General features: G+C 34.2%; 4 protein-coding genes and 2 non-coding genes across 9 annotated transcripts; 4 read left to right on the forward strand and 2 right to left on the reverse strand.

Moving 5' to 3' along the window:
• The first annotated feature begins 9,592 nt into the window (after nt 1-9,592).
• LOC113698293 (serine/threonine-protein phosphatase PP2A-2 catalytic subunit) lies at nt 9,593-17,638 on the forward strand. Of its 3 annotated transcripts, XM_072052092.1 has the most exons (12): nt 9,671-9,922; nt 11,440-11,496; nt 12,342-12,425; nt 12,828-12,899; nt 13,718-13,789; nt 14,093-14,133; nt 14,956-15,022; nt 16,242-16,433; nt 16,517-16,606; nt 16,719-16,826; nt 16,981-17,088; nt 17,210-17,353. In XM_072052092.1, the coding sequence occupies exons 1-11, from the start codon at nt 9,818-9,820 to the stop codon at nt 17,044-17,046; spliced, it is 954 nt and encodes a 317-aa protein (XP_071908193.1). In that variant the 5' UTR covers nt 9,671-9,817; the 3' UTR covers nt 17,047-17,088; nt 17,210-17,353. The 3 variants fall into 3 exon arrangements, with proteins under 3 accessions (XP_027073871.1, XP_071908193.1, XP_071908202.1); XM_027218070.2 differs by having other exon boundaries at nt 9,593-9,922; nt 16,981-17,638; XM_072052101.1 differs by lacking the exon at nt 12,828-12,899 and having other exon boundaries at nt 16,981-17,244.
• Nucleotides 17,639-43,426: 25,788 nt separating this feature from the next.
• LOC113688174 (phytoene synthase 2, chloroplastic-like) lies at nt 43,427-46,055 on the reverse strand. Of its 2 annotated transcripts, XM_072052111.1 has the most exons (7): nt 45,842-46,050; nt 45,206-45,465; nt 44,776-44,826; nt 44,442-44,614; nt 44,126-44,361; nt 43,839-44,031; nt 43,427-43,689 (listed from the first exon to the last, which is right to left on the reverse strand). In XM_072052111.1, the coding sequence occupies exons 2-7, from the start codon at nt 45,273-45,275 to the stop codon at nt 43,486-43,488; spliced, it is 927 nt and encodes a 308-aa protein (XP_071908212.1). In that variant the 5' UTR covers nt 45,276-45,465; nt 45,842-46,050; the 3' UTR covers nt 43,427-43,485. The 2 variants fall into 2 exon arrangements, with proteins under 2 accessions (XP_071908212.1, XP_027061686.1); XM_027205885.2 differs by having other exon boundaries at nt 45,206-46,055.
• A 6,462-nt stretch (nt 46,056-52,517) lies between these two features.
• TRNAG-UCC (transfer RNA glycine (anticodon UCC)) lies at nt 52,518-52,589 on the forward strand. The gene has a single exon. It is a non-coding gene; the product is annotated as a tRNA-Gly (tRNA).
• A 711-nt stretch (nt 52,590-53,300) lies between these two features.
• TRNAG-UCC (transfer RNA glycine (anticodon UCC)) lies at nt 53,301-53,372 on the forward strand. Its single transcript has one exon. It is a non-coding gene; the product is annotated as a tRNA-Gly (tRNA).
• A 675-nt stretch (nt 53,373-54,047) lies between these two features.
• Nucleotides 54,048-58,934, reverse strand: LOC113698301 (uncharacterized). Its single transcript, XM_027218090.2, has 3 exons — nt 58,679-58,934; nt 57,241-57,624; nt 54,048-54,898 (listed from the first exon to the last, which is right to left on the reverse strand). The coding sequence occupies exons 1-3, from the start codon at nt 58,827-58,829 to the stop codon at nt 54,192-54,194; spliced, it is 1,242 nt and encodes a 413-aa protein (XP_027073891.1). The 5' UTR covers nt 58,830-58,934; the 3' UTR covers nt 54,048-54,191.
• Nucleotides 58,935-62,972: 4,038 nt separating this feature from the next.
• On the forward strand, nt 62,973-64,889 carry LOC113698314 (probable polyamine transporter At3g13620). The gene has a single exon (XM_027218101.2). The coding sequence runs from the start codon at nt 63,221-63,223 to the stop codon at nt 64,661-64,663; it is 1,443 nt and encodes a 480-aa protein (XP_027073902.1). The 5' UTR covers nt 62,973-63,220; the 3' UTR covers nt 64,664-64,889.
• Nucleotides 64,890-68,035: the final 3,146 nt, after the last annotated feature.

Raw genomic sequence — 68,035 nt, forward strand, 5'->3', positions numbered from 1 at the left:
CATACGATGCCTCTCTTATAGATGAAAATATTCAGAGATCTAGACCAAAAACAAGAAGTGAATTGACTGCTGCGGATAGAGCTCATCTCACATTAAATGCAAAAGCCATGAATGTGTTATATTGTGCTTTAGACTCAAATGAATCTATTAGAGTCAAAGACTGCAAGTCAGCCAAGGAAATTTGGGATAAATTGAAAGAAATTCATGAAGGTAGTGAGAATGTTAGAGAACAAAAGAAATCCATTCTAGTTACAAAGTATGAATCTTTCAAGATGTAACCTCATGAAAACATTGATGAGATGTATTGTAGATTCAATGACCTCATTAAAGATTTGGAGGTGCTGGAAAAAGAATACCCTTTAGGTGGGAAAAACAGAAAAATTCTGAATGCTTTATCGAAGGATTGGGAGAGTAAAATGACTGCCATTGAGGAAGTTAAAGATCTGAATACCTTACCCATTGAATCTTTTATTAATTCTCTAACTTCTTATGAGCTGAAACTCAAGTTCAAGGTGCAGGAGGAAGAAAATACAAAGGTGAGAAAGAATATTGCTCTAAAAGACTCACAAGATGAAGATGATACAGCCTCCTTAGATGGAGATGATATAGAAGGTGATGACAGTGATATTACACTCATCACAAGAAACTTCAAACGAATACTCAACAAAAGAAGATTCAGAAAAGGTGGACCTAGCAATTCATTCCCAAATCAGTTCAACGACCTGAGAAACAAAGGGAAGCTAGAGTTCAACAAAAAGCAAACTGATAAGTGTTTTGAATGCGGCCAACCTGGACATTACGCAAGTGAGTGTCCAATGATGAAGAAGAAAGAAGGAAGAAAATCAAGATTTAACAACTTTCAATTCACATGGAATGAATGCAACTCCGATGGTGAAATTGAAGAGGAAGAAGAATCTGCTCAATTAGCCTTTATGGCCATTGGAGATGTTGAGGTAACATCTTCTAACTCTCAATTTGAAAGTGATGATGAAAGTGATGATGATCTTGAATCTTTCATTATAAAATTGCAAGATAGTTTGAAAGAATCTTATGCTAGAAACAAGGAATTAAAATATAAAATTAGTTTTCTTCTTTAGGACAATGCACGTCTTTTTCAAGAAAATAAAAAACTGAAAATTGAAAGTGATTTCCTAAAAAAGAGTGAGACTGTTTTACACTTTGAGCTTGATAGAAAAATAAAACTTTGTGAAATGTTCAAAAATGAACAAAGTAACTTGAGAAGAAGAATGGATGATCTTAGTCAACTGATTCAAATCAAGAAACAGAACTGTCCTCAAATAAACGACACAAAAGCTCATTTTGGTACTCGTCAGAGAAGACTGAATCACAGTGCAAATGAGTTCTCTGTTCATAGAAAAGGACAAGTCAGATTCATTAAACCTGTTCATGTGATTAATCCAATGACTATGTGTACCTTCTGCTGTCAATTTGGCCACACTACAGGAAACTGTTATGTTAAGAAAAACATGAGAAATGACATGAAATGCATGTGGATAGTTAGACATAATACTAACTCTAGCAAGTAGGAGATATTGGTAGATTGATGAGAATCTTGCTCATAATGCTTTTTTGTAATTCTCTTTCGATGTTTCTGATGCTTTGAACTGAGTTTTTCTTGATATTTTTGAATATTACTGAATTTGTATGATGTTAAAAAAGGGGAGAGAAAAGAACTATTCTGATCTAATGATGATTTGATTTGTTAAACTCTCTGTCATATGATTGATACTTCTTTTGATATCAAATTTTCTGTGATATGTTGGTGATTGCTGTCATTTTTTTGTTTTTATACTCTATTATTGTTGCTGGTCTATGATAGTTGATTTTTTTTACTCTCATCTTATAATGACAAAAAGGGGGAGAGATAGATGTTATGTGTAAGGGGGAGCTTTTCTGAAATTAGAAGTTTGGATGCAATGAGTGAGGGGGAGTTTATGTTCATATGCTCAATCTTTTTCCTTCTTCCATCCATTGTTTTGTCATCATCAAAAAGGGGGAGAATGTTGACCTTGGTCCCTATCTTTTGATGTTTACAAAACAATGGATAATACTAATATCTTTTCAAGAAATACTTTCAACTATGAAGCAAATCAGGTTCATAGATTATGCACATTTGAAAAAGACAGAGTATGCTGAACCTGTCGGACGCTCAAGAAGACAGTACCGGACGTCCGATAATCATTGCACAACTTCGGACGCATGCTTCGGACGTCCGATAGGATCCTTCGAAGTCGACAAAACTATCGGACGCTGAATATGTCTCTACCGGACGTCCGATAGAAACAATATAATTTCTCAAATCTCTTTGTTTGCTGTCGGATGCACAATAAGCTTGCACCGGACGTCCGAAAGAATTGAAGAAAATCTCTTAAACTCACTGCCTGCTGTCGGACGCATAAAATAGGGCTATCGGACGTCCGACACTCCAACGACTAGTTGACTCTTCAACTACTTTCTATCCGTTGGAAACACTAATGAGGCACTTTCTTGATCCTATATAAATAGTGGCTGGTCAGATACTTCAAACAACTTTTGCACACTGAAGATACAAAAGATCTAGAGTGATTTTAGTGAGAAAATACTCTTCAAGGAAGATTTGTAGTCTTAGTGGTGTGAGATTCATTGTAAGCTTTTCATTTGTGAGTGAATCTTTCATGAGTGTAGCTCTGTGAGGGTTGTCCTGAGGGATAGTAAAACGTCCTGATTTGACCGAGTGGAGTTCGGGACAAGGAGGAGGTGAACCTTCCTTTGTACACAAGAGTGATTGTAATTCATCAACTTGAAATAACTTATTTGAATTAATCTACAAGCTCAAGAGGAGTTGGGTAGTTAATTGGTTTGCAAATTTTTTCCCTTTTATTTACTTATTGTTACATTTGTGATCTGTATATTGTTTATCTCTTCCATTTGGTTGTCTTCGATTCTGACACACTTGACAAAACTATTGCTTATAGCAATTAAGAACAAATTTCATACTAGCCATAGAGATTTACTTACCCCCACTATTTATCATATTTCTATAGGATGTGATGCGATTTTGAGATACAGTCTATTATAGGATTAAAGATATTTGTTCTAAGATTACTGCCACATAGAATGACTTAAGTACTCAAGGGCTTAATGCCATTATCAATCACTACATCTATTGACAGTTATCCAAAGCTAATAATTTGTACCAGTTATCACCAACAAGCAACTATGATACTCGACTATGAAATTTTAAAACCAGAGATGTGGCATCTCAAAGGAGTGAGAAAAATTAGCTCTAGGTACAAAATATGTCAATAATCGAAATTGTAGAGAAAGACATTTTTCATAAGCTAAGATAATTGACAATTTCAAATTTTATACAAAGTAGCATGTTTAGTTTCTCAAATTTGTTCTTATATTGCCACAATATCTAGCCTCTAATTTTTCAGGTTACTCACACACTAATAAGCAACAAAAACTTAGCTAAGACTCACTAATGCACCTGAGTCTAAAGGAAACCACAAATCCAATGATTTTTCCTTAATCACGCTAGTCAAGATTAAGCAAAAATTTCTTTTGCAATAAGAGGCTAATTGTCTTAAAATTGTTGGTTTTAGACCAAAATAATCATATAAGTAACAATAATTTCTCTAATAAAATTTAACAAATAAATTAACAAAATTCTCATACCTCAATATTGCATTAAAAAATGCAAATAATATGTACCATAAAAAGGTAATTTGGCGTGGGTTGAAACGCAGAATATGTCACTTTCTTTAAGACGATTCGCACCCCTACGAAATATCTTTGGTGTAGTAAGTCTCAATGTGTCGCCTTTAGAATAAAATAACCCAATCTATCTCACTAGTCTACTCCAATTTACATTATTGGAGTAAGACAGAAACTTTACATAACACCGTCTTTGCCCTATAAACTCTTATAGTAGTGAGAGAAAGTAAAATAGAAGATAGTCTAGAAATAGCAAAATATGTGTAAGACTCAGTAGATAGAAACCTCCATTTATAGGCAGAGAAATTGGGAGTATTAAAATACTAATATTAAGAGAAATTAACACCTCATATTTTCAACTATAAATTGAAAAGTTCTAGGTTCATTGTATAACGGTAAAAATTCACTAAATGAATTCATAAAACTAATTATTACTTAGGTTACACAATTCAAAACATAAATCTAAGTCTCATTTTAAAGACATATGTAACACTTTTGAATATAGTTATTAAACCCAACCTGACCCGACGGTTGAACCGATCAACCGATGGACCCAACATGGATCGGGTCGATTTAGCAATTGGATCGGAATTGCAGATGACTCGTTCGAACCATTTGATCCGGATGGTCAAACTGGTGACCTGCTAATCCTGGCGATTTTTTATGAACCCGACGGATTTTGGAAATTTTTTTAAAATTACCTTTTTACCTAAATTTTTAATTTGACCAACCACATTAACATGGGTATTGTTGTGTTTTTGACAATTAGATGAGAAAAATTGAAAAGGGATTTGGGATTAGGGGTTTCTTTCTTTCTTTAACACTTAGATTTATTGTTTATGTTTGTGTATAATATTAATATGAATTCATGAACTTAGGAACATATATGTGTATGGTTTGTATGTATGAACTATGAAATATAAATAGATTATGACTTGTTAACATTTAAGAATTTCTGTACTTATATTATAATTTATATGTTTATTTAATTATATTATATATTTTTTATTATATAATGTGACCTGATGGTTCAACCGGTGACCACTGACCCGCTAATCCGGTTCTCCTGCTGTGTTGATGCCCGTGTTGATTTAATAACTATGCATTTGAATGATTGAACTTGTAACTGAAATTTTATTAAAGAATTTATAAATTATTGTGTTTGAATTCAAAATAAACATGTGATATTTTTTATTAAAATATTCAACACTTGATATGCAGGAAACATTTGATTCCTAATACACAGTTGACTTCTCCACTTGATTCACTTGTCGACCACACAAACACGTGAAATGTCTCCATTATCCCTCAAACAATACATTCAACAGAACTAATATCAGTTAAGGCGTTGCATTGATCTGAAGAAAAAGCTAGGTACAATTTGTCCTACTAGTTTCCAACATTGATAGCCCCTGGTCCCTGACCACCATGACTTTTGTTTCTGCCGGCAAAGAACATTAGTACGAGTAACAAAATAGATGCAACTGTAGCTCACAACCTCGTACAAAAAAATCAAGCAATATGGTTAAGCATTTACATCATACCTTGCAATGTTTTAAAGTGACCATAGAATTTCTCTGTATATTACACACACACATATATATATAAAAGTAAATTTTTGTATACTGACAATGTATATATTATTATTGTTAGATTCATAAAATGTACAAAAATTAAATTTCAAATTTAAATTTTATAAAGTTGACATTCATTCAATGTTAACAATATTTACACTATCAGTGTAAGAAAGATTTATAATATATATATGTATGTATGTATAGACAAACTTCCTAAAAAGATTATCATGACTTTTGTTCTTTTCTTTTGACAGTAAAAACCAAGAATTGATTAACAATTATGGCTGCAAATAGTATGGGATAGTAAAAGCTAGAGTATATAAAATAAAACCACTTTGTGCAGATGAAATGGATAAACTAAGTGTACTTCCTTAATGAATTACCCGGATAAAACATGATCAGAACAAAAAAGCCAAAAATAGATTAGTACAAGACTTCATATCTTTCAAGTTTGAAGCAAGCAAAGACAATCGCTAAACCAGATCGACTGGAGTGGTGTGAGGCCTTTCAGTTTCCGTGGGGGTGCTTTATATAGCCGCAAGTGGGATTGTTTGTAGATCAAGATGTATACTCGTTATGATATTTTGTTAATGTTTGCCAGGAATTTTGGCCATGGTTATTTGTGGAATAATTCTTGCAGGAAATCAGCCCTAGTTTCCTCACCAATTTGGTGCAAAAGAGACATGCGCCTTTTTAATCCATTATTAGTAAATTTAGGAGAAACAAAGAGAAATTGAAGATGTTGAAGGTAAAACAAATTTTATTTTGAAGTATGGAGACATAACTAAGAGAGAGTGAACCAAAGCTTCTTTCAAAAAAACAAATAGAAAAAAAAAAAGAAACAAAAAAAGACATATTGAAATTTAAGTTTGTATAAGATTGCACATAATAACAAGTAGGCTTTAAGTTGGGTTGAGTGATAAGGTAAGATAATGTAGGTAGAAGGTTCTGAATTCAAAACCTTTTGTTTAAAAAAAAGTAGGTTTTAAGTTTGTATTTTCTTGGTTTAATCACGTATTGCCCCCTTGTAATTAGGGTCAAGTATTATCCCCTATATTCACTAAACTTACAAATTACCCCTGTCAACTATTAGGCAAATATGTTATTGTTTGGAAAAAAGATTATTAGGTAAATATATATCTCTAGCAAAAAGATAATTATGCCCTCATTATTAGACATTGTTAGATGATCCTTTTTCTTTTCATTTTTTCCATCCTTTTTCCTAATATATATAGTTTTCTTCTTACTCTATAGACTGTGATTTACAAATTTTAAATAAGGTACCAAAAAACTTCTTTTGTGGTTTAACATATTTTGTTATTTTCTTGTAAATAAATTCTTTTAATTAGTAAATATATTTATCACTATTTAGTTATGTAAAATATTTAACTATCATAAATTATTAAACGATATGTGAAAGTGTACATTTAATAAAAAACCTAAAGCAATTTCTATTTTTCTTTAACAGTTGTGATGTTTATAATGCACTAATTGTTAACAAAAATAAAAGGTACATAAAGTACTGTCATTAAATATTCAATAGAAAGGGGGGAGGGAGTGTAAGCAAGAGATTTCGGGTTCGAGTCTTTCTGCTTACAATAAAAAAAAATTCAATAGAAAAAATAACTGTGTATGATTAAGTGTCAAGTAAACTGATAATAAGCACAAAGAAGAAAAGTAGACGAGGAAAAAGAGAAAATAGAAGTAATATATTTGTACTAAATATTAATTAATTTTAGTAACAATTAATGCATAACAAGGAGTTACTTAGAATAAATATATATTTTTTAATTTTTTATGATAATTAAATTTTTCATAAAACATTCTTTAGTACTTTATTATGAAAATTTGTATTTCATACTGGGAAAGAAATTAAACAATAATAAGAAAAACAACAAAAAGAAGGAGAAAATGACAAATGGTCATTGGACAATATTTTAATAACAACATTGGCATAATTTATCTTTTTTGCTGTCCAAATACATTAGACTATTACCATCATAGGATAATTTCTAGGTGGGTTAATTCCACTTTGTCCCCTCAAACTTTGAACGATTACCCACTTTAGTTCCTAAATTTCAAAATGGGACACTTAAGTCCCTAAATTTATAAATACCTCCCAATTAAGGAAAATTGTTAACAGAATCCTGAATGCAGTAGTGGTCGAAGTGTCCCATTTTATAAGGATTTAGGGATTTAAGTGTCTCATTTTATAAGTTTAGGGACTTAAGTGTCCCAATTTATAAGTTTTAGAGATTTAAGTGTCCCATTTTGAAGTTTAGGGACTAAAGTAGTAATCGTCCAAAGTTTAGGGGGACAAAGTGAAATTAACCCTTTCTAGGTTTCATGAATACAAGGGACATTTGCTACTAATACCTAATTACAAGGAAGCAAAATGTATTTAAACCAATTTCCTTCACCTTCTCCTTCTCCTTGAAAATATGAACTCCCAAAATAGGCCTTAAGTGACATTTTGTCAAAACATCATGGGTCCATATGGAATTTAACGCAACAAATTATGGTCACATGTGCAAATAGGTTCCAAATTGTGCCATTTTAAATAGAAATTTATCTCCCAAAAAAAAGAAGGGATAATTTCACAAACCTCCCCTGAGGTTTCTGACACTTGCACTGAGACCCCTCCAGGTTTTAAAAATTTCACCTAGCTCCCTTGCTTTTCAATTTTGGTAACAATTCAGTCCAATTAGCATTAAAATACTACTATCATGATAGAGATGACATTTATATTCCATGAATACCCTCTTCCTCCCTATATTAGTACAAGATTACTTGTTAATAAAAACCTCTATTTTCCCTTTCGTAATAATATTAGTGTAACACTTTTTGAATTTCACTTATAAACATTTATGTATTTAATATAAATTAAATGATTCAAAGTAAAATGCTCATAAATAGCTAGTACTTTATTCATATAATGGAAGAAACTCGTAAAGAACTGGTATGTTATGGACAATTTTTTTTTTACTTTCAAATACTTCATTTATATTAAATGCAAAACATGCTAGTTTTTCTTTCATAAAAATATTTGTGTAACTGCTTTTGAATTTTATTTGCAAATATTTATATATTTAACATAAATTAAATGATTTAGAATAAAATGCCCATAAAAACCTGATATTTGGTTCATGTAATAGAGAAAAGCCATAAGAGTTGGTACTTTATGGGATATTTTTTTTTCCTCATAAATAGCTATTACTTTGTTCGTGTAATAGAAGAAACTCATAAAGAGCTGATATGTTATGGGCAAAAATTTTTTTTTTACTTTCATGTATTTAATTTATATTAAATACAAAACCTATTAGTTTTCCTTTTGTAAAAATATTAGTATATCGCTTTTTAAATTTTACTTACAAATATTTATGTATTTAATATAAATTATATGATTCAGAGTAAAATGCCTATAAATAACTAGTACTTTATTCATATAATGGAAGAAACCCGTAAAGAGTTGGTAAAAAGTGGGTAATTTTTTTTTTTAACTTTCACGTATTTAATTTATGTTAAATACAAAACCTACTAGTTTCCCTTTAGTAATAATACTAGTGTAACACTTTTTGAATTTCACTTATAAATATTTATGTATTTAATATAAATTAAATTCAAAGTAAAATGTTCATAAATAGTCAGTACTTTATTCATATAATGGAAGAAACTCGTAAATAACTGGTATGTTATGGACAATTTTTTTTTACTTTCAAATACTTCATTTGTATTAAATACAAAATATGCTAGTTTTTCTTTCGTAAAAATATTTATGTAACGGCTTTTGAATTTTATTTACAAATATTTATGTATTTAACATAAATTAAATAATTCAGAATAAAATGCCCACAATCATCTCTATCTTTTTATTAACAAGCAAACTTGTACTAATATAGGGAGAAAGAGGGTATTCATGAAATATAAATGTCATCTCTATCATGATAGTAATATTTTAATGCTAATTGGACTGAATTGTTACCAAAATTGAAAAGCAAGGGAGCTAGGTGAAATTTTTAAAACCTGGAGGGGTCTCAGTGCAAGTGTCAGAAACCTCAGGGGAGGTTTGTGAAATTATCCCAAAAAAAAAAACAGCAATCCGGGCAAGTCCCTGATTTCTTCGCCACCACAAAAAAAATAAATAAAAAAAAAAATTCTGCTGTACAGAAAAATTATTTACTCCTACTAAAAATAATTATTTTTTTTAAAAAAGAAAAAACTAAAAAATAAAATATCCTTCCCATTTTACCCTTGGGAATTCCTTCTCTCTCTCTCTCTCTTTCCCTTTCACTCTCGTTGGTTTCACCACCACCGTTCACTGCCTCCACTCTCCATTCTTTTCTCTCCCTCCACTTTCAATCCTCCAAACGACGTCGTAGCCGAAGGCGGGCCGAAACCAAAAATCCGCAAAAGAGAGAAGCCATCTTGGGTTCCATCCAACAACTCCACAATTCTGCAGATTTATCATCTATTTCTATAAATTCTCTGTAAAAAAAGAGAAAATTTTTTAATTGTTAAAAATGAGCTCCGATTCGGCTGTGCCGTCTCCCGGTTCTGTTCATGGCGGCAGCCTCGATGAGCAGATTTCTCAGCTTATGCAGTGCAAACCCTTGTCCGAACAAGAGGTGAATATGCAAAAGTTATTTACGTATTTGTTAGAGATGTTCTTTGATCTGTTTCTTGAATTTCGGTTTTTCTTCCTTTCCTTGTGGGAGTTTACGGTACTTTTTTTTGGCGAAATTAAGGAGCTTTTCGTGTACGTGGTTGAATCTGGTGATGTAGTGAAATGGGCTTGTTAAATCAGATCTATTTTGGAATTTTTTTTATTTTGTAATGGAGGAGAAGGTTGGAAAGTTTTGAACTTTTTTGGTTTTCGATTTTTTTTGGGATAACATCAGAATGCACCAGAATTATTTGCTTGTTTTCTTTCATTTATAAAACCGAAGGAATGGAATTTTTTTTGGTTTTTTTCCTTTTTTTTAAAAAATTAATTGACCCCTTATTCTTCAATGGGATTCTGGAAATTTAGCATTTGAGTTCTGTTCCTGGATAATTTAATATACAAAGAGATTTTTCGAGTTTTTTTTTGGGACATGGAGTTTACGCATTTCGTAGTATAGGTTGATTGTGCTACAAATTTCGTTATGATGTAGAAATGGTCTTTCAGTAGAAACAACCATTTTTATTTAGTTTATTTTAGTTTAGTTTTTTTTTTTTGGGGGGGGGGGGGTGGTGGGGTGGAGAGGGGGAGAAAATGCTGATCTTTTTACTATTTCCTGTAGAAGGGGAGGGGTGGGGGGAAGAAGCTGATGGGGTATGGGGATAGTGATAATTGAAATTTTCACTTTAAGATGAGGAATAAACACTGTTAACCATTTGGAATATTCAATTCTAGACTTTTCTAGGTTGAGCAAGTTCTTTATTGTTAAATTTTGATAGAGGATTACATATCTTGTTACAGTCACTGAAACATTAGAACAAGTCTCAGAGAATATTTATAATAGGCCAGCTGTTTTGTTTGTGTTTGGGATAAGTTCATTTGCTAGATATGTTATGGGGTTAAGGGGGGAGAGCAGGATGGGATTGGGAGCATCAAATTGTAGTCAATCTTCTCTGAATTTGTGGCAACTGAAATTTAATGTGGTAGGGGCTAGTTATGAAGAATCTTAAAAAAAAGGAAGAATTACAGTTTGAGGCGATTTTCCATAGAATGAGACACAGCTTTGTATGCATATTTAGAGTGATCAGTTGCGTGTCAAGATGTAGATGTGCAATGATTTAAAGGAGGGAGGGCAAGATGAGATTGGGAGCATCAAATTATAGTCAATCTTCTCTGAGTTTGTGGGAACTGAAGTTTAATGTGGTTGAGGCTGGTTATGAAGAAACCTAAAACAAAGAAGAATTACAGTTTGAGGCGACTTTCCATAGAATGAGACATAGGTTAGTATACATATTTAAAGTGATCAATTGCATGTCAAGATGTAAATTTGGAATGATTATTATCCAAAATAGATAAATTCTATCTGTGGTAATGCGTCATATACACATTTGAATTATTTATCTTGTTGTGTAATCCTATTGAATTTTTTGTTTTGGTGGTTGAAATATTATTTTTCAAGTGCTCTTTTCTTCCTGTATATAGGTGAGACTGCTATGTGAGAAGGCCAAGGAGATCTTAATGGATGAGAGCAATGTTCAAGTATGATTTTCTCTGATAATTTTATTAATGCTGCAATGCACAATCTTCTGGTTGCTTATGTACTTGATTTTTGTTGTCCGTGAACTATTATATTGAGGTGCATGTAAGAGGAACTGTTGGTTACAGTAGAACATTCTTCTGATGGTACATGGTTGGGAGAAAACTGGTTGTTTAACATTTAATTGTAAAAGTAATATTTTATGTAGGGGAGAAAGTTAAAGAAAATATACTAACTTGTTTATGCATTTACATGTGGTGGATTTTTTGGTTATGTGGAGTCAAAAGGTTTCAGCTTTAATTCATGCTGCATATTTTGATCTCCTTTAAATGATCTAATTTTTTTCAACTTAAAGCTGTTGTTTCGGTGATTTTGAGGTTTTGGAGTTGCTTTTGTGAATTATCAAACTGACAAAGCTTTGTCGTTGTCCTCCTAGAAAATTTTTTATGATATCTATGGTTCTGCTGCATAGCCTGAAATCACATTTTTTTAAATGATGTAGCTAGAAAGTTTTTTGCCCGAGAATTTGCATGAACTTGGTAATAAGTTTTTCTTCTGATAGATATAGGCTGTGTTTGTTGGTCATAGTTGGTCTCAACATCATATATAGTGAGGCAATGATCTTCAAAGCATTTTCATTGACTTAGCAGAAACTCTCTGTTTAATATGCGTGCAAGGAGCTTTACTATGCCTTTTGAATGGGTGTAACATGAAGCCTGACAGTTTTTATTCATTTTGGTCTTTCATTTGGTCTTGTCATATTGTTTGTTGTCTATCAAAGAATCTTCCTGGTTTATAGAATGTAATGTGATGTAAGGAGTTTCACTTTCATTTGATGTCTGTGTAGCCTGTGAAGAGTCCTGTGACCATATGTGGTGACATTCATGGACAATTCCACGATCTTGCTGAGCTTTTCCGTATTGGTGGCAAGGTATCTGCTCAATCAATACTCTGCCTCCTCAATCAATTGGTTTCTTGAGATAACTGTTTTCAGTTGTTTCATCTCTCTGTACTTTGGGTATTAGACCAAGTTTTTATATTGGGGCAGGAAGGGTATATAATTTTTCCAAATGACCTGAATGGATTGGTCCCATCGTAGCATGACTCTCTCTCTCTCTCTCTGGTTCAAATGCTTGTCTAGTTGTTTGTCCTCCTATTGCAACATTGTTATGGTGCTGGAGTCTATCTAGGTCTTGTCAGTTATTCATGTTTTTTATATTTTGGTAACATAATAATCTATATCCTTGGGATTTGACTTGATTAAGCTTTTTTTCTCCTTAATATGTTTGTCAAGTTGAATCTTACTAATTAAGTTTATTTGCGTGCTTTGCAGTGTCCAGATACAAATTATTTGTTTATGGGAGATTATGTAGATCGTGGGTATTATTCAGTTGAAACTGTAACTGTGAGTTTTAAACTTTTCTTTCAATCTGTTACATATTAATGAAAATAGTTTCTTTGCTTAGCCATGTTAATCGTGATAACCAGAATATCTGCAATTGCATGACTTCTTTTTTTCTCCTCTCTCTGTTTTTGTTAGGAGACTCAAATTTATTTTAGATATTGGGCAGGTGATGGTGGCAAATTAAGTATAGGTTGGCAATCTAAATTCAGGTTTTAACTATAGCTTGTGCAATGCTATGGCTAGAGAAAAATTGATCTTGAGATGTGTAAATTGAGGCTTTGAATTGGAAAAAATGATCTTCATGTGTGTCAGTCCTGTTAGTTAAAAATTTTGAGTTGCCATTAAAAAATTTAAGCTGGGTGAATACACTGAAATAAATTCTCCTTATTCCTTGCATGAAATTGAGCATGCTGTCTGCACAACTGTGTCCCTGCAAACTTATTTTTACACAAATAGATCATCATGTTTTGGTAAGTTATTTTGTGCTTGGTTTTCGCTAGTCTTCTCAAATATGCTTCCTACTTTGTTGTAGCATGCAGAATTTGGTTTAAAATATTTGTTAGGGCAAAAATAGTTAGTGACTTTATCTTATACTTTAGTATTTAGAACACAAAGGTATATGCCAGAATTTCCTATTCTATATGTTTCAATACTCAGTTCCTGAAAATTTTGGTGGTTTTGGTCTAATAGTTAATGTATGTCTTCTTTTTTTCTTTGTTTTTCCCCTTCTTTCTTTCTTGCCATGTTTCTTTAGTTAGTACTGCATTTTGGGTGCTGCAATGGTTGTTCTAATTTTGATTAGTCAAATTTCTTCTCAGCTTCTGGTAGCCCTCAAAGTGCGTTACCCTCAACGAATTACTATTCTAAGAGGAAATCATGAGAGTCGACAGGTATATAGACTAACCTGTCTTGCTTCTCATACACTTTCTTTAGCTGTTAAACAACCCAGTTATGGCTCCCATTTCGTGTTCACTAGGATGAGTCCCCAATGTGTTGAAATTATAACATTAAGTGGAGCTGGGTGGTAGCTACCCTTTTTTATCGTCAGAAGTTGTAATTTGAGAGATTATAGGTCTATTCTCTTCTGTATTCTGCTGGATTTATTTCATTTTGAAATTTCCCATCATGTTATGTCTTTTGGGTTTGGATGCTTTATGCTAAACTGGCTCTTTTCCCCCCATTTCCTGTCTCAGATTACTCAAGTATATGGGTTTTATGATGAATGCCTAAGGAAGTAAGTTCTTGTCTTCTTTTTCAGTTTCAGACTTTCCTTTGGAAATGCTACTCCCTTTTTCCCTTTTGGCTTTTATTGTTCATGCTTAAGTTGAAAATTTGATGCTAAGCTAATTTGGCAGGTTAAAGGTTGAGCAAAAGTTGGTAGTATAAAAGTTGAACTCAATGAACTCAGTATCATCAGTTGACTAATTATCTTGCATGTGAAGCTAATTATCTTTCATGTGAAGCTTTAGATGATAAAATCTACTTTTCATGGAATATATATATATGGGGCTTATTGCTGCTTGCTTAAGTGCATTGAATTTAGAATGGTTTTGACCTTTCTGAAGATACACCTTGCAATATGCATTGGAGTAATATTGATTTGTCTAGATGTTATTGGAACCTTTGTACAATTCAGCATTGTACCTTGGCACACTGCTTTTATGAATTTGTACACAGTTGCTGGCAAACTTCTTTTGCTTTGCCAAAAGAGGTGTCATTTGCAACTGATTTTGTTTTATAGAAGTATTGCATTAGGAAGTTGGCATCCTGTTACCCCTATCCATTTCTAATTGTCAGGGGTGTCGAATTGGTGCAAAATGTGACATGAACAAAATCTTAATGTTGAAAATGATACGAGACAATTGAGGGAATTCAAGGGAAAACAGGTGTTGAAAAGTGTTTCAGATGTAGTAGCCACAATGGATTTCTTTTACTTGTCTACGTTATAGATCCCAAATTGTCTACTTGATCGTGAACTCATTGTACTTAATGTCTACGGCTGCAGTGTATTAATTGGAACTGACTGTATTAATTGGTGGCTATCTCTACCTTACAGATATGGCAATGCAAATGTCTGGAAGATTTTTACTGATCTATTTGACTACTTTCCACTCACTGCGCTGGTAATTAACATTCCTTGTTGGCAATTATTGGTGTACTTTTTCCTAAATTGATCAGGACTTTTCTTCTTGTGGACATTGCAGAGTGGTTAGTGTTTGAATTTTTTCTTGAAGTCACAGAAATTGTTTCATTTGATTACATGTCACAGCATCTTGACATTAGATATGCATTTGTTAGGAAGTAGCGCTCTGAAGGTTGATAAATTACTTCTGACATGTTATAATATATTAAAAGATGTTAAATAAGTCATGTAATTTCAGATGGTTGGGATTTTGACTTGGTTGCAGGTGCGGCCGTAAATGATAAAGATGTTCTTTGCAACCACTTTATTTGGATGTCAAAAACATAATCCCTTAATGCTCATTTTCCCTGGTCATCCCTGACCTGACCATCCTCCAACCAAGCCCTTGTTTTTCAAAGTAAATGAATTTTTGTTGGGATCATTGGCTTATTGCATTTTTTGAAGTTATTTGACCGAAAGTGAAATGGGGGAACAAAACTTGTTGTGTTCAATCATTAATCACTTCGGGGGATATGGTGAAGTACTGGGGAATTGTTGGTAAATTCTTTGGCCAGACAATGAATGATTAATGAATCCAAGAAGTCAATATGTAATTTAGATTTCTCAAGTTGTAAAACATGTGGCAGCAATTCTATTGCTTGTGCAATTCTTCAGATTTGCAGATGCCCCACCCCATTTGGTATTGTGGGTTATTACGTCATAGCCTTCATTTTATCTTGTTTTTGCTCTTAATTTCTTGGAAAGAGGTTTTCTTGTGACTCTGCAAGGACGTGGTTTGTTTGGGAGGAGAGAAGGGAGTAAAACTGATTAATTGCCTGTCCTCTTTTTCTACCTGCTTTGGTGGAAAAATTGCACACTTTTATAGCAGTTGCCAGCAAGACTGTCTCCTTAACCATATTAAGGATCAGTCTTTCGACTGAGCACGAAGAACCTTTATCACCACATACTAGTTTCATTGGTGCTACTAGTTTGGTGGTATCTTGTCAGGAGCACTGCTTTTATGTGTGCTGAAGTGCAAACTGGAGTGCCATGGTCTTATGTGAGAAAGTTGAATGGATGATTCTTGTAGTCTTAGAGAGAGTTTTCTCAACTTAGATGGGCTCTCTAGATTATACTATGTTTCTCTTGCCTTGTGTCTTGCTGTTGACGATGTGGTCATATCTTGTACGTGTTTAATGTCTTGTCTTGAAATATTCTAGGTTGAGTCAGAAATTTTCTGTCTGCATGGAGGGTTGTCTCCGTCAGTTGAAACTCTAGACAACATACGAAATTTCGATCGTGTGCAAGAAGTTCCTCATGAGGGACCCATGTGTGATCTTTTGTGGTCTGACCCTGATGACCGTTGTGGTTGGGGCATTTCACCCCGCGGTGCTGGATATACATTTGGCCAGGTATCTGCTCTTCCCTTCAGTTGTTTTCGTTGAATCATTGATATCACGCGAAGTAAACTTTCTTGTTTCTCGAATTTCAACAGGACATATCAGAGCAATTTAATCACACCAACAATTTAAAGCTTATTGCTAGGGCACATCAGTTGGTTATGGAAGGATTCAATTGGGCTCATGTAAATAATCTCTCAACACTGTGATGCCTTACCCCCCCCCCCCTCTTTTTTCACCCTCCAACTTTTCCAAAATGGGATATGACTGTTCACATTATAATGCTAATTATTACAGGATCAAAAAGTTGTTACCATATTTAGCGCACCAAATTATTGCTATCGCTGTGGAAACATGGCGTCCATCCTGGAAGTGGATGACTGCAAAGGCCACACATTTATTCAGGTAATCTGTCTAATTTGTTTCGCCTACACATTCCCCTTTCATGTGTTTAATGGTGAGCAGAAGGAAAAGAGTCTTGCTTGCATTAGCTGTTTGGATGTATCTTTTGCTTCTTTTTGCCTTTTGATACCCGAGTTAAACATATTTGTGGCTGCAGTTTGAGCCTGCTCCTCGGAGAGGAGAGCCAGATGTAACTAGGAGAACACCAGATTACTTTTTATGATGAAGCTGCATATGCTATGGTTCAGTGACTGTCTTACAGAAGGTCTGTGCTTGCTGCTTTGTGCATCAAGAGCTGTTTCTGAGATTTGTTATCATATGTTTCGAATGAGGTGGGTTGGCAGAAAGAATTTACAGAAGGGCAGATGATGCCTACTCTCTTGCAGTTGCTATCCTGAAACTGTACGCAGATACAGCAAAACGAGGTGTAGGATCTGGGACACTTACTGCTGCTTATGTACCATTTCATGGAATTGATGCAGCATCAATTTTTTCGTATATCAATCTTTCATCCTCCCTTTTTACACGTCCTTTAGTTATCTAAGCGAGTCCATTCTGTTCTTACATTTTCCTTCACTTTTGTAGGACAATTTCTAGTTCGTTCTTATTGTATTCCCTTGTAGAAGGGCATACTCTCACTTGGGATGGGGTTTTTGTAGAGGAAAGATGGTCTGTTATTAGGCTTCTTTCGGATGTTTTCAGTGGATGTTCTGCTATTGTTTCTGGCCCCTAAGTGGATGGGTTTGCCTCATTATGGATTCATTAAACGTCCATTATAGCCATCTTAACACAGTTAACATCGGTATTTCTGTTCAGTCTGACGTTTGTCTGATTTGCTTGATGGTATTAGTGGCCAACCAAAAACAATTGCAGGTTGATGGATCAAGTTAAATAACTTGTGCTAATGACTCTCTATAGGGTATCTTATGTTTTTGATTATTGGAAATCTAGTTTTGCGAGTGATGTTTCTTTATCTGGAATTCTGGATTTCTCTACTAGTTCATGGTAGTTTTTCCTCTGCAGACAGTCACAAGCTGATTTGCTCAAACTCCAGGCTCCAGTAGATGTTTCGTTGTGGATTGGATGTCTGGTTTCTTTTTATGCTTTCTTCTGGTTGATTAGGATGATCCTCCAAAAAAAGGTCCTATTTGACTCAGCACAATTTTGTTTGATTTTTCTATGATAATGTTTTTTTTTGGGGTTATTTTTCAAGGAAAATTTCCTCGCTGCAGTTTGCTTAATCAATATCTTTAAATCGTGTTAATTATTTTATACATGGCAAGATAATGACTTGTGTAGTTCCATTTATTAACAAACATAAATCACTTTTAAGCTAATATCGAATGTGGAAATGCAATGCTTACATTAGTAAAAGAAGAATGATAAACTTCAGGAGGGTGAGAAAAAGGGGAAGAAAAAAGAAATGGAAAAGATGAGTACGCAGAAAAATTGTTAGTTTTTATTTTAACAAGTTTACAATTTAAACTAATACTAGTACTTCAGAACTAATATAAAAAGGTATTTACTGTGACAAACCATTAATTTTGGACTCTAAATATGAAATCTACAAAACTTAAACTCCCTCCATCCCAAAAGCTTTTGTCATACTTTGGAATTTGAACTTTTTGTGCGTAGTACCAATTCAGTGCAAGTTTTAGCCTTTTTTTTTTATGTTGCAAAACAACTTTTGTCCGCAAGGTTTTCAAAATCGGGATCCTACCTAGGATCATTTTTTGGTTGGCAGGATCGGATCGTAGAATCGGTAGATCCTACAAAAATGTAATAAATTATCATATTTATAATTTTTAAGTTTGCAATTCATAAATATAGTAACAAATAATGTAATTCATGTGCAATCAATATAATTATATTGTTAATTAAGGTTAAAATTCTGCTATATAAAGTATTTGGGACAAATTGAAAAATATAGAGAAATTTGGGACAACTTATAATATATTCAAAATGTATTTTGATTAAACTAAACAACTTGTTCTTTCTTGTTGTAAATCCAAATTCAATTATGGAACAATATACATGGAAAAGTTGACTTTATATGTGTATAAATCATCTTATTAATAAAATAGTTAAACACAATACATTTAGTTAACTATGATTTAGTGATTGATTATTACATCATTTTTTATATAATAGGATAATTAAATATTACATATATAACAAAATGTTTCAAATATATTTTAATTGATAGAAAAATTGGTATACAATAAACAAATAATTAAAGAAAATTTTGAGAATAGAATTTTGTGCTAAAAAACATGTATTTTGGGTTCAAATTTATAACCCACCACTTATCCACTTAGAATTAGCAAACGTATTAATTCATTTCTAAAGACACTAAACCATATTAATTTATTATAATAAAGACACAAAACACTAGCTCCATGTGATAATCGATAACAAAGATCATCTATTCACTTTAGTGAATTATATGAGTCAAATTTAAAGATTCATCAAATTTTCTAGGTTTGGAATTGGGTTAGTTATTTACATGGATTTAAAGCACTCTGAATATAGTTTACAACGCAACAAACGGCACTGAATTTCGAGTTTTCTACACAAAGATATGGTCAAAATACTAAAATTGTTAATTTATTGAAAATAGTAGGATCGTATGATCCTACGATCCCGATTATGATCCTATTGATCTTGCTAATTTAAGGCTAATTTTCAATCATACTTACGATTTGGATCGTTAGCCATGATCCGGATCGCGATCCTAACAACTATTGTCCATAACAAATGAAATTCAAGAGGTCCACTAATAAATGTAAAATATGAGGGAATCCTAAAGGGTAAAAAATTGAACAAGAGGGATTTAATTATCCATTTGGGTATGTGACAAATATTTGGGGATAATTCAAAAAGAAAAATATGACGATTTCAAATTTCGATGAGACCAATGGAATATATGACTTCTGAGGGGCCGTTTTAGCAATTTGCACAATAAAGGGTATAGTGGTCCATCTAGCATAACCCTAAAGCGGAAATATACGTTTAAATATCGATTCCGAGTGATTCCAAAACGCAAGGAGAGTAGAAGCGGCGCAGTCATGGTTTTAGACATGTGCCCATTCGATGCTGTTGGAGGTGAAACATTATTTCTGCAGAAATTTGGATTTGGTGATGTTTTGTGCTATTCTTGTTGTGTTTCATGTGCTTGGCATCTTCGAACTAGAAATTAATTAGGTTTTGTGACCACGGTTTCTTTGTATAAGTTGATGGAATTAGTTATTATTGCCTCATGAGGTGAATTAATAGGTATATTTTAGAAAAAAAATATGGATGGGATTAATTGTTACATAGATTTATAGGATATATTGAAATATTTCGATTGATATATCGAATGACAAACGTTATTATTTGTGATATGACTTTCGATTGCACTTGCCACCACAGCATCTCTTAGTTTCGATTTTCTTGTCTGCCTAACTGATGTTGAATTCACCTATCTTGCAACCAATGTTAGCTACCTTGTCAGCCAATTTGCATATGACGAAAAAAGTTCCTGTCTTTACAATATGTTTGCAATTCGTCCTTGTTTCTACCATCTGGATTGAGGTTGGGCTTGTGCAAAAGAAGTTGTGGCTTGTGCAAACGAATGTGGATGGCTTGTGCAAAAGAAATTGTGGCTTGTGCAAAAGAATGTGGATGGCTTGTGCAAAAGACATTGGATATAAGTATGTTACGTTTTCATTGTTAGGTCTAGGAATTGAGTATAACAGCCATTGTATTAGGCTTACTTTCGGAAAGATTATATTCTTGTCACGCCGAAGGCATATGATGTATCAATATGTTTTTCGTGTGAATGAGAAGCAAACCAATGCTTTATTGAACTTATTTACATTTTCTCACTTTTTGTACTTCGAAGAATAACAACTCGTGTATGAAATTCAGTGTGAATGTAAATTGATTTTTTCCCCCTGCTTAATATGCTATTTTTCCTGCAATTGTTTGTTGAAAAGATCAGCAAAGTTGCCATTTTAATTTGTCGAGATGTTCCTTCTCGAAGACAGAGTTATAATTGGCAGAAATAATCTTATTAGAGAGCCGTAAAGTTGACAGTTACCTCGTTTGGATTGCAAGTTTTTATTTTTTTGAAGCTTTTGTAAAAAAAATTATACTTTAACAATATTGAAAAATATTAAGAAAAATTTTCTACAAAAATTCGCAATTCAAACAAGGCCACGAACATCCTATGTAACGCTTACATTTTGTAGCATTTTGTTATATCCTTAATTGTACTCTGCAGATGTTCATGTATGGTCATTTTCTTCTTACATTAGGAGATTCCGACCCTCTATTGTGGGCAAGAATTTACAGTGAATAGATCAGAACCTTCAACTTCAACGCAATACAAAGCCAATGGAATTGGAAACCTACCCATTGTAGAGGACAAAACTCCCTTAGGAACTCTTAGCTACGCTAGAAGCTACTTGCAAATCAGGGGCGGATTTATGGTGGGGGGCATGGGCCCCGCTGCCCCCCTTAAATTCTTATAATATTTATACAATTTTAATGTAATTTTGAGTGTGCCCTCACTCCCCAAATTCCCTTTCCTTTTCTGCAATGTTTTTAAACTCGGACCGGTCAGTGAACCGGAGAGGTGGCCGGTTCGCGGTTCGACCGGTCCGACCGGTTCAAAGGTTCACTGTTTTTTTTTTTTTTTTTTTTTTTTTTTTTTTTTTTTTTTTTTAGTGTTAAGTACTAAGCAGGTTTCATTCTACACTTGAACTTTACCAACATAACTTAATTTAAGTTATGATAATAATAAATTTTCTAAAAGTTATACACAAAACATGGAATGATAAATATAATTAAAATATCATAATTCACCACAAGTTTTCAAAAATTCATTATAAACATAAATAGATACAATCCAAATGTGCACCAATTATCACAAATAAAAACACAAAAAATAAATTAATTAAATATTGAAATTCTTTTACAACCCTTAAAAAAATCCATAAAAGAGTTCAAGTTAAGACAAACTATTTGAATAGCAAACTTTTATCAGTGGCATAATAAGCAACCACACCACCTTCACAATTTCATCAACTTAAGCTGAAAAAGTTAAAATTTTATTATAAAAATATAAATCTAATTGCTCAAACTAAAAAAAACTAAAAATTTTTGAAAAATAAATATATAGTTAAACACATAAAAAATTAATTGCTACTAAACATTACTAATTAACATGTTATATTAAATTCAATGATCCTATACCATTAATTATTTTAAATTCAATTATCAATAGCTTCGATTATGTGCCAACTACCATATTTTTGACCAACCCAATGTTATTATTTGTAATTCCTACCCAATTCCTACACGGATGTGCACTACTTTTGCAAAAATTTCATCCTTAATTAATCGAATAAAAATAAAACAAAAATGAGGGAAACATATGAAAATTGAGGGGAAAAAGAAGAAAATGCAAAAAATCAACTAAAGATAATAATATAGAAAAAAAACCTTGAAAAGAAAAAAATTAAACTTACTAAAATGTTGGAAAACAAGAAAAGTTGAAATTTTCAACTTGTTTACAATCTGCTAAAGATAATAACCAGATAATAATGGTGAAGACTTGAGAAAATCTTGTTGTGGATATTTGGGTTAAAAATGGTTAAGAAGAAAAAATTGAAAAAAAAAATAAGAGAAGAACTTGATGTTTTAATATATTTTTTAGTCAAGTAGAATTCTCAACAAACTTAAGTACAGTCTAGCGGTAAGATTGTCATATTTAAACTTGGAGACCCAGGTTTGAATCTTAGCTACACCATTCTTGATATTTTGTTGAAGAATTTAAAAAACCGCCGGTTCACGGTTCTTAACGGTTCGTCCGGTTCGTCCGGGTTTCAACCGTTCTCCATGAACTTCCGGCTTTAGCATTAGACCGGACCGGTGACATGGCCGGTTCGCGGTCCAACCGGTCGAACCGGCCGGTCCGGTCCGGTTCTGAAAACATTGCTTTTCTGTCCCCAATTTCCCCCCGGCAATCGATGGTCTCTCTTTCTTAATCCATCATTTACTTCCTTTGTCCCCACTTCCCAATTTCCCTTTCCTCCATCATTTATTGCTTCTCTGGTTTCCCATTTTCCTCCCAACAGAGCCACAAATCTATCCGCACCGAACTTTGCTCATAAGCATATCCCATCTGCCGTCCCACACTGAATTGGATATTCTAAGTTGGATATTCTTGCACTTGACACTGAATTGGATACTTATATTAATGACTTGAAATTAGCTAAGGAATTTCTCAATTTAAGAAAAATCTCTGATCTTGCTCTAAGGTTGGTGGAGACTAAGAGAGATATTGTGTATCCATTGGTTTATATGCTCTTAAAGTTTGGCTTTGATTTTGCCTATTGCTACAGTTACAGTAGAAAGGACTTTTTCAGTTATGAATATAGTGAAAAATCGGTTACGAAATAAAATGGGAGACACTTGGATGAATGATTGTTTAGTTACTTATATTGAGAAAAATATATTTCGTGAAATTCAAAATGAGAAAGTCGTAAACCGTTATCAAAATATCAAAACTCGTCGTGAACAATTTCAAATAGTTTAGTTTGTTTTTGAAATAAAATTATTATTACATTAATAATTTTGAGTTTGTCTTTTTATGTTTTTCATGGAATATACGTATCATTTGTACTTGTTGGTGAATTTTTTTTTTTTTTGCTTAAAAAACTAGAAAAAGAGCAGATAAAAAATTTTAATGTTATTTTTGCTTCCACTGAGATTTTTTTCTGGCTCCGCCACTGTTGTAAATATTGTGCAAATCGAAACTACAATCTAGGGACAACATCGTCGCAATAAGTGGTGAGCTTTTCTTTTCTTTTTTTTTTTTGTCCATTTTACAGCATATCCAATTTGCTCTATAATTGAAAAAAGAAATTATACCATGGCCAAAGGAGGATACCTATGACCTTTTTCCCATATGAGCCGTATGTTTAGCATTGTTAGAAATTAATCTTAGTGCATCAACTTTGTTTTACCTTGTTTTACCCATTCAAGTATATAGAAAGAAAAAAAAAAACTGGAAAAGTTATGAAGAATTAAAGAAACTTGATTTTGCCAATGCCCTGCCTATACCCAACCTACCGAATATGCATTTTAGATGGGCCTCGCTGCTATTAATTTGCTTGTTTTCTGGAAATTAAAAAAGAAACTTCCCTGAAATCCAACTATAGAAGAATTACCATGTTGTTAATAAATATTTAAACAACAATAACAATAGTAAGATCAACATAAAGTAACCTTATAACCCAAAAATTAAGGATTGTTCCAATTAAAATTTTCATAATCATATCTTAAATTTCAAATTCTGTTGTTCCTTTATATGCCAACATATAACATGTACAGTCCTCCGTTTACAAACAAAAATAAATCACTTTGTAAAGGAGAAAAAAAAAGATTTTTCTATCTCTATAAGTGTTTTTAATAGTGACTGTGGAAGCTAAAAAATTAAAAGTTATATACAATAAACTAAAGGAAAAAAGGCAGAAAAAAAAAAAAGCAAAGTAAAAGATGAGTATCTATAACAGTTGTGGGCTTTCTTTTAATAGAATTTACAAATTATACTAACACTAGTATCTAAAATGTCATATACAAAAAATATAGAAGGGTAAAATGAAATTAGGGTGAATATTAGAAGATTTTAGCTGTCAATTTTTATCTAAGGTCTAATGGAATCTTTTAAGTATAATATTCTTGGTATAAAGTGTCCCTTGATTGCATTTTTTTGGGGGCTTTGGGGGCAAAGTGTAACTATCCCTAATTCTATTGGGTGTTTACTGTAATTAGCCCCTAATTAAATTATTGCTCTATAACCAAAAAATGGAATTCCAAAAATTTATAAAAAGACTTATCAGGGCCTAATTTAGCAAATTGTCCAACATCTGCGGTCCCTTTGTCCTTTTGGCCATGATGATAAAGGGTACATTGGTCACTCAAACTAATTTTGACATAACCCTAAACCGAAATCTACCTTTAAATATTGATGGCAAGATTCGAAACACAAGCAGAGAAATAGAAGCGGTGCGGTTGTAAGTTCAATCGGAGATGTTGGAAGCTCAATTGGTCTTCAACGATACAGGTATTCATTCACTTTAATTATGAAGGAGATATATCTATTCCGTGCTGCTGGACATGAAACATTACTTTTGCAGAAACTTAGATTTGGCGATGAATTCTGCCGTTCTTGTGTTTCATGTGCTTGGTGTCTTCAAGTGAAAGATTGATCATGTTGTACGACCACGGTTTCTATGTATAAGTTATTGATATTAATTGTTACTGCGTTGTGAGGTGAATTAATCGATAAATTGATATAAATATATATACATGAGATTGATTGTTGAGTGGGTTTATTCCGACTTATGAGGAGGTAATTACTGGCTCATGAGGCGGTAACTTGGAAGGAAATGAGTTTATTAGGTATAATAAATCATATATTAACGATTCAACATCAAAGTGTCGCCGAGATCGGAAGGTTGAATATATTCTTATAAATATATGGATGGCTTGTGCAAAAAAAAATTTGGATGCATCTTTTGTGGAAGAAAGAACTGGGAATCCAGTGACTGAAGATAGTATCGGCGGTGGACTGTGAAAGAACGAATTGGGGATCCTGTGGCTCAAGATAGGATTGGTATACCCAGAAGCTACGTGTATGTTGACCTAGCCTTATGTCTTTCCAAGCTGGCAGGCTTAGCTTGTGTTTCATTCTATAAACCTGTTGCAAAAATCGCATCCTTGTTAGTAGAAATTCTTAGATGTACTTGAGCACCAGGTGCATTTTTATGTATCAATTTGTTTTGTATGAATAGAGAGTTGTAATAGATGAAGAACTAGTGCGTGAAATTAATCAAGAACGGAACTTGTTAATGTAATTTGTTATTGTGCCTAACTTGAGTTTCTTTCTACTTAATATGCTAAATTTCTGGAAACCAAATAGAGGTTTCATTTTCTGCAATTCTAGTAAAAAAATCAGGCCAAATGACCATTTCAATTTGTTAGTCCAGTTGATATGTCCTTAGAGATTCGAGTTAAAACTGGCGGAAATCTTGTGATGGCCTTTTACATCTTATATTCTCTATAGCATTGTATGATGGTGAAGAGCCTTTCAATTGTATCATTTTCTTCTTGTTATGGGACATTCCAACCTGGATGGTGCCTGAGATCATTTAGAACCTAAAGGATAACATGACTAAAGATTGAACTCATTGCTACTTACTAGGCAGTTCTATCAGGAAACTGTTATAGTGATTGGATCTAAAGCTTCAAGTTCAATTCAACATTAAGCCAAGGGAAATCGAAGCCTACTTCTTGTGGATTATTTTGTCCTTTGGTCAGTTAAAAAAGAAATAGACCATGAAGTTTGTAATGTTCTTATAAACATGAATACAACATTTTCCTGCCCTGTACAAATAACAGTTTCGATTCTTCTGCTTGGCGTTTGAAAAACTGGGCAGAACCACCTATTTCTACTAAAGCCTATATCAAAGCTAATGCCCGAGTAAAAGCATCGTTGTTGGAAACTGCCACTGTATATCAAAGCTATATTTCATTTATACTTTATGCATTAATCTTATGCTGAAAGATGAATCAAGTTGCTCGATATTCGAATCGAGTTCAACTTGGTAAGGGTTCATTCAAGCTTGAATCGATAACTAGTCAAACCAAATTTGAATAGTATTTTACGTTCGATAACATTCAAATTCGATAAAAAGGTTGTTTAAATTCGGTTCGTCAAATAAACAAGTTAAATTTGAATAAAATTCTAACCTCGTTAACATAATCAAACAAATTTGAATACTAGAGTTTTTAGATTGATTAGATTCGTTTATACTCGTACTTACATATACTAACAGTATATATATTATTACGGTTAGATGTATGATAACTAATTTGAATTTGAAATTGAAATTGAAATTTTATATATGTGTCATGAATCCAACCATTGTAGTATATACATTTTCAGTATATATAAGATCATTGGTTCAATGAATTTTTGTCAAAAGATTTTCTTAAAAATATTTATTTTTTAATGTGAACATGCATTGGGCTGCAAGGACTTTTTGAATATCCACAAAATGCATGTGGGATTTCTTCGAGCATTACATGTTTTACAGACTATTGGACGTGGACACCGAGCCCAAAACTATAGGCCCATCTGTGTCAGGGGATAAATTGAGGGAAGGAAAAAATTCATAATGTAAAAATAATATTTTCAAAACAAGAATTGTTGATCACACTTTTCCCATGAAAAATCAGTAGTTAATCGGCGTGATCAAATTTCAGCTCCAAATTCGAACTCTTGTGTCAAATGGACAACAACATAGGAGGGGTGGGGAGGAGGGGAGATGGGAGATAGATTTGATTACTGTAATTGTTATTTGTAAATACCTTTCCATCATCTATAAACACCAATTAGCTAGTTAAGCACCTTTGCCACTGGGTGGGACAAAATATAATTGTCTTATGTTCAATTATTACATGATTGTTATTTATGTTACGTTTTTTTTTAACAATACGTTTGGCTGATTTTAACTCTAATCACCTCCACGAATCAAAATATATCCTCAAAATCATAAGTCGTTATAAGTGATTCGTCTTTACTAACTAATCCAGCATGTGTTTGGCTTTATATTACATGCTATGTATAACCATAGAATATTGTTATACTTGTGAGTTTTGTTCAGATAGATCATCTCTTCATACAACAACAACAATAATATGTATGTGTGTACATCAAACTGTATGCCATGAAGGATGCCTTGCAAACTTTGAGATAGGAGATGAAGGGGGGAAGAGGCATCCGAATTGTATCCTGAAGTCAAGTACACTACCGTTGAGGACTACCTTAAGCGATATGCATGATTGATGCCTTAATACTAAGTTATTTGAATTGATATCCGGAAGTTGCTAATGCAACTGCTCCTCTAGCGTATGCACAGGTTTTGATAATTGTTGTTCATTAGCCACACTTTTAAGATTCTCGACATCCCTTTTGATTGAAATCAAATATTGTATGTTTACTTAGGAATAATTGGACTATTTTAGAGATTTATGGTAGGTTTATGCTATAAACCTCCCTAGCGTTTGGTGTCAGTTGTACTTTACTCTCTATATTTTAAAGCGTGGGGCTAAATCCACACCCCTCTAGTCTAAATTCACACCTTTTATACCAAAATATCTATAAAACCCATACTATTTAGGGTGGGGCTAAATTCACACTTCTCTAGTCTAAATCCACACTTTTTACACCAAAATATCTATAAAGCCCATATTATTTATCAAAATTTCATAGGAACTTTTTCAATACCAAAACTAACCTTTTGTGATGGGAAAAGATGGCGCTAATTAAGTTTATTTTTTCCCCCACTCAATTGCATCCTTTCATCATCCCTATTCCTTACCTTCTGATATTTACGAATTATAGCAGCAACTATTATCATCAGCTGAAGAACTTCGAACTTCTAGTTCCAAGTGAATATGAAATCATTGACATGATCATCATTTGTTTTCTTTTTTATTATCAATAGATATTTGTAAATCAAGTATCACTCTTCAATTTGATCCTGAAATTTTTGTTTTTTTTATTATCAATAATAATTTTTTGATAAATTTTTGCTATACTCTAGTGCATTTTAGTTGATGATGATAGTTGCCACTATAAGTCTTCGGTATTGGAAGGTAAGGACAAGGACGATAAAATGATATGATAAAAAAAGGAGAAAGATAAACTTGATTGACTTCATCTTTTTCCACTACAAAGGGTTAGTTTTGATATTGAAAAAGTTCCTATGAAATCCTGATAAATAGTGTGAGCTTTATAGACATTTTGGTGTAAAGGGTGTGGATTTAGACTAAAGAGGTGTGGATTTAGCTCCACCCTATTTTACTGTCGATGAAAATCATATTTCATCATTCGACATTTCAAACTATTATCGTGCAAGCAACATGATCAAATAATGACTGAACATTTTGTCACTGTGGTGTGTTCATGCATCACATTACCTGTATTAATGTATTCCCTTGCTATAATAACTGTAAACAACTTAACAGAACCATTTCAGGACAATCTGAGTTTTGGTATTCTTTGCAAAGAATGCAGAAGTGGAAATGTCAAATTGCACTTTAACTGATCCAGAGATGGAAAAGAACTTAAACCTTGAAAAAAGAATTACTCAACTTGAGCCCTTTAAACAATGTTAAAACTAAGAACACCTCCATTCTGGAGGATTTTGAATAACTTAGTAGCCCTTGTAGCTGGTGTTAGTAGTATCCGTCCAAGCAAATCTTATAAATCTCAAAACCGCTTAATGGAAGCAAGGGACCTTTATTCTCAAAAAAAGAATTTATTACTTATTCAACAAACATCCAAAGATCTTAACTGATATTTGTCCAATAGTGTCCATACGCACGCAATACCTACCAAATCAGAATTAGAATCTAAGCTTCTCTAGACGAAATACATAATGTCACTTGTTAAAATGACTAATTTGGCCACAAAATATTTTTTTTATGTATATTTGATGATGCACAATTAATTTTATTCAAATAAATTTTTGTATAGTATTTTAATTTTTGGACACTCCACCTGCATTGGGCTGCAAAGATTTTCAGCATGCCCGCAGAATGCTCGTGGGCTTTTAGTAAAGTTTCCATTATTGCGTGTTTTACACAGAATTGGACATGGACTTCAAACGAAAAACATAGCCGTCAGTTGGGGAAAATAGGATTGAAAGACGAATCAAGTTACTTGATAATTTGATTCAAGAAGAGCTCGTTTAAATTTGGTTTGTTAACTAATCAAATCACAGTTGAATAACATTTTATATTTGAGAAACTTTTAAGTTTAGCTCAAGCTCAATTTGATTAGCATGAAAGTGAAATTTTATATATAAAATATTCAAACTACTTGAATTCGACTTGTGCTCGACTCGATAAAAACTCATTTAAACTCAACTCAAAAAGTAAACAAATCAAGGTTAAACATAATTTTAAACTCATCAAAATAATCAAATAATTTTGAATAAAAAGTTGTTTGGCTCATTTAGACTCATTTACACCATTAGAGAAAATAAGTTGAAATAGACGAACGGGAAGGTTGACAATTGACTTTTCGAAAGTAGAATATTGCATTCACTTTCTCCTTGAAAATTTAGCAGTGTAATGGAGAAGAAAATAGTAGAAGAAAAAAAAATAGAAGTCTCCTGTGCAAAAAGAGAAGAAAATGGTAGAAGAAAAAAATTAAAATCTTTTTTTTTTTCTTTTCTCAACCATGTAATCTAGGGGCATCGAATGAGCATGAAAAAATGGATTGGGCTTATAATGAAACTCTGGCATTACCACTCATTCCCTAAATTAATTTTTTTTTGCAAATAAGATAACTCCAAACTTTTTTGATTTAGAATAGATCCGTGTTTAACTTTTTGATTTAGAATAGATCCTTGTTTTATCTGTCATAAACTCATAATTCACTATTATTAAACATAAATTCATAAAATTCGCACAGATTTTTGTCCATGTGGATCATCTCTGTAGACTAAATTCGTTAAGAAACATATGAATTATGCACAATCAAACTGAAAATTAGTTGCATACCAACTACAAAGACGTGCTTTGGTATTTGCTCCACAAATTTACGCCTCCTTTCCTTCCTACTAAAAAGCGTGGACTGACTTCTCCATTTCGCTACAATAAGATAGCAGTAAGAATCACGCCTCTACGCCAACTTCACCCACGCCTTCTCTCTGTCGCCTTACATCCTGAATCGTAGAGCTGGACCAATTACCCCAGCCTAAAGGCGTTCAACCTAGCTAGCGCTAGTAACTAGGAAGTGCTATAAAACTTCCAGCCTCATATTTCAAACACTTATGAGTATTATGTTAAAGTGGTTCTATATATGCCAAAAAATGCTTGAACTCTAGCATTTCGGGTATACATGTTTACGCCATATTCACATTTGATGGTTTCTTTTTCAATCTTCATTTGCATATAGGCCTCATTGGCAAAATTTTTTCGAAATAAAAGGAAAAATTCAATTTGCTCAGAAGGAAAAAAAAAAAGGAATTTGATCAGCAAACAAGATCAAGATCTCCTCCATTGAGAGTTGTGTCTTATGCAAGAAAGAACTTCAATTGTCTGGCACCTCTTTGCTTTTCTTGCTGGTCCAAACTAGGGATTCAGTACTTTATTTACATTTAATATATCAAAAGCAATTAAATGATTCACACTAAAAGAAGAAAGAAAGTAGGATAGATTGGCAGAAAAAAAAAAAGAAAAAGAAAGACTTAGAAAGTTATCTTTTGTTGCCATTTGGTCAATTCTTGCTCATCTAACGTAAGCATCACCAAAAAAGAAAAAAAAAACATTAACTGAACCAAGATATCAATGGACATGAATTCTATCCCAGTTTCTTTTTCGCCATTTCAATGATGTCCTTCAGATCACAATGGGGAGAACAACAAAAAAAGCAGAGACACTGGTCAGGATTATAGCTGGAGCAGAATCCACGAGCAATTGTTTGGTTTTTTCCTCCATGTTCTTTCAAACATTCCTCATTGCAAGTATTGTTGTTACATGTTTTTCCAGTAGGAATAATGACTGCACATTCTCTAGTTATTGCGTTCACCTTTGACACTGATCCATTCCCTACATTTGATCATTCAAAAGTTGGAAAACAAAATTTGAGAATATTGTTAAAGCAAGTAACTAACAAAACCCCTAATTACCATTGTCTTAAAAAAGTCAGTTTTTGCAAGTGTGTCTAAATATATTTTGTTCTATTGTTGTTGGAAGTGGGTATGTTACTCCTTTGATCCAGATCTAGAATTAAATTTAATTAGACCTAAAAAAATAAATTCAAACCCGAACCCTCATGGATTTTGGTATCCAATAGGTACCCGTGAGTAATTTTCTAAACATTCAATGAATAACTAAAGTAAAAATATTTTAAAAATATATAGAGTTCAAAAATAACATAAATACCATCTAATTTTATTTTCAAATAATAAAATAAACATTCAAGAAGTTGAATGTAATATTATGAATCAAAGAAAAAATTATTAGCAGTTATTTCTATTTATTTTTTAAATTTTATTTGCATCTACATTCAATCTTTCATTTGTTTACCTTTATTTTTTTCTCCTTTAATCTAACAATCATGAAATCTTACTATATTCGATCCAATGACCATAAAATATTAGATTATTTTCTAACTTTACTTACATATATATATATATATATATATATATATATATGCATGTATATGTATGTATACACACACACTATTATTTATTTATACATGAGTTTGAGTAGGATTAGATTTGGATCTAGATTTGGGTATGGATCATAGAAAATCAGACCCTACTCAGATCCATGACTCTTACCGGATCATGGTTTGGATAGGGTTTGGATTTGAGAAATTAAACCTAAATCCTATCTAATTATATCGGGTCTAGATTGGATTTAGGTAAAATCTGACCCATTGACACGTCTAGTTTGAACCTATTTAACTTCTTATTTATTCTTTGAATAGTCTCCTTACAAAGGAATAATTTTACAGAAATTAGAGAAGACGAAACTACTGGAGAAAGATTTTATGGAATTTAATTTAAGCTCTTGAAACAATAGTTGGAAACTCTTTTGTAGTCGTTGAAAATGCACATGCCTTGATAATTGCTGTGCATTAAAATCATAATATTAAAAAGTGTCTATTGTGTCTTCTATGATTCTACACTGTAATCTAATCAAAACTAGTATCTTCCTCGTATTATTCATGAAGAACAGCAAATCAGACATTTAAGGGGAAAAAAAAAGAAGTAATGAGATTCTTTACCGACTATGATGAAGAGAAGAACAATCGCAGTTGCAAGACTAGAGTAACTCCTCATGGTTTGCCGTGGGATTTAGGAGGCTGTAGTGTAGAATTTTCAAGTGCAAAAGAAGTAGACAAATTAACATCTAGTCACACTCATATATAGGTGAGTTAACCTAGAAAAAAGTTAAACATGTTTTCTTAATTAGCGCCTTCTACTGCTAATTTAGTATCATTAATTCCTTTTGTGTGGATTCATGTTATGGTACAGAACCTCAGATCCAGCTGGGAATGGAAGATTAATGCTGAAGTAATCGAACTTCTAATTAACACTCAAATGAATGGTAACTTTAATTGGAAGAACCTCTAATTTTATTGATGAACTTCAAATTGGATACAGAAACAGATTTGGGCGGGAAAAGGAAGAAGGGGGAAAAAGAATGCAGGAAAACAGGAGTGAAAAGACAGAGGGAATATTTCCTCTCTGATTGCAGAACAAATCTTAGACAAAAAGCTCTCTATCTATTACATAATCGATCTATTTATAGAGAATTAACTAACTAACTTCCTTCCTAGCTAATAAGCAAACGCCACGTGTAATTGAGAATCTTCAGGTTGTTGGATCACAAATTCCGCAAGAATAGCATGAACCCAGAATGGGCGTGCTTCGTTGGCCACGCCTTTAGTACTTCTTTCCACGCCTTCTCCTTTGCTGACTCCACGCCTTCTTCTTGTTTTTGTATTGGTTATTTGTTGATTTTGTTAGTCCGCCCCTTCCAGTGTATCTTCTTAGCTTTGCACGCCTTATCTTATATTTCTTTCACGCCTTCTCTTCCTCAGTCCCCTACTTCATGACAATACTCCCCCCTTGAAAGCAAATCTTGCCCTCAAGATTGGAAAGTGGGAAATTGTTGTTTTATCTCTTCTGCGAGCTCCCATGTGGCCTCTGCAGGATCTGTTCCCCACCAATGGATCAACCACTGTGTTGCAGCAGCATTTCGTTTCTTCACCATCCTCCTGTCAAGCACTGCCACTGGTTCTACCCTCCAATGTCCCTTTTCATTTGTGTCAGGCAATTGAAGTGTAGGGGTGACTGTGTTTCCTACCTTCCGTTTGAGCAAGGATACATGGAAGACAGGATGGACCTTTGATGAGGTTGGCAGGTCCAGTTTGTATGCCACTTGTCCTATCCTTTCTTCTATCCTGTAAGGGCCATAATACCTGGCTGAGAGTTTGGTATTCCCTCTCAAGGCTACTGAAGTCTGTCTATACGGCTGTAGCCTCAGGTATACCCAATCTCCTGTGTTGAACTCCCTCTCACTTCTCCTCTCATCAGCATACCGTTTCATCCTCTCCTGAGCCTGCTTCAAGTTCTGTTTCAGCACGTTATCAATCAGCTGTCTCTCTTTGACATAATCCCCTACTGCAGCCACTCTGGCCTGCTGGTAAGGCCCCAGAGCCAGTTGGGGAGGGGGAAGGCCATATAATGCCTCAAAGGGGGTCATCTGAATAGCAGTGTGGTGTGAGGTGTTGTACCACCATTCTGCCATAGACAACCACTGGTTCCATTTCTTAGGCTCCATATGTGATAAGCACCTGAGGTACATCTCTAGCACTTGGTTTACCCTTTCTGTCTGGCCATCAGTTTGAGGATGATAGGCTGTGCTGTAGTTCAGCTTAGCCCCCAACGTATTGAACAGTTCTCCCCAGAATTGACTAACAAATATCCTGTCCCTGTCTGATAGCATGTTCTGAGGCATCCCATGCAACTTACTGACTTGGTCAATGAAGAGCCTGGCAACCTTTGGGGCATCGAATGGATGTGAGAGACTGATGAAATGAGCATATTTTGTGAACCTGTCCACCACTACCATTATAGTATTCTTCCCTTCTGATTGTGGCAATCCCTCAATGAAGTCCATGGTAACATGACTCCAAGAGTGCTGAGGGATAGGTAATGGCTGTAGCAGGCCTGGATAGGCTACATGTTCATCTTTACACTTTCTGCAAGTGTCACATTCCAGCACCTTCTCCTTGATGGTTTTGTACATCCCTGGCCAGTAGAACAGATTTTTGGCTCTCAGGTAGCTAGCTTGAATTCCTGAGTGTCCTCCCACCTGGGAGTCATGTAAAGCAGTGATGATCTTTTCTCTGATGTCCCCCTGGCCTCCTACCACCAACCTTTTCTTGTACCTGAGTATACCATCATGGTAAGAGTAATCTGGTACGTGAGTAGGAGTCAGTAATACCTGAGATATAGTCTCCTTGATCCAGTCATCCTCTTTATAGCTCTCCAACACCTCCTGTATCCATGTAGGTATTGCACATGATATGGCAGAGCACTCTCCTGTCTCTTCTCTGTCATGCCTAGAAAGTGCATCAGCAGCCACATTGTCTTTCCCTTTCTTATAGTGAATCTCATAGCTCAGGCCAAGCAGCTTGGTAAGCCATTTTTGTTGGAGAGGGGTAGTGATCCTTTGTTCAAGCAGATACTTCAAACTCTGGTGGTCTGTGTGTATGATGAAGTGATGTCCCTCCAGGTAGTGTCTCCACTTAGTCACAGCAGTTACCAATGCCAGTAGCTCCTTTTCATAGATGGACAGCCCCATATTTTTTTGGCCTAGGGGTTGGCTGAGGTAGGAAATAGGCTTCTTGTTCTGCATCAGCACTGCTCCTATGCCATGGTAGCATGCATCTGTTTCAATGATGAAGGGTTGAGTGAAGTCAAGGATAGCTAGGACAGGGGTGCTGCACATGGCCTCCTTCAGTTTCTGAAAAGCCTTTTCTGAGTCCTCATTCCAGTGGAAGTTGTCTTTCTTTAGTAAGTTGGTCAAGGGCCTTGCTATGGCTCCATAGCCCTTGACAAACCTCCTGTAGTAACCAGTCAACCCCAGGAAACCTCTCAACTGCTTGATATTTGTTGGTTTTGGCCAGTTCTTCATGCCTTCAATCTTCCCTGGGTCAGCCTGAACCCCTTCTGCTGATATGATGTGTCCCAAGTATTCTACCTGCAGTTGTGCAAAAGAGCACTTACTCATCTTGGCATATAGCTGATGTTGCCTCAGGATGTTCAAGACCTCTGTCACTTGCTGCACATGTGCCTCCATGGTTGGGCTGTAAACCAGGATATCATCAAAGAACACCAGTACATGTTTTCTCATCTGCTCCTGGAAGACTTGGTTCATCAGACTTTGGAAGGTTGCAGGGGCATTGGTCAAACCAAATGGCATGACCTTGAACTCATAGAGTCCTTGATGTGTCCTGAAGGCTGTTTTTGGAATGTCCTCCACCTTGACCCTGATTTGGAAGTAACCAGCCCTTAAGTCAATTTTAGTGAAGTACCTGGCTCCATGCAGCTCATCAATCAGCTCTTCAATCAAGGGCATGGGAAACTTGTTCTTGATAGTCAGCTCATTCAGTTGCCTGTAGTCCACACAGAATCGCCAGGATCCATCCTTCTTCTTGACTAGCAATACTGGAGAAGCAAAGGGGCTGCTGCTAGGCTGTATGATACCTATTTCTAGCATCTCCTTCACCAATTTCTCAATTTCTGTCTTCTGCACGTAGGGGCATCTGTATGGCCTCACCTGGAAAGGTCTGGCCTCCTCTTTCAAAGTAATCTGGTGATCATGGCTCCTGGTAGGTGGCATCCCTTTAGGCTCTTCAAAAACATCCTTGTACTGATCCAGAACTTGACTGATTTCAGTAGGTATTTGCCCTGGGTCCTCTTCCTCTACTACTGCTGCTAATTGTGCTACTACCCCATAAGCTTGCTTCCTTAGCCATTTCTTCAGCCTGTTTTCCTTGAGTCCTCTTAGTTTGACACTGTTACCCTCCCCTCTTAGCACTACCTCCTGTTCTCCTTGGTGGATCCTCATACTGAGGTCCTTGAAATCGAATTCAATGGGGCTATGCCTTGCCAACCAGTCCACTCCTAGGATCATGTCACAGCCCCCCAGTTTAAGAGTGTTGAAGGTATGCTGGAATTGGTGTCCCTGCATTTCCCATTGCAGGGGCTTGTCTAGTCCCATTGAGTTCACCTTTTCTCCATTAGCCACATTGACCATCATTCTAGGTCCCTGTGTACCAAGCCTCAGTTTTGTTGCCAGTTGCTCATCTATAAAACAATGGGTGCTGCCACTGTCTATTAATGCAGTAACCTGTCTCCCTTTTGTCAGACCTTTAAGCTTTAAGGTCTTGTGCCCTGCACCTCCAGCCAATGCATGCACAGATACTTCCATGTGTTCATCAGCCAGCTCTCCAGTAGTACAATCACAGTACACCTCATCCCCCTGCTCTTCCTTCCCTCCTGCAGACCCCTCTTCTTCAGCTAGTAGGTAATGAACATGAGACTGTTTACATATATGTCCCAGGGTATAAGGCTCAGCACATTTATAGCACAGTCCTTTCTCCCTTCTCAAGTTAAACTCATTAGGGGAAATCTTTTTGAATTGGCTCTGGTTGAATGATTTTTGGTTATAAGGTCTAGGAGTGTGTTTGGAGTTGTCTTGGTTCCACTTGGAAGGAGTAAATGTCTTTACTGGCCCCTTCTGGCTATGGAGGCCAGCAGGAACAGGTCTGTGTATTTTCTGTATGGCCTTAAGGTTTCTCTCTTGCAGTTTAGCTATTTCAATGGCATCAGCTAAAGATTCAGGTTTAGATATCTTAACCACATTGACAATTTCCTCTTTCAATCCACTCATAAAACATGCTTTATAATAGGAATCAGACAAATGTGGTAAGGATGGCATTACCAGGGCCTTGAGCATCTCAAATTTCTCCAGGTAGTCAGCCACTGATCCAGCTTGTGTCAGCTTGTTGAACTCCTCGATGGCCTCCTCAGGTTTCCCTTCTCCAAACCTGACACACAGAGCAGTAGACAGCTCCTCCCAGGGTATAATCTCCCTTCCATGGAAGACTCCATGGAACCAGATGTCTGCCCTGTCCCTGAAGTAGAGTTCAGCCACATCAGATTTCATATCATCCTCCACTCCATGTATCTTGAAGTATTTGTTGGCCTTCCTGATCCACTCTCTAGGATTGTCCCCAGTGAAAACTGGTAGATCCATCTTAGGTAACCTGTGGTCATTCCTGGATTCTTTCCTTCCAGACAATTCTCTCCGTGGATCCAATTTAGATCCTTCTGGTTGAGTCACCTCCCTAGAACTGCTGCTTCCTTCCTGGTCCTTGCCACGCTCATTCACCTTAGACATAAGTTGAGCCATCATGTTCATCAGCCCCTCATATTTCTGATCAATCCCCTTCAATAGCTTTTCAGCAGCGTCTTGCCTGAATTCCATTGATCTGATAGCTTGCTCTATTCCCTCATTTTTGTTAGTGAAGGTCCTGACCACACTACCTAGCTCCACTACTTCTCTCCTCAGTGTCTCATCCTGATTTTTTGTCATCCCTATGGCTCGTTACCTCAGCTCTGATACCACTGTTATGGTACAGAACCTCAGATCCAGCTGGGAATGGAAGATTAATGCTGAAGTAATCGAACTTCTAATTAACACTCAAATGAATGGTAACTTTAATTGGAAGAACCTCTAATTTTATTGATGAACTTCAAATTGGATACAGAAACAGATTTGGGCGGGAAAAGGAAGAAGGGGGAAAAAGAATGCAGGAAAACAGGAGTGAAAAGACAGAGGGAATATTTCCTCTCTGATTGCAGAACAAATCTTAGACAAAAAGCTCTCTATCTATTACATAATCGATCTATTTATAGAGAATTAACTAACTAACTTCCTTCCTAGCTAATAAGCAAACGCCACGTGTAATTGAGAATCTTCAGGTTGTTGGATCACAAATTCCGCAAGAATAGCATGAACCCAGAATGGGCGTGCTTCGTTGGCCACGCCTTTAGTACTTCTTTCCACGCCTTCTCCTTTGCTGACTCCACGCCTTCTTCTTGTTTTTGTATTGGTTATTTGTTGATTTTGTTAGTCCGCGCCTTCCAGTGTATCTTCTTAGCTTTGCACGCCTTTCCTTATATTTCTTTCACGCCTTCTCTTCCTCAGTCCCCTACTTCATGACAATTCAATCTAAAAATAGTTTTTTCTTAAAAAAAAAAAAATTAGTCCTTAATAACCGAAATTTCCAAACGTTACCAAAAAATTAGACGATGGTTAAAATTTCCTAACTTTACCAAAATTATAGTGAATAATTAAATGTTATGGACTTCATATTAAGAAAGATTCCCCCAACTACCTTAATCTTTTATTAACCTTAACAAAGATAGCTATAACTATCTAATAATTAACGATTTTTCTAATGAATGCCCTATGGACACTTGTTATAACACCAAACTAAAGAAACATCTTTAGAATTGGTGCATTTTACTAAGAATAACGGTGAACAATTCAATGATCTGAACACCAAATAAACGAAATTGTAAAAAATTAAAGGGCAAATTTCGATTTAGCCCTTTGAAATAGACCAAAGTATTGATTCGGTCCATGAAAGTGAACAAGTTTCAATTAAGCCTTCTTAACTGGAACTTTTGTTCTAAATAGGACCTTCTGTCGATTTACATTTGATCAATAACGTTTAATTAAACCTTAGTGGTATAGTGAAATCTGATAATTTCTACTTACTTTAGAGCAATTAACTTCTCACTTAAATGATCCAAAAAGGATAGAATAATACTCTTCTAACCAGATTTGGAACACTGAAATAGCATTAAAACTTTTTTTTTTAAAGATTAGAAGAGCAATATTTTATCCCTTTTAGATCATTTAGGCGAGAAATTAATTGTTTTAAAGTCCCTAAAAAATAGGTAGGGTTTCACTTTACTACTAAAGTATTGTCAAATTTTATTGACCAAATATCAAATGGTGAAAAAGCTTATTTGGAATCAAATTTCCACTTTGAAAGGCTTAATTGGGAGTTAAATCACTTTTACGGGCTAAATTGACACTTTGGTCTACTTTGAAAGGCCAAATTGAAATTCACCCAAAATCTAATGAGTTGAATACTAAATTAAGGAAAATTTCCCACTTCTCATGATTTGAATAGAGCATAAATTTTTTTTTAAAAAATAAAAATACTGTAACAAACCCAATTTTTTTCATCTCTTTGCTTTTCCCAATTTTTTTTGATCTTTTTGCTTTTCCTAGAAAATCTAACATTCTTGCAAGAAATCGGATCTGCCAAAATGCAAGGTGTGTTTCCCATCAATTTTTCAGAATGGACATTAAAAAAACTACATAGATGCTCATATCTTCTAACTTGCGTAATCAAATTAAATATTTAATGTGTTTCTTATCTTGTAACAAGACATGCACTTTTTCTTTTATTCATTTATTATAAAATTTATCTTTCATTTTTTTCATTTTTTAAGACTGCACATAGGAAATTGTTGTATCAATTGTATGTTAAACTCTTAGTTCATGATTTTGTTTAACAAAATCTTGTATTAATGAAGTGACGAAATTCAAATCTATCGTGATATTATTCTAGAAAAAAAAATATTTGAACAACATAAAAATACAATCTCAAAATTTTCATTTTATAAATATATTTATAGTAGTACATTACTATTATGTTTTCCTCTATGTGAGCATTACTCTTTGAAATTAGGACACTTCTTATTAGTTTTTTTTTTTCTAATTATTTGAACTAATATCAAGTACCAAACTTCCCTTACACATCATATCAACTTTGACTCAATTATTTATGTTTTCACTAATTCAAATATTCCATTCTTTATACATGACAAAGGGTAGGACTTAAACTAAAACCATAAACTTGAACTATATATATTTAATTTGCATGCATCCAAGCCTATACTTTGACCTAATAGGCTTAAAGAAGAGCCTAAAACTAAGGGTGCGTTTGATAAAACTAAAATCTGAAAACTGAAATTTGAAGTCTGAAATATAAAATCTAAATCCATTAAATTAGTGAATTGTTAAGTATTAAATTTGATATATTTGAGTGTATATTACATTAAGTGATAAATAAATAGCTTATTACTTATTTTTTGGAGCAAATTTTGCTTAAAAAATTCAATGCCACTTAATGAATTCAGATGTTTTAGTTTTAGTTATCAAATGCATCTAAATATGTTAAGATCTGAACACATTAAATTTAAATTTTGAATTGCATTATCAAACATGGCATAAGTATAACACTTTTCTATATTGTATAGAATAAAGTGCATATTTTAAACTTTGATTTATTTTGCATACTTATATTGGTTAATTAGTTTTCTTTTTCATCTATTATCTTTGGTTGGGATAAAGAAGTTGTCTATTATTAGCAAATTTTAAACCAACTACACAATCCTAATTATTCTTTTGTTTATTTAGTATCTTCTCTTCATGAATATAGCTTTTTGATGTGTATTCTATTTCTCTTTCTTTAACATTTCTTACTTACATAGTTCTAATCATATCGCATACTCACAGTGATTATATTTGGAAAATGTTCAATATAATACTCTTATACTAAGGGTAAGCTTTAAGGCGAATTGATTTTGCTATGGGAACTTAAATAAGCAACGATACGCATGGATTGGTTTTGGGACTGTTTTGTGGAATTTTCTGAAAAACATTTTGAATGGCTATTTACAAACCCCATAAGGTAGAATTTCATGAAATTACACACTAGATTTTTGTCATAGATCACAATTTTTTCATTGTCTTTTTGGATTTTTTTAAGTTTATTTTGTGAAGGTAAAGATGTAAGTTACTAAAAAAAAGATATTTGACAAAACTACAAAAAAAAAAAAAATAATTCTTTTGTTGTTCATGGACAATTTCAGAATATTGTAAATTCTTAGGTACAGCATGATGAATGAGATGAATTTTTATAGAATAGAACAAATGGTAGGAAATTGCAATAGTAGATGATAATTGAACATAATTTTTCAGACAATTTCATAGATTTCTTAAGTTGATGATTGGGGCTATTGCCTATAGTTCTTTTCCTTTCACTTCAATGGACACATTTTGATAGAAATTTGTACTACTTGATACCATATTGAACTTTTAGTTTTTTCTTTGCAAATGACTCTGTTTTTTAACAAAATAATATTTCTATTTTGATTTAAAATGTAAACAATCTAGATTGTATGGTCACCCTGAAAGTCAATGAATAATCTGATTTAGTTTGTATTATTCCATTCTTTCCTTTTTCACTAGTTAATTGTCAATGGAGAAAGCTTGTCGTAAGTTGCACTTTGTTCTTTCTTCTTCTTGAATATTTACATATTCGGGAGGCAGTAATTTCTGTTCATTGAATATTTACAATTGCTCTCAATTATTTAGACAATACATTTTGTCTGTCTTTGTTTGTTTGACTTTTGAATAGCAAGTGGTAGCAATTTTTGGTTCCTCAACCAAAAAAAAAATGGTGAGTGGTAGTTTTTTTTTAATTAGTTTTGTAATGGCCCTATCTGAGGGATCAGGTCAAATGGCCATCACAAGCTATGTTTCTCAATCAGAAAATAATGTCGCTATATAAAAGCTTCATTTCCACTACGCCCACCCGAAGGCGTGCTTATTATGCACACATAATTAATCACGATTTCTTCCTGTTTGCTGAAAGCGTTGACTTGCGATGTAACAAAATTCATCCAGATTTGGACGTACACCCTGTTCTTAACTGATTTTGGAAACTTAATTTTAGCTTTTGATTGTCGGAAAGTTTTCTTTTTTTTTTTGTGTTCAACTAATCTTGAAAATTTGATTTTGAATTTTTGCCTAAAAAATCAAAAACAAGTCTTGAGGTGCTTTTGAATATTGGTTCTTGCTTACTTTTCATGCAAACAAAATTACCCTTATATTTTCAACATAATTACTAAATTACCTAAAGATTAGGTAATTTTTTACGTCGAACGTTCTCTATCTTCCTCCTATCCTCATCCCACTTCCAAATTCATCTATATCCCTTCTCTTTTTCTCATCCAACATTTAATCTTCATAAGAAAAGTGACTAATTACTTCAAAATTTGTTTAAGTAGCACAAAAAATCATTTATATAGCATATAAATGTAATCCGATCTTTTTTTTTTGTCAAAATCAATTTTTTAACCTTTTCTTGAGAACACCTGTACATTTCTTAAAACTACTTTTTTAAACTAATAAACTAGAACACGTGAGTTATTTTGAAAATATACGATTTTCAAGAATCAATTTTACAAAATCAGCTTTTACAAAAATAGAATCAGTTGAGATCAAGCCCATAGATTAAATTATGCTATCTCTCTCTTTTTTTAGAAAAAAAAAATTTCTAATAAAAGGAGAAAAGGATTTAAGAATTGGGAAGGTGGAAGGAGATTTGAATCTAGGACTTCTAAGTCCTAGTCTCACAATATTAGTCACTAAACCAAGTATTCCTCAGTTTAAATTATGCCATCTTCTTGCCGCACAAAGGTGTCAATTGTACCACTAAAGACTACAAGATATTTAGCCTTAAATTGAGAACAGCTAAATATGTCAAATCGAAAAATTTGTTCTCTTTTATATGTTCAAAGAAATCTTGCACTCCGTCATTTTGTGAACACGTTTATATAATTGGCACATATGGTGATTTTTTATCTTGTTTTTATTTAAAAATTCCAGATTGACAAGTTCAGAGTATTAAAAGGAAGAAGATGAATATGAAGAGAAGAAAATCTCACCCATGGAGATTAATTCTAAGAAAAAAAAAACCCCATTTTGCTTGGCACTTTTTTCCCCTCTTTATTTGTGTTTCCTTACTTTTTGATCTTTCAAGTGTTGAAAAGATTGATCAACATGAATTCAAAGACTGACTGACAATAAATTCCTGTTTCAGCTGGTTTGCGTATCACTATCAAACGATTGGAGGTTATTGACCTCCAGTTATGTGTTTTTCACATGAAAGATTTGATTGGAAGGCCAAATTGGACATTGATAGAGCTCTAGTATAAGCTTGAGGTAATGTCAGAAGCTTCTTAGCCTTCCCTACATAAGCTCTCTTTGTCAAATTATCATAAGCATTTTCCTCTATTGCATCCAAGATCTTGCGGTATATTATCAAGCATGACCAGACCTGCAACAATCAGATCAAGTAATTACTTGCAAGATGACATACTGCGATGATGCAATCTACAATTTGATAATTTTTGTGATAAACTGTTAGTTGATTCATTAATCTTCCTTTTGGATGAGAAAGTTATGCCATCTTTTGCAAGAAATTACCGGCCAACGGCTAGCCTTGTCAAGCTGTGAAGCTCCTTCCTCAGCCTGATTGAAGTAGAACCTTGCGCGTCGAATCTGTTTTTTCATGAACTCTCTCCATCCATCTGTGACCTTTCTTGAGAAGATATCATCATCACATAATCCAAACTGTGCGAGTTCGTCTTGCGGAAGATAAACTCTCCCTCTCTGAGCACTGGCCGGAATAATAAATGATGTTCACCAATCAGAATAAGGAATTTATCAAGAATTGGGGAAGACATACTGTTTTGTAACTGATAAATACTTACTCTTCTCCAACATCTCTGAGTATGTTTGTCAGTTGATTGCCTATGCCCAAAGAAAGTGCTGCATCATAGATGCTTTGAGAAGATAAATGGGATTCTGGTGCAATCCCCATTACTGGGACACTCATTAGACCAACAGTCCCAGCTACACAGTAGCAATACTGGTAGAGCTCCTCAAAATTTGCATACCGACTTTTCCATGTGTCCAGTCTCATTCCCTCTATCATGTCCTTCAAAGGCTGGAAATGGAAAAGAATATATGTTGTTTAACAGGTTAAAGAGAAGTCAAATTGTGTTTTCAGTCTCAATTATTTAGTACCTTGATGTCCAAAGGGAACTTGTATACAGTATCAGTAAGTGCAGCATCCAGCATATCATAGGGGCGTCCATTGAAGATGTCTTCTGTTCTCTCTTCCCATCTATCAAGAGCCTCAGAGCTTAAGTAGACAGCATTGGGGCCATCAACCAGATCATCTGTCCTCCTGCACCAGACTACAGAACAACAATTTCATCGTCAGAAGAAGAAGAGAGCATATATAGGATGTGAATAGATTTGCTTCTGCATTACATGCTACTCAGTACTCAGTGTTTAATCTAATCACTATGCTACTTCCATAATTTTTTTGGACTACCAATATTAAACAAGAGCTCACCATAGATAGCCCATATTGCTTTCTGTCTCTCCTCTGTCATTAGTCTTGTCCCTGCATGAGCAACATATATATGAGGCCTAATTTTCTGAATTGTTCAAGAAGACTATTATCTAGTTAGTTACAACAAAAACATTTTATGCAAGAACTTCGGGAAATGGTCCCCAGTGGTGACAAGGTTGGCATGCCATCAATCCTATGCCAGGGACATCAAGGTAGCAAAGTATGATGAGTTGTGAAAATCTCTACACTGATGCACAAAACAAACGGATACAAATTTCTTTTTCTCTTGTCTGCGTTATTTATTTTGTTGTTATTTTCTATGCAGCAATTGATCACAAGCACATTTTGGTAAGGTTCGGATTATGTTAATGACCTCCGGTATGTTATTATCATAAAGAAATTTTCAAAGAGAAGGGATTCCTGAGAGTACCTAAATAGAATGTTTTGGCGTATTCTGCGCAGATTTTCTTGCATCGTTCATATGCTTCTTCAAGAAACATAGGGTGGAACTGAGGTCTTCTGAGAGCATCCTTTCTTGAAAAGCTACTTGTTTGCGATTGCCTCCGGACAATCTCATGTATATGGTGATCACTGTGAGGAATTCCTTGAATTGTCAGTTCTGGAAGGATGCGTTCACCCCTCTTGCGATCAGCTATCAGCACTTCTGCTCTTACGGTTCCTTTTCTGTATCTGTAGGGCAAGAAATTGCCATTGCCACCTTTTACAGAAGGTTTAGCCGGAAAAGAAAATGATGCAGCACACATTTTGGCAAGTTCAACGGTTTGTCTGTCTTTATGGAACTCCCAATCTCAACAACTAAAGAGGAGTTTCTTTTGTGCTTTCTCTCTTCACACTTACAGGCAAATCATTTAAAGGTTATCGACTACTTTAAACGTGTCTACTTTCGAGTTTCATGCTTAGATGATTCAATAAAGACATGGATATGTATGAACAAAATTGGAAGACTTTCATGCATGGAGTATGGTTTAAAACATGCCTGATGTCACATGCAAAAATTTCTCTGCAGTTTATGAAGGTTGTTATGGTGGTTCGCAAAACTACGTACCAGTACTAGAACTCGATTTGATCAGTCATCAGAAAAAAAAAATTTGCTACTGATAGTGATTGGTGGTTTTCATGGAAACTGCTTGGGTGATAATTAGGCTGATGGTGCATGTAGTTTTGAATCAATATAAAGACTTCAAGATGGTACAAATGCGATAGCATTGGATTGGAGCATCATTTTATGCACAAAAAAGGTTCGGAGTTGCTTAGGTGATAATTGTTTTCAGTGTATTCGTCTACTTTTGACTGCTTAAATGAGGATCTTGGCCTTCTTCGATACCTTCCCCAAACAGTTGATCTTCTAGAGTCTCTCTAATCATAGTTTTATGAATGGCTTGTGCTGCCATGTGGAGGTTAATTTCGAAATATACAAACCGAAAGTGACATGACAATGGAGTCATTGTTGGAGTCTTATCGTTTCTCCACACTCTGAATTCGGGATTCTTTTGTTATACGGAGTCATTTGATCTCAACATGATGGATTTTAAATTAAAATGCTTGCAATGAACAGGTTTTTTTCCTAGTAAAAACAAAATTAGAAAGTGACCTGGTGAATGGGATGTTCTTGACAAACTTTAGGTATCTTTTGTCTTGTTTATGTATTTTATAACTTCATAACAGGCAAATGCTATAGTTTTCAGGACTTTTATGCATAAAAATATGTAACAAGAGTGACATATTTGTGGCTCATCTTACTCATTTTCTAATTGTTGTATCTTATCACTTAGGCCGCCTTGTGGGAGATTACACAAGCAGGGAAAACGAAAGTTGATAGATACTGTATTTGAGAAAAATGCAGCTTTGGTATCCAAACTTTGACAGATGAATAGTTTTAGTCTCCAAATTTGGACGAAAACAAATCTGGTACTTAAACTTTCAACTTTTAAGCACATTTAGTATTCTTGATAGTTTTTTTCCAAATTGCTTTTAAGCACATGATAGTCATATGTCTAACAACTATTAATCAAAAATTGCCAAAAAATGTAAAATATACTTTTGATAAAATTATTAGTTCTTAAACTTAGTATTTAGTGTCATAAAGATATTTTACTTGATAAAATTATTAGTTCCTAAACTTAATACTTTGTGTTAAAAAGATATTTACGTGACACTTAGTGTCAAAAGAAATTTTTACATTTTTTTTGGCATTTTTTATATAATAGTTGCCGGACATATGATTATCATGTAACATTTGTGGTAGCAATTTGAAAAAAATCCGTCAAGGATACTCAATGTGCTCAATAGTTGAAAAATTGGGTACTATATTTGTTTTTGTTCAAAATTTGGGGATTAAAACCCCTCATGTATCAAAATTTGAGTACCAGTACTGCATTTTTCTCTACTGTATTTTTTAGAGACTTTATGTATTTGGTTAGGGGGAAAGATTTCGGTGGGCAATCATCAATCATGGAGTACCACTCTTGATTCAACGCCCCTTTGAAAACGCTTGAGATTAAGGGTCCGTTTGTTTCGGGTGAAAATATTTTCCTAATTTCCCGTGTTTGGTTGCACAAAAGTTACTGAAAACATTTTCCTATGTAAAATATTTTCACTCATCTTATGGAAAACAACTTCCCTTCCAAACTTACTGAAGTTGTTTTCCGAAATGCATGCATCCCGCCTGTAGTATGTTCCAAACTTACTGAAAACATCTTGTAGTATGTTCTTTTTTTTTTTTAGTGTAAACAGGAAGATTCGAACCCAAGACCTCTTCCTTACACTCCCTCCCCCGTACCACCCAACCCAACCCAACCCTCCCCCTAGTATATTCAAAATAAAAAAAAAACCTCATCCTGCTCATCCTATGCTAGTAATTAATTATGTATAATAGGAACATTCTTTTCTAGAGAAACTTTCAGCAGTGAGAGTGCAAGATATATGTCACAATAAGCATTGCATGTGATTGATTTTTAACACTAAATGGCTAGCAATTTGTTTATTGCTTAAGGAGATATTTTTTATTCATATATACATTTCTCCAAGATTTTTTAAAGTTAAACAATGAGATAAATTTTCTTATTTTGCATGGGAAGAAGTATGTAGTTATAATGTGTAGAAAGTAAAGATAGAGATAAAAGTGAAATTATTTCAAAAGTTAAACAAACACCAGAAAAATGAAGTAAGAAAATATTTTCAATAATCTAACCAAACACCTGAAAATGATGAAAGGGAAATAATTTTCATGGAAAATTACTTCCACGGAAAATATTTTCCCAAGGAAAACATTTTACTTCCAACCAAACAGACCCTAAAAGAAATAAATATACAATTAGGCTCACTAGACCAGAGCATAAATTCAATGTAAAGGATTTCAGAGGATTATAGTGATGAAGAACATGTAGTTTGTTAGTCAAAGGGTGAACACACAAGGGTCTGCTTGGTTTAGTGGTCAAAACACTTCAACTCTGGTCTTTGAGCAAATAATACAGCATCCCATATGGGAGTTCATTAAGGTATGAACCATGTCATCAAATTGGACTACTTCTTTATACTTCCTCTTTGGAAAGTGAATCAAACTCTATTATTTCTCCAAATGAAACAAAACAAGAATGTTCATTTGTATACATATTGCTAATTAGGAATATTCCTCTTTTAAGGGAACAACAAATATGCTTGCACAACCATGCAAAACCTGGCATTAAACAATCAAAATGCTGGACCGTTTGGAATCTGACGATTCATCATGTGGCTTGTTGATTGATGATACCATTGTCTTATGTCAAGATTTCATGTGTTGGGAAGTTTCATGGATTTCTAGGTCATTTAATGTTCCTGCTCATAACTTTGCTAAGTATGCTGTTAATCTTTCAGATTCTTGTATATGGAGAAACTCTCCTCCATCTTTTATTTGTTTTGCACTTGTTGCAAATTCGATCTCATGATTAATAAAATTATTCTATTTTATTATCAAAAAAAAAAATCAGGTGATGTCGTTCATACTCTTAATTTCTCGTCCCTCCTTACTTTCTAATACTCAGAATCAGAAACATAGATTTTATTCATTTCTTAAACTCATAGTTAACACTTAACTCGATTGACAGGGCAAATAGACTAACCAAATTGTTTCCTCTTCTAATACTTAGAATCAGAAACTTAGATTTCATTAGTATCACAAAACCCGTGGTTAACACTTCAGTCGATTGACGACGAACCAAACTATTTTGATATTTGAAACTAGCATAGCTCGCTAAGAGCTCGTTCTGGTTTAATTGACCAACTAATGAAGTCAAACACAAACAATAGTTAAAGTTTTAAAACTCAATTCAAGTTTATCTTGATTAGAACAAATTTGAAATTATATTTTAAAAGTTCAACTGATTTAAACTCGACTTGATAAAAAGTAGATTAAGTTCAGTGCGATACATAAACAAGGAGTTTAACCGTAATTTTCAAACTCATTAAGCAAGATAAACAACCTCGAGCCTGTCTTGGGTTTGATTAGTTTTGTTTACAGCACAAAGGTTGAATGAAGAGAGAGATTTTTCCTACCTTCCAAAATTGATGCACATACTTCACCCTACCTCAATTTTGATTCTTGTTGCTTTAATTTCATTTGCACACATATTGCTAACGAGGAATATTCCTTCTTAAAGGGAGCAACAAATATGATTGCACAACCATGCAAAACTTGGCACTAAACAATCAGGAGAAACATTCTGATTAAGGGTCTGTTTGGTTGTTGGGAAAATATTTTCCGTGGAAGTAATTTTCCATGAAAATCATTTCACTTTTATCATTTTCAGGTGTTTTGTTAGCTTATTGAAAATATTTTCTTACTTCATTTTTCTGGTGTTTATTTAACTTTTGAAATGTTTTCACTTTTATCTCTATCTTTACTTTCTACACATTATAACTACATACTTCTTCCCATGCAAAATAAGAAAATTTATCTCATTGTTTAACTTTAAAAAATCTTGGAGAAATGTATATATGAATAAAAAATATCTCCTTAAGCAATAAACAAATTGATGGCCATTTAGTGTCAAATATCAATCACATGCAATGCTTATTGTGACATATATCTTGCACTCTCACTGCTGAAAGTTTATCTAGAAAAGAATGTCCCTATTATACATAATTAATTACTAGCATAGGATGAGCGTGATGAGGTTTTTTTTTTTTTTTTTTTGAATATACTAGGGGGAGGGTTGGGTTGGGTTGGGTTTGGCGGTACGGGGGAGGGAGTGTAAGAAAGAGGTCTTGGGTTCGAGTCCTCCTGTTTACACTAAAAAAAAAAAACATACTACAAGATGTTTTCAGTAAGTTTGGAACATACTACAGGTGGGATGCATGCATTTCAGAAAACAACTTCAGTAAGTTTGGAAGGGAAATTGTTTTCCATAAGATGAGTGAAAATATTTTACATAGGAAAATGTTTTCAGTAACTTTTGTGCAACCAAACACGGGAAATTAGGAAAATATTTTCCTGGAAAACATTTTCACCCGAAACAAACGGACCCTAAGTTAAAGTTATTTTCTTTTTCCATTTTTTTAGGGATAATTTCATAAACCTCCCTCAAGGTTTCCAACAATTATTGTGAGCTCCCCTCAAGTTTCAAAAATTATACCTACCTCCCTCGCTTTTAAGGTTTATGTAACAATATAGATTCAATAGCCTATAATTTTTGACAAATATCCTAAAATACCCTTCTTCTAGAGAACAAGACAAAACAAAACAAGTTTTTAATCTTTAACTTCTTATACGTGGCATACTCACTAAAGCAAATAAAGTCCAGTGACTCCAACTCGTCTCAAAATTTATTACTTGCTAATTCTTGTCTAATGCAACTCACTACCAACACTACCAATACTAAACCAAAAATGCCCCTATGTCCCTAAGAATAAATTCATCATTACTCTAGTACTCTTAGAAATAGAGACAAAATTCTACCTTCATAGTAAAACCACATTCAATAGGTAAATAAAAGAAAGAACCAATGAGTTTTTTAATTGTTAGACTTTTTTGCTTAACAAATATAATGGTCACTTTTTTATCTTCCAACTCTCAATTTAATTTTTTTTATGTATATCACTGCCACCTTTTTCATCTTCCCCTAGTTTGACAATAAAATCCACAGTCTGCACCTTTTTAATTTGGTAACTTTAATTGGCTAACATTTGTAAAGAGTAAAACTAGTGAAAAAAAAAAGAAAGGGTCCAAAATTTTTATAATAAGACAAAAAAGTACAGATAAATTTTTGGAGATGGTAAAAAATTGATAGTAGTGTAGTTGGTAACAATGGAGTGCGGTATTTGGTGAGGGAAGGAAGCGGTTGTAGGAGAAAAAGAAAAAAGAGTATGAAAGACAGATGGAGGGTGGTAGAGACGAAGAGATGAAATTAAAAAATTGATAGAGATTGTTCTTTGAGATAAGGAAATGACAAGTAGAATAATAAGAAGTATTTTTCGGTTTTAAATGTCCCTTTATGAATTAACTATTAAGTGGAGGACATTTTAGTCATTTGATTGGACCAAGGGAGATCTATGTAATTATTAAAACCTCGGAGAAGTCGAGTGAAATTGTCAAAAACCTCAATAGAGGTTTCTAAAATTATCCCTATTTTTAAGGGGCCTTGAGCCATCAACCAACTATAAATATGTAACAGGTGATATCATTCATACTTCTAACTTCTCCCGCCCCTTCCCCTTCTAATACTCAGAATCATAAACTTAGGTTCTATTTGAATTGCTATTTTGTGAAATTTTTTTTTTTATAAAAAAAAGGCACTGTATTGATTTGATATATATGAGTTAAAAAAATGATTGAGAAATATGTTCACGAAAAATGTAAAAAATCTTTTTAGAAAATTACAATCCTTAATAATGCCTTAGATTTCCTTCATGTTACATATTCAGGGCAAATTTACTAACCAAACTAGTATTTTGGTATCGAAACCTTCCTAACCACCTAAGAGCTCGTTTTACTTTAGTTGGCCAACTAAGCAAGTTTTATTATTATTATTATTATTAACTAAGCAAGTTAAATACAAATAATATCTAAAGTTTCAAGCTTGATTTGATTAGAACATAATTTAAAATTGTGTGTTAAAAGTTCAATCTAATCGCACTCAGAATTGATAAAAAATAGATTAACTTCAGTTCCATACATAAACAAGGAGCTTAACTGCAATTTTTAAAATCATTAAAAATGATTTACAACCTTTATCTTGTCGTGGGTGGGTTCAATTAATTTTGTTTACAGCACTAAGGTTGAATAAAGTGCAAATTTTTCCTATATTCCACCACTGATACACATATTTCATCCCTCACCCCAAAATATTCTTTTGATTCTTCATGCTTCAATTTTGTTTCTTTCTCCTTTATCTTTCTCTCGATCTCAATATGTGGGATTTTTGTTTCCCAAAAACGACTTCTAATTTTTTTTTTCGACAGGAAAAAATTAAATTTAAGAAGTGGAGTGGGAAAAGAGAGATTGAACCCAAGATCTCTAAATTTTGAAATATCAACCTTAGTTACTAGATTGAAGCCTTCTCAACTAGCTGTTTCTTCAGTTCACAAGTTGTACAAGAAAACATTAAATTAATAAAATCCTTGTTAACTACTAACAATTTTGAAACGTTTCTAAGTTGATTGATCTTAGGTTAATACTTTTGACTAATAAAACATCCAGGGCTTGATGTCAAAGTTATTAACCTAAGATTTAATTTCAATGGAAAGCGTTTGTAGTCCAACGGTTAGGATAATTGCCTTCCAAGCAATAGACCCGGGTTCGACTCCCGGCAAACGCATATCTTCAGCATGTTTGCACAGAAGACTTGGCCAAGCCTTATCAGCTACATCCTACACCCCAATGTCAATCTGACTTTTTGATCTTAAAAAGAAATGACAGGTATACATTTAGCTAATCTGACAACCTCGGTTTACTGCAATTTTTAAAATCATTAAAAATGATTTACAACCTTTATCTTGTCGTGGGATCTATTAGTTTTGTTTGCATAACTAAAGGTTGAATAAAGTGGAAATTTTTCTTATATTTCACCATTGATACACATATTTCATCCCTTGCTTGCTCACCCCAGAACATTATTTTGATTCTTCGTGCTTTAATTTTGTTTTTTTTTCCTTTAACTTTCTCTCGGTCTCAATATGTGGGCTTTTTGTTTCCCAAAAAGGGCGTCTAATTTTTTTCAACAAGAAAAAATTAGAATTTAAGAAGTGAAAAAGAAAAAGAGAGATTGAACTCAAGATCTCTAAATTTTGAAATCTCAAGTTTAGTTACTAAATTGAGACTTTCTCAGTTAGTTGTTTTTTCAGTTCACAAGTTATACAAGAAAACATTAAATTACTAAAATCCTTGTTAACTACTAACAATTTTGAAACATTTTTAAGTTGATTGAATGTTTAAAAACCAAAGTGATACAACTTGTCCTTGAGGTGACTGATAAACATCCATGGCTTCGTGTCAAAAGTATTACCTAAGACTCACCCCCTCATTCAAAGCGTTTGTAGTCCAACGGTTAGGATAATTGCCTTCCAAGCAATAGACCCGGGTTCGACTCCCGGCAAACGCAGGTCTGCAACATCTTTTCACGGTAGACTTGACCAAGTCTTAAGGCTTTGTTTGTATTGCCGGTTTTCGTCGAAAAATTACGTCGTTTTCCGTGATCACATTTCCCTATTACCTTTTTTCCTCACATAGATCAAATCGCTACAGTATTTTTTCCATGAAAAATCACGGAAAATGCAATCCAAACACAACCTTACAAGCTACATCCCGCACCCCAATGTCAATCTTGCACTGACTTTTTGATCTTCAAAAGAAATGACAATTAGCTAATCTGACAACCTACATTCTACAACAAACAAAGCAGAGAACAAACTTCTGAACTTCCAACTTAATCCGGAAACTTATGATTGCTATGGACACAAGTTCCTTTCGGATGCATTTAGATTTTCTGTTTGGCTAGCTTTAGGCAGCAACATAAAATGCTCCAACAAATATGACAGCAAAATGATCAGACATTATTAATATGAGTAAATCTTTCCTACACTGACGGTGTATACACTATCATCGTTGGATTCATGACATGTGTACAAAAGTTGAATTTCAAATTCAAATTTTGCATAGTTGTCAATCATCCAACGTTGATAGTGTATACACTGTCAGTGTAGGAAAGATTAATCCTATTAAATATCCCATTAACATTGCTGAAAAAGCAATCTTATCCTGCGTAGGAGTGCAGAGATTGTGCAAATTGAGTATATGTATTCTACAAAACTCGGCGTCTGTTTTACATTTGGAAAATCACCTAAGGACACCTGGAAATATAGATGGTGAACATCTCCTGTATGACTGTTCTGTACAGATGCTATTTACATAACTAGAGGAATCACTTGTTTTCTCTTGAGCCTGTTGGCAAAGGTCTGAATGCTGCCAAAACCACAGATATTTTACACATTAGGAACCCAGCCATCCCGAAAATAAGGTCGTTTGGTGTCAACACCCTGGCAGCATCTCCTGAGATGTATCTTGCAGCAATAACAGCTAATGCAAAAGCCAAAACTAAGCTTGTCAGTGAGCCTCTAGATTTTCCCAGTATTTGACCCAAGTTTTCCATCCTGTTTGTTGGAACCATTTCTGCAGCCGGTAATCCATCAACCGACCTTTGCAGTAACAGTAGATATAAGAACCCTCCAATCCCACCTGTTAAGAATGCTAATGCAGCATTTTCTCCAAGTGAGAATGAGGCAATTGAGGAACCAGCAAGGATAAGCATTGCATCATAAAGCAACAACGAAAATTTCAAGTCTGCATATTCCTTCATGCTTTCTTCACTAGATAAAATCAGGCTACCGACTGAAGAAGGATGCGATTGTTTGTCATTTACTGAGGCAATGACATCCCCAGAAAGTTCGGTAACTGAACAGGGTCTAAGTTCTGCCATGGAAAAGTCATTAGCTTCACCAAGTAGTATATCCTCAATGCCAAAGTCATATTGGAAACCCCTAAACTGCACAGGATTCTTGTCTGTTTCAGTTGACGGGGATTGATGCTGACAAATAATAGTTAAGCTCATTTGTCCTAATCTCCACTGACCTGTCATTGGCAACAAGAGGATTATGGAGATTGCAAGTGTCTAACATAGTCAAGGCAACAGTATGATACCCAGCAAAAGCTAAGAAACAACCATATATCTACCAAATTAAGTTGACAGTCAAGGATCTGATTGTTGAATAAGTACCTTGAAGCTTACAATAACAAGCATCTGAATATGACAAAACAAAACACATTTTAGATATTCCTCAAAAGATAAGGTCTTCCTTTAGCCAATGACAAATTACTTACGGTGCATGACATTGTCAATGAGACAAAAGAAGCAATAATTAGGGAAGTTATAATTAGAGTCATCAAGCATCAACTGTTACAATAACAAGCATCTGAATATGACAAAACAAAACATATTTTAGATATTCCACAAAAGATAAGGTCTTCCTTTAGCTAATGACAAATTACTTATGGTGTGTAAAACCAGAGTTTGACAATGTCAATGAGACCAAAGAAGCAATGATTAGGGAATTTATGATTAGAGTCATCAAGCATCAACTGTTACAACTGTTACACAGTTCTCCTCAATGGTGTACCAAGATTAAATTATGTCCACGACTTCCATTATTCATGTAAGCCCTAAAGAGCTGGCATCAGCTTCTATAAATAAAGACAGGCTTAAAGTTCAACTTTTATCATAAGCCAAAAACTCTCTTGATTAATGAGCTTCGCTGATTTCATATTGTTCATGTTTCTAAGAAATGGAACTCCTAAAGTTTTTCTTCAGTATGTGTCATCTCTAACCTCCATGTTAGCATATCTAGAACAATATTTGAACCTTCTATAATTGGTTTAGTTGGTCCTAGCTGACAAAAGTATCAAGTTACGGCCAATGCTTTCCTCAACCAAAGACTACCACCATCAGTTGTAGGGATTTGCCAAGTATGATAAATAGCAGGGATGAAGCAAAACAAGTATGAAATTTCTTTTCCCTCTAGTGTAAGTCAAAAGATATTTAAGACAGTTGACGGTCGTTTTTATTTTAAGCCTTTGAAAAAAATGTAGGAAGAGTATATCAAAGCATCTGATTACTGTGATGTATAGATGCCACAAAATGCATTACATATGTCTGAGCATCTGATCATATAAAGCACGTACTTAAATGATTTTATCCTTTTATAACTAACCTCCAAGAATTAGAATCAAATGCTGTAAAAATTGAATCAAAAAGCAGGCTAAAAGAATAATGACTCAACCCAGAAACAAGTAACGTAGGCATCACCATCTATTTTTACAGTTTTATACATTTTTTGATGATCAAAGTGTGATTAATGAAATGTGGCAGGTTTAATCTTTTCGTTACTGAAAATAATTATCAGCAGAATCTCAAAAACTGTATTCTTTATTCAATTCATATGCCTAAAACTTCTCTAAATCGAAGATATTTTTGAACAACGTAATGAATTAGAACTTCTTGTTCACAAATTCATTCTCCCACAAACATTATTGTTATTATATCATTAAGTACATCACATGGATCATGTGTTAATTTAAGAGTTCCTGGCCGCTTCATCCATACCTCCTAATAAGTTGCCTAATTGTCTAAGAATTCAGACACCCAGTTTACCACCATAGGATCTTGGATGAATTTAAGCTTCAGGTAGGTTCATTTTTTTTCCCCAAAAATTCTAATTAATTTTCATAGAAACCTAGATAAAATGTCCATATAGCCCAAAGCTTCTGTGTGAAGATCAGTTGACACATAGTGATATTTTTGCAGCAACATTCACGCTCATCAATTGCATAATCCATTGGTAATCACTGTAAATGATTCAATATCTTACTAGAATCTCAACAGAACTCCTTAATAGTTAGATTAAAATGCAAAGCAAGTAGGAGTGAATAGACTATAATACACTTATAAGTGCAATCTTCTGCAACTAGAATTCTTGCTAATGCATATCCAACCGTTTATAATGTTTCTGCATTCTTGTGTGCTTAAAACCCCTGACCATGCAGCCCTTTTTCTTGGGTCAGGAAACTACATAGCCCCTCATACAATAAGCCATCGTTACCAAGATGCTGCTTCCACCATCATTTATTTGGTATTATGCAGAAAATAGAGACCACATATGGAGATCAGAACTGATTTTTTTTTTATAATTTCTTTCCTATCAGTCCCTCAAAACTTACACAGCTTCGCAGGAAAACTTTGAATGTCACAGATAGCATCAGCTTCCATGACAAATTAACAAAATGAGAAACTTCATCATGTTCTCACTTAAAACAGGGACAAATTTTTATTAAAGGATCCTAAATTCTTTATCAAGCACAAAGAGATATGCTTTTGTAGTCAGTGCACCGAATTGGAACTCATATCTGGAAAAGGCTACCTGACTCAAGGCCTACCCAAATGGCTGCAATCTTCTCAAGTTTTGGTCCCCAAAATATGAACTCATCAATACAGCCTCTCCTAAAATGGAGAACTCCAGAATTGTCATTGTCACCTGACTGCAACGACTGATCTTTTGCCAGAGAAGCTGGTATTCTTTGAAGGATAGAGTTGCTGTTATCATCTATGAAGCAAAGAAGCACTCCAGCATTTGAATCAGTTAGACTGGACCCATACATGCTACTAGTCTGTAGTTTGACTTTGTACAATGATTCACAGTTTTGCACCTTGAGAGAATAAAAAATCTGTTCCAGTGAGGAAGGCTCGTAAATTTGCACTTCTGAGGCCGGCAAAAGTTGAGCTGGTTTTGCATAGTCCTGAAAATCTGAAGCAGAAATTTAGCATGGAATTATTAATATTGACTAATTAGATGCCAAAGCAAATTGTTACGAGCTGAGAACAAGATCAAATAGCTGAATTTGTTAGAATGGTAATCCTGATGATGGTTAACGATCAAGGAAAAGGGGGAAATGATAAAATTGAGCTACACCATAGCCTGGTATTGATAAATGTTTCACATGCTATCTCTGTGATATTCTTGGGTACAACTCGTCCCTCTTTTAGCTGTAGGGGTTTAAGTCCCAACCATCGTACAGAAGTACTCCTTGGACTCGGCTATGGAGAGAGCATAACCGTAAAACGACGCCCATACAATTTCTTGAAGGTAGATTTCAGAAAACCAAGGCTGGCGGAAGGTTGTTTTACCTATTTCACTACATCATATGCATGTGCTTGTGTAATGCTTTAAAATTCATGGAACTTGTATCCTAATTGTTTGAGTCTCATAAATTTTTGTCCTATAAACAACCCACCAAGAACCATCTTTTTCCCTATGCCTCCAACAAAGTCGAAACTTTTGCTTATGCACATACATGCAGAAGATCATAGAAAAACCAAACAAAATATTTACGTACAAAATTAAGAGAAAGAACATGGAAAATGGTGCTGCTAAACATTAAGCATTTTATTGCTCTATTGGTTCACCAGCAAAGACATTTTGCTATTCTAAAATAAATTGCAGCCCGGAAATACATATGTACAAGACTAATTTCTCATTCATCACCCAATTTTTTTTTACAAGGGGGAAAAACACTTCCCGCATTGCTAGTTCAAAAATCACCATTATGAAAAGAAAATAAAGAAAAAGCAAACACATTTCATGCAACCTAATCATCTATCTTTCTAAAACAAGCCAGCTCATTTGTCAATAGCGCTTAATCACACAGAAAAAAGAATCCATCCCCTATTCCTAAAAGTAAATATATCCATAGACAGATTACAGCAAAGAAGGATTCAAACATGTTCTACTTGAATGAAACTTTAACAAAAGAAATAGAAAAACACAAATTAATGGCTATGGTAGGAAGAAAAGATTGTACCTTGAAAATCCCATTTCTTGGAGTAAAGAACCAGTGGAAAATGTCTAGAACGAGTGCCAACCCTTCTAATATGAATTGGGTTTTTTGAATATCTTGCTGGAAATATAGTGCCAGCAGCAGAAATCACATGCTTCAGTGAAACTGACTCCATTCTTCTGCAGACAATCCCCAGCAGTTCTTGAAAACTGACAAGAATGTCAGCTGATTCTTGCTTGGATCAGTTGAAGTGGAGATATTTTTCTTACTGTTGGCTCCCAAAGATAAAACCCAAAAGAACTCGAAGGCCTATATCTATTTGAGGAACCATCAAGTCGTTTTTCCATGATTTAGGCCCATAAGATGATCACTAAGTTGTGTCAGCAACTGGGCTGGGCTCACAAGCGTTTAAAGGCCCATGTATTCTCATTTCCTTCTAAATTTTTTAGACTATTTTTCCCCTTCTAAGGCAGGATTTTCAAGAATAATATTTGGGTTGCTTCAAATTCGCACCCTTCCACGAAATAACATATAGTCATAGTTATAATTTTATGATAAAAAGCTGACTCAAATAACTTAGAAAATATTCCTTTTTTTTTTGGGAATGAATTATTGAATATCACTTAGAATTTATGCAAGGATTACTTACAGTTTAGGGAGATAAGCTAATAAAGGGTTTCTTGTCCCTCACCCATGGTTATGAACTATATTATTGGTAACTTTTTTGCTTGATTTCTTGAGAAAATATTGCAAAGCAATTGAGAATTGGCTCTCTTTATCTCTCTATGGAAGTAATATTTTGAACATCTGAATTAATTAAGTGGTACTGAATTTTTGAGACAAAACTTGCTCCAAAAAAAGTGATAAACTATTCATTTATCATTGAATGTGATGTATACTCAAATGTACTTGATTTAATATTTAACAATTCAATAACTTAATGGATTTAGACATCAAATTTCAATTTTCAGATTTTAGTTTTATCAAACACACCCTTAGAAGAGAAATGGGTTTCACTTAAAAAGCTAATTAGTTTTGAAACCTAAAATATAAGTGGGGAATGATAGACGATAAAATCTAACATTTTTATTGAATAATTTATTGTGAGCAACAAAACAATAAATATAAATACGCTAACTTTGATACCTATTTCTGCCCCAAATATCCATCTACCAAATACACCTTAGATAATTGCTTTGGTGTTTCACGTGCTTTTTTTTTTTTTTTTATCAATTGTCATCATCTACATCTACTCCTACTCCTACTCCTAAAAGATCCTATCTAGGGGATGACCTAACAGGGTCACAAGGAACCGATAGGGATTAAACCGCCATCGGATATGGATTTAAGAGAAACCACATTAAGTGACAACTTTGATGGGAGGCAAATACAGTTGCAGTTGGTGCACACGCCAAGTACGGTTGCAATTGGTGATTTAATTTTTTTTTTTTTGCCAATGGTCACTTGTCTACTGTACACCTACTTCTACTCCTGCTCCTACTCTAACTCATTCTAAAGGGAGGGCCCAATTGAGCCTATTGGGGAACCAATCAAGACTCAACCACCATCGGATCAAACAAATGCATTACGCACCCGTATGAATTTAAATTACTTAAAGTGGCAAGACGCAAGTTATATATAGTGACAAATACTGAGAGACTAGGTTTAAATCTTTAACCTCCCATCCTACCAAATCTTAAAGACTATGGCGGTGGCCAACAGCTTTGGGCTGTTGGTTAGTTGGTGATTTAATTAGCTCATTACTTTTCAAAATTAACAACAGTATTGAAACACATGCTACAGTGTCCACTTGACCATCCTATAGGTGAATTACAGTTTGCACCCGGAACTATAAATAATTGTAGTTTACACTCTGAAACAAAACTATCAATTGTAACACTTGAGAAGATAATTAAACACATGAAGTATACAGACAAGTACATTCCACAAGCAAAAGTTTTGTTGTGTTGTGAAATCCCCTGCTTCACCCACTTTCATGCAAACAAACACTTTCTTTGGCTACCACAAAAGTTTTAGAATGAAAAGCCAATTTCACGACTTCTCTTTCGTTATCCATTTTTCTTCTTTTGAGTTTTGTTGGACTTTCTCTAATTCAATCATCATCTTCCTTTTTTTTTAAGCGAGAGGTAACCACGACCTCTTATTCATAATCATTCACACTTTACCATTCAACTCTACTCTCCCCCTAATTCAATCATTTAATCAAGAATTTCTTACTTACAATCTCTCCTATCTTATCACCAAACCATACTCTCTCCCTAACTCAATCATCTTTTATATATATAAGATATCATGTTCAACAAGTTTTTGTTTTTATGTGTAAGCAGGAGTTCTCGAATCCAAGATTTCTCATACTCTCTTCCCCTGAATCACCCAATCGATCTCTTCTCCTGTGTTCACCAAGATTTGACGACCCATTATTTAACAATCTTATCATACTATTCTCTAGACATACATCATAATTAGTTTTTCTTTAATTACCTTTTTCATGTTACGTATATCACATTACAAAATGTGATATAGTAAATAATACAAAAACTATAATTTTCGAAATAATTCTTAATCCAAACAAATACTGCCGACAATTACAGTACCTCATCAAAGTGACTTCAAATGTTGGCCTTAGATTAATTGGATGATGGCATATGTGTGCAATTTTGGAATTTACACTAAAATATTACTGCTCTTGCATTCAAATTTGAGATTTATATATGGTAAAATACCACGTTGGAAATGATGATAACATTGTCTAAGAGATTCCTGTTCTTGGTCCAATATTTTGAGCGCTTGGTAGAAGATAGCCAAATCTCTTGATTCCAGCGGCCGATTATTTTGACCCTCCAAATGCAGAACGGAACGCCCATGCTGCCACCAAAAACCAAATAAAGGAGAACCGACACAGGCACTTGGAAACTAAAGACACGAAAGGTAAGGCCACGTGTATTGTGCGAAAGCGAAACTCTGTCTGTGTGTGTGTGTGATATATATATATATATATATATATATATATATATATATATATATATATATATATATATATATATTTTTTATTTTTTTTTTGTGGTAACAATTGTGTGCATTCAACTGCACTGTGTTGTGAACTGCTACTAAGAGCCAAAAACTAAATCATAAATAAATAAATTACAACAATATTTTTATTAAAAATTAATAAAAGAAAAATAAGGCCACGTATATATATTTTGTGTGTGTGTGTGTGTGTGTTTTGTTAGTTTTTCTTTTCATTTTCTCTTTTTTCTGTAACAAATTAATGTGTGAATTCAATTGCAATATGTGCTACTTAAGAGCCAAAACTAAGCCAGCCCCCCATGGACTATTGGAGAATGTAAGAGTACACACCTGCCTACAACATATAAACAAGCCAGCCAAGACGTATGGGAGAGTCTTTAAAGCTATTAAAATCCATATGCACAAAGGCAAGAGATGATGGTCCATAAGAGAAGCCCTACTTTATATCTACAAGAAGCATGGAATTTAATAAAATGGCAGTTGACTTGAATTTAATATGATTCTTCTTGTTGTGCTCTAATGGCACATTACAAGAGTTCTGCACAGATGTTTATGCATTTCAGGGTCAGCTATAATTTTGAAGTCCTAATAGTGAATCAACCCTCTTTTTCTTCTAAGTATGCTTTGTGAGGACCATTAAACAATCAAAGAGAAAAGAAAAAGGAAAATTTTGATATTTAAATAGCTTGCTAATCGTACAATTAGCAATTATTGGCAAATTGTTACTTTGTCATTTTGCTATCAAGGTCATATCTGTCCAAAAATTGCCGCCCCAAATAGATAATAACCTAAAATTCCATTTTGTGTGCATTATGCTCAAATTATTTGCACTTTTGGCCATTCACGAGCTCTAAACTACCTATGTACGTGCTAACCTTTCCAAATTTTACTAATAGAGGGTGCTAATTGAAGTGTTTATGCTTTAGAGTAGCAGCTGCGGATTCCCTTGTCAACAAAAAAAAAAAATACAATCCAAAATTGTCTTATTCATTCTTAACATTGGATCCTTTTATAAGAAAGAGATCAAGTAAGGCAGACTTTTGGATGAATTATCAACTAACTTCCTATAAAATTTCAAAATTACAATTTCCAATCAAAAACTGAATTTTGGAAAATTGTGTGGTTTTAATATCTAATATGGAGCACCACATTTTGGAGAAGTTTGGCTGATAAATATCGTGTAGTTTTAGTATAATGTAGATTTTCCTCTTTACTTTTTAGGTAAGCAAATTTCCCATATAAGCACCCTTTGACCTTCTACCTAACGGCATTGGTTTCTCTACGCAACCTACCACTTTTAGTATTCTATTCTATGCTCTATGATGGTCTAATGACCAATAACGCTACTCTGATCTGATTCCTGATTCCCCCACCTTGTCTTCACTACATTCCTCATCAAGAAATGGAATTCTCTCTTCAATGATACCTCCCCAGATTACTATCACCCCAGTACCAATCCTCCAAGCTTTCTCTTAACTGAATTTCTCAAGGAGGCCGGGTTTGTGGAATCAATCAGAAATGGGAACAAACATCAACAAGCCAAGTAAATCTCCTCCACGTTCAGCACCACCACAAGATGACCAAAACTGCCCTGAACAGCTTCTCCCCATAACCACCAGCTCCCCCACCGCGAAAACTCCCAAGAAGCTCACCCTCATCCCTCTCATATTCCTCATCTACTTTGAGGTTGCTGGGGGGCCATATGGAGAAGAGCCTGCAGTTCAAGCTGCAGGACCTTTACTGGCCATTCTTGGCTTTATCATCTTCCCCTTTATTTGGAGTATCCCTGAAGCTCTCATCACAGCTGAGCTCTCCACTACTTTTCCTGGAAATGGTGGCTTTGTCATCTGGGCTGATCGCGCTTTTGGCCCCTTCTGGGGTTCTCTCATGGGAACATGGAAGTTCCTCAGTGGAGTTATCAACATAGCTGCCTTTCCAGCTCTTTGCATTGACTATCTCAAGAAACTCTTCCCCATCTTTTCATCAGGCCTGCCAAGACAGATGGCAATCTTGATTTCAACTTTGCTTCTATCCTTTCTCAACTACACAGGTTTAACTATAGTTGGATATGCAGCTGTTGCTTTAGGCCTGATTTCACTGGCACCATTTATACTAATGTCCTTGATAGCAATCCCACAGATTCATCCTCACAGGTGGATCAGTTTAGGCCAAAAGGGTGTGGAAAAAGATTGGCGTTTGTTCTTCAATACATTGTTTTGGAACCTGAATTTTTGGGATAATGTTAGTACTATGGCAGGTGAAGTTGATAAGCCACAGAAGGCCTTTCCTCTAGCACTTTTGTGTGCTGTGATTTTCACTTGTTTGGGTTATATTATTCCTCTTGTGGCTGTTACTGGGGCAATATCTGTTGACCAAAATTTATGGGAAGCTGGATTCATGGCTGATGCAGCAAAAATGATTTCGGGTCAATGGTTGAAAATTTGGATTGAAATTGGAGCTGTTTTATCAGCAATTGGCCTGTTTGAAGCTCAGTTGAGTAGCAGTGCTTATCAGGTTGAAGGAATGGCTGAGATTGGATTCTTGCCTGAGTTTTGTAAAGTAAGGTCAAAATGGTTCAATACACCTTGGCTGGGAATATTACTATCAACTGCTATTTCACTTGGTATTTCATATATGAGTTACACAGATATCATATATTCAGCAAATTTCTTGTACAGTTTAGGAATGCTTTTAGAATTTCTAACTTTCCTTTGGTTGAGGAGAAAATTCCCCACCATGAAACGGCCTTATCGGGTTCCCCTGCCACTACCGGCTCTGGTGGTTATGTGCCTGATTCCATCAGGATTTTTAGTGTACATAATGGCTATAGCCTCCAAGACTGTGTATTTGATGAGTGGCCTGATGACAGTTGGTGGGATTGCTTGGTATCTGTTGATGAACTTGTGCAAGGCGAAGAAGTGGTTCAAATTTAGTGATGGCTATGCTGAGGAAGAATCATGAAGACAAAGATGTTTGCATCTTTTAGTTCAGCCTTTTTTTTTTTTTTTTTTTTTTTTTTTTGGGCAATGTAGCAATTATAGGAAAACAAGTTGAATGCTTTTCTAGTCTTGTCCCTGTAGGAATTGATGGAATGGTGCGGGGTACATGCTTCCAAATGACTTATTGTCTTGCCATTGATTCTATGTTTTGGAAAAATTCATAATTTGGCTTTGCCTTTTCTTCTTGAGTTTCTAACCACCTGAATTCATTGAATAGACTCTTCATCTTGAAGGGATAAGAGAATACTTAAGAGAAGAGCATACAGCTGGTGACATGTGCTTGATGTGCCTTAATATCTTGATTCTCAGAGTCAATGCAGCTACTATTATTGCACTTTAAAAATACTTTCTCCAAGATTCTGTGCTTTAGACTAGTTTAGTTGACACATTTTTACTTGAGAGGTAAAACTCCTAGAGATCCATTGTACGAGGTGAAATAGAAAAGATGTTTAGTACTTGGTTTTTTTATATGAAAAAAAAAGGCCAAAACTCTTGTGAAGAACATTGCAATCTTTCAAAACCATCATGCATAGAGCTCAAGTCTACAAGGTTTCGGACACATAACATGACCCCATAAATTATAATCCAAATTTGTGAGGCATGTAGTTCTTTAATTTTTTTTTTTCCCTTTTAATGGCAAGGGGCATACATTTGAGTGACAAAATTTTAAGTGAAAATTGTAAAATTCAAGATTATGAATTAGGTATTGACTGGTATCTGTTTGATGATACTCATAGTATCTCTCAAGATTCACCAACCGTGGAGAGTGCTTTTCTGGTCACTATCAATTGCCTTGACAAAACCAGTTCTACTGGTCAATGGGGTGGAAGAAAACCTCACGGAAAAGCCAATGTCTGCTTTGCCGCTGAATATTATAGGAAAATGAAGTCCAAATTGCACATAGAGTAATAATATCTGATTTGCATCTTCTACAAAACCCTTAAATATCTTCGAATTGATTGACACACTGGAGACTTTCATGAGGATTAGAGTGGAAGGTTTGTTTATTAGAGCATATTTGCATTTTCACTTTACAGGATGTTTTATCAGCACGAATCAAGAAAAGAAAAAGGATACCAGAATTTGTTCTGGCACTTTAACCCTTTATGAATAAGTGAATAACCTTTTGATTGATTGGAATTTGGAATGCTTGCTGATTTTGAAATCCTTCCTATAGTTTTGGCTGTCCTGTACAGGAAGGTGGAGGATAGTATGCAGGCCATGATAAAGATATTTTGTGTGAGTATCTTGACTAGATTAGTGTCTTGGTCACCGTTGCCTATTAAGACAAAGCTGGGAAAGGAATACTAAAATAATTACCAGTTTGTCTAACATATGCCTTATGGGCTCCTCGTTAAAATATATTTCAGATATTATATTTTTAAAAATATAAAATTAATTAGAAAAGTAAATAAATATAAAAGAGGGGAGGTAATATTAAATAGAAAAAGTTTATAAATGTAAGAGACGATAATAATTGTTAGTATTGTTAATATGCGTGTGTATATATATATATATATATGATAGATTTGTTGAATATTAAATGTGTTAACGAGTAATCTGTGAGCAATCACTAGAAAATCCCAATAATTATATATCATCTTGCTTCCGAATTGTATGAATTAGTGGGAATGTTATAGGAAAAGTCTCCTGCCTGGATGTGCTATTGTACTCACGAAAGAGCGAGTTCACAGTTCGATAATAGAGTGGTTATAGTTGTCATGCACGCGATAAACAATCAGCCTTTCTTTACTTTTTCGATAGTCAAGGTATGACCATTAACTATTTCCCTAACCAAGAAATACCCTAGGTACGACCATAGGATTTACTTTCTCGATTGCATTAAGAATTAGAAAAACCCAACCCTAACCAACAAACACGCTACGAGGGTTCGTTTAAGTTAGATCATACGCTTCCCTAACATGAAACCAATCACACTGGTATTAACCAGTCAAACAATTACAGATTCAATCAATTAATCTGACAGTAGATTATTAGGTTAATTCGAATATCGGCCCCTTGACATTCAAATAACATAACAAACATAAGAAGTTAAACCAGGAAACGTACAAATACTAATGAATAAAAGAAATAAGTAAAATAATTCGGTCTCACAGATGTTTGGAATCGAGTCTTCAAGTTGATTTTCGACTAGAAAAGAAGATTAGTGGCTCATCATTGGGAAAAAAATCCCAACGCCAAAGCTTTTACAATTTCGCCAAAACCAAAGCCAAGGAGCAAGGAGGCCATTGTCTCCTTTAAGGAGAAAAGACCAAGCTGCCATTCTTCCCCAAAGAGTCGTGACACTCCCATCCAGATTGTTCCATCGCTTCCATATCAATCAAACGGGAATCTAGCCTTATTTTTCTTGTTTCCTCTTTTGACTTCTTAATTGATTGGTTTTCTAATACCAATCAAATTCCTAAAAGAAAGTCCTATTACAAATCAATTTCCTCAAGCTTTTCTTTTTCTTGAGAGAGACCCGCTAACAAATTAGGAAGTTGACTTAGATTGGAAGACTGCCAAATATCAATCCCGATTTTTCGGCATTGAGTAGTGAGTTTAGGCACGCCCACGTGCGACCGTTAGATGTTTTTCACTAGAAAATCTTCATTTAAGCACTTTTCATTCCTACTCCTGAAATAAGTACAAAATATCAAATATAAGTAGAATCCGACAATTAAAATAATATTTGGCTAAAATCAATGAGAAAATAATTATAAATTTAGCAACAAATTATGACCTATCAATTTCCTTCACACCTAAACCATGCTTGTCCTCAACTATGAGAACACAAATCAAGCAATCAAATTCAAACAATGGCTATTATTCGAATCATCTATTGCCAAGATACAATTAAAACATATGTCAAGTATTAGTGGCAATTTTTCAAAAAAATATTTCTCCAGTTAGGTTTCAAGATCAAGGACTCTTTCAATTTATAACTAACTAATATAAGAATATCAAATATTCAACCAGCATCCATAAGCAAATGGTTCGACTATTAAACAAAATCTCAACATTAAAATTCATGGATCAGCGGGCTAACAATTCATTCAAACACTTCCACATTTTTCACTATTAACACATCTTTTTCTAAAATATCCCCACACTTGATTGATTTTTTTTTCCAGGGAGAATGCTTAGTCTTTAGCCATTTAAGCATTTTAACGCGAACTCCGACATTGGCCAAATGAAGGAGCTCGGTTACTCAGCTATCATCGTTTAAAAACCACATACTCATAGCGATCATCACTTTTTGACGCGAAAATCGACACTTGTGGTGAAGACCTCCGGTTACTAGACAACGATACTAGCGGAGTATAGCCGAATA

The sequence above is a fragment of the Coffea arabica genome, chromosome 1e (genome assembly GCF_036785885.1).
Source record: "Coffea arabica cultivar ET-39 chromosome 1e, Coffea Arabica ET-39 HiFi, whole genome shotgun sequence".
In the NCBI taxonomy this organism is placed as follows: Eukaryota; Viridiplantae; Streptophyta; class Magnoliopsida; order Gentianales; family Rubiaceae; genus Coffea; species Coffea arabica.

What these genes read in the sequence shown, in the direction of transcription:
- LOC113688174 (XM_027205885.2), bottom strand. Translation starts at nt 45,539, where the DNA reads ATGTGTGCTGCATCATTTTCTTTTCCGGCTAAACCTTCTGTAAAAGGT. An exon ending in CTCAGAGATGTTGGAGAAGA is followed by an intron (nt 44,032 to 44,125) that starts GTAAGTATTTAT and finishes TATTCCGGCCAG; the next exon opens with TGCTCAGAGAGGGAGAGTTT. An exon ending in ACAAGGCTAGCCGTTGGCCG is followed by an intron (nt 43,690 to 43,838) that starts GTAATTTCTTGC and finishes TGATTGTTGCAG; the next exon opens with GTCTGGTCATGCTTGATAAT.
- LOC113698314 (XM_027218101.2), top strand. Translation starts at nt 63,221, where the DNA reads ATGGGAACAAACATCAACAAGCCAAGTAAATCTCCTCCACGTTCAGCA.
- LOC113698293 (XM_027218070.2), top strand. Translation starts at nt 9,818, where the DNA reads ATGAGCTCCGATTCGGCTGTGCCGTCTCCCGGTTCTGTTCATGGCGGC. An exon ending in AACCCTTGTCCGAACAAGAG is followed by an intron (nt 9,923 to 11,439) that starts GTGAATATGCAA and finishes TCCTGTATATAG; the next exon opens with GTGAGACTGCTATGTGAGAA. An exon ending in GAAATCATGAGAGTCGACAG is followed by an intron (nt 13,790 to 14,092) that starts GTATATAGACTA and finishes TTCCTGTCTCAG; the next exon opens with ATTACTCAAGTATATGGGTT.
- LOC113698301 (XM_027218090.2), bottom strand. Translation starts at nt 58,829, where the DNA reads ATGGAGTCAGTTTCACTGAAGCATGTGATTTCTGCTGCTGGCACTATA. An exon ending in CAAGAAATGGGATTTTCAAG is followed by an intron (nt 57,625 to 58,678) that starts GTACAATCTTTT and finishes TTTCTGCTTCAG; the next exon opens with ATTTTCAGGACTATGCAAAA. An exon ending in TTGGGTAGGCCTTGAGTCAG is followed by an intron (nt 54,899 to 57,240) that starts GTAGCCTTTTCC and finishes TGCCAATGACAG; the next exon opens with GTCAGTGGAGATTAGGACAA.